At 44.0% G+C, this 72089-nt stretch overlaps 1 protein-coding gene across 1 annotated transcript; it reads left to right on the top strand.

Moving 5' to 3' along the window:
- Window positions 1-2296: 2296 nt before the first annotated feature.
- LOC147455210 (uncharacterized) lies at window positions 2297-44281 on the top strand. Its single transcript, XM_086515221.1, has 2 exons — window positions 2297-2549; window positions 43840-44281. Exons 1-2 carry the CDS (start codon window positions 2388-2390, stop codon window positions 43981-43983), a joined length of 306 nt encoding a protein of 101 aa, XP_086371347.1. The 5' UTR covers window positions 2297-2387; the 3' UTR covers window positions 43984-44281.
- The last annotated feature ends 27808 nt before the right edge of the window (window positions 44282-72089 follow it).

Consider the following 72089-nt stretch of genomic DNA (forward strand, 5'->3'; position numbering starts at 1 on the left):
AGCTATGTAGCAATTTAGAGGTCACTAACGTGTGTTTTAGGATGATCTGTTGACAATTTCATGAAAATTGACTGAAACAACCACATTTTTGGCTCAAGTTAATTTTAAAAATGTTATTTAACAAAACTCTAAAGGTGGAATCAGAGGTGCCAAAAAATTCCAAGTTTTTCTCAAGTCATAAGCTAGCTTTGTGGATATAGAACACTTTAGAACCTCCTTAGCTAGTGGTAAACTACTTTACAATAGATTTAAGAGGGACCAAGAGCTAGATTGACTTTTCTCTTTATTTTATGTCCAAGTACATAAAAATGTCCTGTTACCAATCTAGAGGTAAACTACTTTATTTTAAAAAAAGTTCACATAGTTTCAGAGGGATTTTCTACAGACTAAGAGCTAAATTGACTTTGCTCTTTATTGTAGAATTGGAGGCCACCCAAAATGAACGAGGCCTCGTATCCGCATTTATGCATCTACCAACACACATCAAATCACACATTAGATCTTATTTCTCATCGATGGAATATCCAAGGTGAATTTAAAAAAGAACCATAATTTAGTAGGTTTTCCCTTACATGTAAATATCTCTTTTGTTGATAAATAGTCCATCGTGGATTGTGGGAATAAAAAATGTAGCATTGCCACTTCTTTCGTATACTCAATTTTGAGATCAATATAGGGTATCGATGCTCTTATGTGTAGGGGCAAATGTAATTGTTTTTAATTTTCTTGGCTCATGCTTTCTATAGCTTTAGAAAGGGATCTTTTGCGTAATCCAAAACTAGACAAGTGTCTATGTATGTGTGTCCACACACTAGCCGTAGACTTCTCCTCTTTTTCCTATATGTCATTGAGAACTTTTAGGGAGTAAGTAAATTGACCTTTGGGGGCGTCATGCTTTTCCCTTAATCGGTGAAATCATTCCTAGATTCTTAGAAGCCTTTCCTACATTTTTATATAATCTTTCCTAATTTCTAAGAGAAATTCTAGGCAAGAAGCATGGACCTATAAATGGTGACCATATTGTTGTAGTTGGAAAACACTAAGGCTGAATGATGCCACATTCCCTAATTGCATCCTAATTAAGCACCTATTGATTTCTACATTTCGGCTTGAGTAATTCTATAAGCATTACAACAATCGTCTCCTTCCCTTTAACCCAATCACATTTGATGCACATGCATGCCTAGTTATACACACATGCTGTGACCCTAGATTTTGAGTAGTTCATTTCCAATGATTAAGGCCTTATTATTAAGATTTCTCTTATTTACTCTTCAATATAGTCCTTACAAAGAATTAAAAGGTATTCCTAATGGCTTCAAAAAAATTAAAAGGTATTCCTAATTCAAAGATTCCCTCAACAAAAACAAAAATGATGCGCTAGTCTATAGCACATAGCAACGGGCTATGATGAAGCATGTAGATTGCAACAATATCAGTTGGGAAAGACGAACACAACAGAGAGAGAGAGAGACAGAGAGAGAGAGAGAGGGAGAGAGGGAGGACACTTTAAAGAGAAGAAAACGATAAAAAAAACAAACGAGAAAAGAAACACAAAATATACCAATGTGAAATTGACTACCTCTTTACATGGACACAAAAAATCGTATCAATATGCATTTTAAAAAAATCGTTAGCACATTCTTCTGTAAGGTCTACTGGGAATACTTAAAAGAAAATACAATACATAGGAAGATTCCCTCTTCCCTCGCTTTCCATTTCCTCACCCTGCCTGTTGCCTGCCTCCCCTTTCTTTCCCTTGCCTTGCGCAAACAAAGAGAAAGACTTGACCATTTCCCTTCTTTCTCTCTGCACCCCTTCTCCGAGGCTTCTCGTCCTGTCCCTGCCTCGGCGTACATGGACACAATAGCGCCCTACGGGGCTGCAGTAGTATCGTGCGTCGTATTGCCCCTGGCTTGAAGAGATCTTTGTCGCCCTATGGGTTGCGGATAGAGCCAGCAAACCGACGCCATGAAGAGTGGGACCTTGCCTCTTGCAGAGGCAGAGAGAGAGAGAGAGAGAGAGAGAGAGAGAGAGAGAGGGATCTACCGCTTTGCCAAGATGAGAGAGAGACGAAGAAGAAAAAGAGAAAGAGAGAGATAAAAAAGAGAAAGGTCTTGTGCCCCTATTTCCACGTGGTCTACCTTTGGTCTTCCCTTTTCCTTCTCCTCTTAACCCTTGCATTCAACCAATACAACCAATTTCTGATTTTCTACAATTGGGTACCCCCTACTAGCCCTTACCAATATATCTTAGGAGCCTCTACAACCTCACGGCTTCTAAAGAAGTATGTCTTGTGTTGCAACGCGGCCAGGAGGCCTAGAAGTGAAGAACTTGAAGTAAATACAAAGCACAGCGCAGATTTTCGAGAGAGGAGCCAGAGCAACATGAAGCCCATCATCGGGGTGGTGCTGTCGAACAGGATGCAGAAGTCTGTTGTGGTGGCGTCGTACCATTTTTGGGAGGACACGGTTCACAAGAAGAAGGTACAGCGCCGCACCAAGCTCATGGCTCATGACGAGAACAATGAGTGCAACATTGGAGACTGGGTAACACTTTCATCTCTTAACAATGTGTACGCTTAAGAAATGCGCATACCTGGTCTGCATGCTTGCAGATACAAACACAATTTTGAGACAATGCTCATGTAAGCGTGCGTGCAGAGACATGTATTTGCAGTGTTAAGTAGCTGAGTAAGGTCTCAGTGACATTGTCCCATTGTTTGTGCCTACAGCCTTTCATGGGTTTCTATTGATACCTCTGTCAAAGACCTCATCGTGTCTGGCTTGTTAATCACTGCTCCGGTTTACAGCTGGTTAAGTACGCGTTAGATGATTGTACAAAGGAAGCTTCAACAGATTACTGGTCTGGGTTACTGAGATATACAGGAATATGAAAGCTTTCATGTTTACTTGTGAGGGGGTCGTGACACAATATTTTTTGGAGTTAGATGTATCCTATCTTTGGTGTGATGCACAAGACTGAAAAGTCTGTATTTGCACGCTTGCTTCTCTTTTAGTGGTCTCAGATCCCTTCATTCCATTACGAAGTAGGGACTTAAGGACATTGGGATATTCCTTAGCACTATTTTGTGTTTGCACACACGTAGGGCTAAAGCATCATTTGCATGCACTGAGAGTGATATGGCATGGGGCACAATTTCTGGGGAGGTCACCCATCCCAGTATCATTTTTGCACATGTACGCTTAATTTCTACAAATTGGAGCCGTCTTGACCTCAAAAACCTTAAGGTGTTAGGACTCTCTGTTCTAGCCAATTTATGCAAGGCTTACAACTAGGCACGATTGACGGTTCAAAAGTTGGGTTTACCCTATAATTGTTCCCTTAAGCCAAATTTGGGGCTTCCTCTTTTTTATCTTTGTCTCCTCCTTTGGTGTCAACTTGGTCCTTGTTATTGGCTCAGAGTTGAAGTTGTCCACGAGCTCAAGGGTTTAACTTGTCACTTTTTTTTGGCCAAGAGAATTTGTCCACGGCTTAAGCAGTTCAACTTGGCACTTTTTCTGAGTTAGAGGTTGAACTTGTCCACTGTTTTTTGGCATAGATCTTCAACCTTGATGCTTCTTATTGGGTGAGAGATGTGACTTTGTACTTGGTTTTGAAACCAATTAATGTGGCATGGGGGCATAACTGTCATCAGCCTTTGAAACTCATGAAGAAAGAAATTTATGAAAGATTACAAAGTTTGTCTTTCCGATTGAAAGATAACATAATTGGACATGTGTTCTTGTGTTAATGGAACCATGATTGATTAGACATACTTCCATCCCTTGGTGAGGAAGTATGAAGGCCATAGGCATGCTTGAAAAGCATAACGGACGATTTCCTCTTACCTTATTTGAAGAGAGATATAGATGGATACAAGTGTATGGAACGGATGGAATCTACCTTAGGTGCACACACAATAAAACATGCATGATGACCTGCATTGAGGGCTGTTTTGAAAATGCTTGAGCATTAGGTATTCTACTCGAAAAGAGCTTTCATTTGATTCCTATATGGATATTTTCTTTTTACAAAAGGTAAGACACTTTCCCCAAGCCACTTGAGACATATAAGGACGCTTGTCAAAGCAAATTTATATGTTTAGACAAGTAGCAAGACTCTTGTGATAATGCCACCACATAACCTCCTTATTCAATAGGCAAGTTCATCTATAAAAATTGTTAAGAGTTCAGGCATCTCTCCGGATTCCTCCAGTTGGTCCCAGTTTCTCCCAGGGACAGGTGTTAGGGAGTGAGGGCTGTTTTGTGGCTGTGCCCGGCCACCGTGAGGTAGGTTTCTCATGTCAGGTTGTGTCTAGCCATGTTTAGTCTTGGGGTTGGCTCTGTTCCATGCATAGTAAGAGGTAACGGGCGGAACGGACCCTAAACGATGTTCAAGACGGTTCGGCTCCCTACAGCCCACTGTTTTTCCTATTTTTCCTACATTTCCCAGGTCATGAGAGCTGGCTGATGGTTGGCTGACATGATCATTGTTAGGTATATAGGTGAGGGCAGGAGCGCTAGGGAGGAGCAGTTGTGTGCAGGCTCTGGGGAGCACAAGACGCCCCTAGGAGGGGTGGAGGGCAGAGAGTGCTTGCAGCCCTAGTGTTTTTCCCTTTCAACCCAACGTTTTTCTCCCCCAGCCATAGAACAACACTCAACTCTAGCGTTTTTGGCGGGCAGTAATAGCAGAGCTTGATGATCATCTCCTTGGTGCAGCGCCTTCTTAGGGCAGCCTCTCATAGGCCCTTGTGACCCTATAGTGGCTTCCTCGACCGAGATCTAGATTGTCACAAACTGATGACGTGGCATACCTAACGAACAAAAGACCACTTATAAGTTGTCCCAACTTATGGGCACCTGCTGAGAGGGCCTTGGGGACACTAGCAATATTAAAAGAGGTTGGCGGGTAGACCGTATGGAAATCCGCAAATCGCATTGGCTGTGTTGACGTGGTAAACCGTATGGAAATCCGTAAATTGCGTTGGCTGTGCTGACGTGGCACCTGTACGAAATTCCGCAAAACGCGCTGGCAGCTTTTGCGCTAGGGCTTTGGGAGCCAAGTGCCTTTGAGTTGAAGGCTTTTCATGTAATTGCTTTTCCATGGCCAAGGGCCTTTAAATAAGAACCCTGGGTCTCTTTGTAGCTCATGTGTGCTGACGAGCGGGTGAGTAGAGAGGACCTGCGGGCAATTGTACTTTGCTCAAGCATTAATACAAAAAGAAATACCGAAAGGGTTCCAGTCTTTGGGGCCAATCTCTTTGGGCATGGAACTACGCTGGGCCGTGTCGACTCAATTGAAGTGTGAATTAAGTGTCAAGTATTTTAAAGTGATTCTCTCTCGTGTGTCGTGCCAGATTCTCGACTTGGGGTGTCCAAGTCTGTTACAGTGGTATCAGAGCTCATGCGAATTTCTCTTCTATCGGGAAATCCGATCCCTTCTTCCGCAACACACATGGATTTTGGCAAGAATCAGACGAATCCTCCAGACACTTCTGGAACGGGAGGCAGCATGGGAAATTTGAATGGATCAGCAGATAAAAAATACGGGCCTATGGGGTATCAACTATTGGAGATGCAATGTTAGCAACAGGTTGATGATTGATCATTGCGCAAAGGAGATGCTTCAGTTTGCGAAGGATCCACAATTTGCCAAATTTTTGATCCGACATCCCGATTGACGAAGTGCATACTCATTGGCTGAAAGCCATTGACACACAAATAAAGCCAGCCCTCAAGAAACCTCCTGTCCCAAGGATGTTTACTGAAGATGAACTTGATGACGTTGTCGAAAGACACGTCAACCAATGTCACGTGACACATCCAACCCTATGTGTTCGTGGACAAGCTACAGCATGACCAAGGTTCAATTCAGTCAAGTCAGTCTAGAATAGGAAGTGATCTAGCACTTTTGTGAGTGTTCGCAGTCCGTGCATGTCCAGACACTTAGATTAGATGCATATCCTCTGGTTGCACACAGCATGACCATCAGATTCCAGTCAGATCCCATCAATAGCATTTTTACAGTGCATAGACCTATTTTTCCTATTTTTGACATTTTTCACTTATTATTTTTAAGTGACTTTTGTTGGAAAGTAGGTAGGGCAAATTTACTAAGTTTGTATAAATAGAAACCTAGCGCTAGCACTTTTTGGCAGAAGAGGCAGCAGGAGCATTGCTCACAGACAACTTCTCAGCAAGACCCCAAGCTCTCTAGCGTTTTTGCATCACAGCAGAAGAGCTAGCGTTTTTGGACAAGAACTCAGATCAGCCAGCGTTTTGCTTCTACATTAGCTTGGCGACAGAACCACAACAGCAAGACCAATCAAGAAGCCTAGCGTTTTGCATTTGCAGGATAACCGGCCGGCAGCAGACAGTTTTCAGCCCCAGCGTTTTTGCATCAGCATAGCGTTTTGTAGATTCACCTCGACGGAACACCGAGAAGCATCAGCGTTTTCAGTTTTAGCCCTTAGACACAGTAGAACAAACCCCGAACCTCGCAGATCTCACCTTCCCGTAGCAGATCCTCGCCGCACGGTCAGATCCCGCAAAGTTCGCAGTTTCAGCCCAGAAAACGTAGATTTCAGCATCTGCGTTTTCAGCGCGTCGTTGTCGTACCGTCGTCATCGATATCGTCACCGACATAGAGTCAGAATTGAACAGATAAAGATGTTCAGATTTCAGCCATTATCATTTTCAAATTTTAGCCCGTCTCGTCGTCGTCCTCATCGTCGTCGACATCGTCGGCAAGTCCAAGCATTGTAGAGATTTGTGCAATCATAAGTAGACCGCTCTCGCCATAGAGAGTGGGGCCTTCGGAGGAGGGTTTGACAACTTCCCGGTGTCGTATTCTCTTCTCTCTCTATCTCTCAGTCTGAGCACCTTCACGCATAGTGTCCATTCACTTTGTTTGTGTCCATTGCACTCTCTCATTAAAGAACGGAAGGCTCTCCCTTCCCTAAGTAAAAGGAACCTTGAGCACAGTTCGGAGCACTCATCTTGAGCAAAGTTCAACATTCATTCCGCTGCACCTTACAACCAACTTTTGGGGGCGAAGAAGCAATCGAAGAAACGCAACAAGGGGGCTGACTATCCTGGTTATTTGGGCGGTCAATCTTCTTTGCAAGTGTAAGAAAATAGAAGAAGCATGTACGCTTTGAAGGATTGTCCAGTTCGTCCTCATGTCGGATAGCTCTTCCTCTTCTAATTTGAGTAATGAGGATTGAAAGGGCAAGAAACGAAGAAAGAACGATAGAATCAGAAAGAACAAGAAGAAGGCCAAGAAGAGCATACCATACCGCAAATCTCAACATTTTTCTGACAATTTTGATGAGGATTCATCCTTCTTTGAGAGTTCGGGCTCCGATGATCACATGTTTTATTCAAAGAAAAAGCATTCTTACAGAGCGAACCAATATGATTTTCTCGAGGACAAGGGCAAAAAGACAGGAATTCAAGGAGGGTGGACAGACAATAAAGTTTGAAACCTTTTCAGGGTTTCGAGATGCTCCCAAGGCTCTAGCCTTTATTCAACAATTTGACATCGCATTCTCTAGAGGGCGCTACTTAAAGCACTCCAAAATCAGGAGAGCAGCATCATGTTTGAAAGGAAATGCATGACGTGGTGGTCCACTCTTCTCTTAAGAAAAGAAGCCCTGACAAAGTGGTTAAAGTTTAAACGGCTCTTTATTTCCTCTTGGCTGACTTAGGAGTACGAACGAGATGTGATTATGTAAGGTACAGCGGATGAGAATGTTGAACTTTGCTCAAGATGAGTGCTCCGAACTGTGCTCAAGGTTCCTTTTACTTATGGAAGGTAGAGCCTTCTGTTCTTTTAGTGAGAGAGTGCAAAAGATCACAAACAAAGTGGCAAACACTGTGAATGAAAGTGCTGAGACTGAGAGATAGAGAGAGAAGAATATGACACCAGAATGTTGTCAAACCCTCCTCCGAAGGCCCCACTCTCTATGGCGAGAGCGGTCTACTATTGATTGCACAAATCTCTACAATGCAATGGACTTGCTGACGATGTCGACGACGAGGAGACGGGATGAAATCTGTAAATGCTAAGGGCTGAAATCTGCAAATCTTTATTTGATGAATTCTGACTTTATGTCGGTGACGACGGCAATGACGACGATGTGACGACGACACGTTGAAAGCGCAGATGCTGAAATCTGCGTTTTCCGAGCTGAATCTGCAAACTTCGGTGGATCTGATCGTGTGGCAAGGATCTGCTATGGGAAGGTGAGATCTGCGAGGTTTGGGGTTTGCGTGCGGAGTTTATACTCTGAAAACTGAAAACGTTGATGCAGAGAAGGTGTAGACGTCGGGAAACTGCAAAAACGCTAGGCTGAAAATTTGGTGCAAAAACTCTAGGGCTGAATCCGAGATCTGCAGCAAAACCGCTAGGCTCTTGCCGTCCTGCTGTCGCCAGGTGGATCTGCAAATGCAAACACTGGGGTTGATCTGCACTTGGAAAAACGCTGGCTGTCTTGGTAGCTTGAAAACGCTGAGTCTTCTTGCCGGTCTTGCTGAGAAGGTGCACTTGATGGTGGTCTTTTGCCTCTTCTACCAGAAAGTGCTAGCGCTAGGTTTCTTATATAGTCACTTGGCCAAATTGCCCTACCCAGTTTCCCAACAAAAGTGACTTAAAAATATTAAGTAATTAGGTTTTCTGCACTGCAAAATGCCCTTGATGGAATCTGATGGTATTGCTGATGATCATGCTGTGTGCAACCAGAGATATGAATCTACTCTAAGTGTGTGGACATGCATGGTTTTGCTTGAGTAGCTAGGTCTTTGGACCCCGACGGCTTCTTTGGCAAACATGATCCTCAGGTGACGACCTTTTAGGTCTTCCTATTCTTAGCAGTCCGACTTTACTGATGGTGTGATTCTCTTTGAGTCTCGAGTTCCATGAGATTTAGATGTTGCTATTCAGTTACAACGGAAGCAGTTTTACTCCAGGTTTTCTCAGATTTCTTTTTGGCAGTATTTATTCTCTTTTCCCAAGATTGAGCGGGAGGGGGACTCTTGGGGGAGTTCTCAGCTTTAGCTCTAGAGCTTTCAGTGACAGTGTTTGCTTTGTCGCGAAGTGGGTCGAGTCGGTTGTTACCTAATAGCGTACTTTTGAGGATACTTTTGTTTCAGAGGGAGCTTCTAGCTTATTATCTTCAGTTGACTACCTATGCTCCATTCAACAGAGTACCATGCACGGTGTCTTCCAGTCCTTGGTTTCCGTTGCCTATTTCTTGCGGCTTGGGATGGTTGGCGGACGTTCTTCCTTAGCCATTTCGGTGGTTGCTTCGTCTTTCGGATTTGTGGTGTGATGGTTGCTCTTCCCAGTGCATCCGAGCAACAATACTTATGCCTCGTCCTCCAGATTGATCCCTGGAGACTGTACCATACAAGACACACCTACTTCCCTTATCCTTAGACTGGCATGTTATCTCTTGTACAAGTGGATAGTGGTCCTTCTCGGACTAGGAACCAATTACAATTAGCTCGAGCATTCTTCACAATGGGGAGACAGTCTTCTTGGTTCCAGGTTCCACATGTATTCTATATTTTCCTTTCGGATTCACCTCCCTTTGGTGATCCAATTACACAGGGAGAGACTGTTCGAGAGTTATGACAGTTATCCATGATTCGGGTATTCTCCCTTTAGAGAGGGATATGGAGCCAACTTGGGAGTCATTTTGCATAGACTACTTCCATACCGTTCTTGTGGTTCCATGTGCAGTGGACAGGCTTGACAGTCTATTTGGTGGCTTTTGATAGCACCTTGTTCCTCTTGCAGAGCTTGGGAGCAAGATGTTCTCTTGATCTTGCCGTGCTAGCTGCTGTCACAAAACGGGAGCGTATACGAGCACTTAGAAATTTGAAAAATATAATACTTTGCAAACATGAGAGAAGGGAGAAGATCGACACAGTATTGGGGACCAGAAGATGGGCTGGTCCCCCCCCCCCGTTAAGAGTATTCTTTTATTCAGGGAGAATTCTTATACAAGCACGAGAACCCGAGGAAACCCCTCCGTTTTGGTGCTGGCGCTTTATAGAGAGAGGAGAGAGAGAGATCGCAGATTTCAGCCCCCTGTGTAGCTTTTAGCGCTGGCTTTTTTTTAATAAGAGCCTTGCTTTATTTTATTAATAAAAGGGCTGGTCACTTAAAAGTGACCGGCCACTTTATAAAATAAAGTGTGAACCTGTTCAACTTTAAAAACTCACTCAGTTAGTGAAAACAATGCTACACGAACACATTCCAGGCGTCCCTGGGTGCAGGACACGGCACAGATGCAATGCAGACACAGACTCCTCGCGGGAAAGCATCTGCCCTCCCGCAAATGTTCCTGCTTTTCGTAAAAAGCTTCATTGAACCCATCTTTATTCTTGTGCTTGCGTTCTTAAGCGTATTTTCTTACTCAGTTCGGATTTCCTCCTTAGCCTACGGGATGCCCCCTTACTGATGCATCCGTCACCCATCATGTGACGCATCAGGGGCACTCGTAACCCGGCCCTTTCCACCGAACTTACGGAAACTCCTTCGCGATGTTTATTGTCACCCATCAAATGACAAATCAGAGTTGTCCGTTCTTGATGGCAGTTCGTGTAGCTACAATCTAAAGAAGAACCTGAAGAACCTCAAGACGCTCGAGAACCTCAAGAACTCAAGAACCTCAAGAACCCAAAAACCCAAGACCCACAAGAACCCAAGTTCCTCGTGAACTTAAGAACCAAAGATCTCAGTGTATGGTCATCATCCGAAGCAGAATGGATACTTTGCATGAAGGTGATGAGCATGAAGAAGGTGAAGAAGAATTTTCCCCACCAGGAGGTTTTTCTGACCCTCCCCCTTTCCCATCTACGCCACGGTTTGCACCAAATCCTATGGAGGCTTTAGTCAAGTCGATGATGGACATGATGGCACAACAACAAGAGGCCAATCGTGTTGCGATGGCACAACTAGAAAGAAAAGCAGAACGAGAGGAAGCCATGGAGCGTGTGCGTGAGCAAGCGCGCTAGGCGATCGAGACCAAAGATGTTGGTAGTTCATCAAGTGGCGCAAGTCGAGATTTAGACTTCAACAACCCCGTCACAGAAAAGATCCAGTTAAATAAGTATGATGGTAAGATGGATGCTCCGATTATTCATTCTTGGTTGCATCAATTTAATGCTTATTTTGTGACAACTAAGAGGACAGAAAATAGCAAGGTTTTGACGGCAGCTATGTATCTTGCCGGTGATGCCATTAATTGGTACCACGCATGGCAAGAGGCACAGTTGACCGCGTACCTAGAGGAAGCGGAGGACAGCGTGTCCCTTTCTTTCAATTGGGCCGGCTTCCAAGACAAGCTCAAGGCGCGGTTTATGCCACCGTAGTACCTTGCACGATTGAAGGACGATTGGCGTGGCCTCAAGCAGAATGATATGCCAGTTATGTCCTCTAATCGTGTTTTGTAGCTCGGCACTCAATTACGCAAATTAGATGCGGAGCGCAAAGAGGCATTCCTTTATGGATTGGATAAGTATATCAAGTTTGATGTGGAGGTACTTGATCCATAGTAACACGGAATGGCCATTTTCAGGTCCCTGTTCCCGGTTCCCATCACAATTTCCCGTTCTGAATCCCCATTCCATGTTTCAAACGTGAATATCCGAAACAGGGAATGGCATTTCATGCACGTTGCCGTTCTCCGTTCCCCTTTCCGATTTCCCATTCCGGGTAACTATGACTTGATCTAATCGATCTCAACAAGGCGGTAGCGATTGCTCTCGCACAGGAGATGAAGCACAACAAGGGAACGCCTAAGGAAAACAAGACTTCCATAAGTACCTCTGAGACTTCTCAGAACTCTCAGAACGGTAAGAACGGTAACTCTTCTATCCAATCTTCCTATAGTCTCTCAGAAAAGAACTCTCCAAATGAACCTAAGGGTAAAGCTAACACAATTGCTAAACCTAAGCTCACTCCATATAAAAAAGGAGAACAAGGAATTTTAGGAGGAACATCACGTCGGAAAGAACAAAGCATTTGTTCAAAGGAAGGTCGTTGTTTTCATTGTCACATCAAGGGTCACATAAAAAGAACATGTCCTAAGTTTGAATCTACTGAAACTAAAGAACCCACAGAACCCACTTTCTCTGTCAACGCAATAAATGAGAACACGAGTGTGACCCAAGTTTCTCACGATCCTCCCATTGATGAGTCTCTCATTAAGTGTTATGGTCATGTGAAGAGTCAGTGTTTTGGCATATTGTTTAACCTAGGCAATATGCATGATTTGATTAGTGACTCTCTTGTCGAAAAAGCCTGCTTGGAGGTTCGCAAGACATCTCCTTTCGGGGTGTCAGGCTTCTCTCCCGGTATGGACTCTCTCATCACGCAAGAGAGCCTTGATGTTTTGTTTACTGTTCAACAAGTGTCCTTCCACAGAAAATTTGTAGTCTCTCCTATTTCACGATGTGATATGCTTTAAGTCGATGGTTACGTGAGCATAACCCTCTCATTGATTGGGCGGAAAATACGTTCATTTTCAATGCCAAAAGTGACTCTCCCCTTGTCATTCGTGGAGGCAAGTTGTTCATTCTTCATCTCTCATTTCTAACGTGTAGGCGAAGATTGCAAAGAATCCGGAAAAGGAGACTCTTTTAGTCTCTTCTTTTCTAAAGCATGACACACATGATTTCCATGGTAAGGATAAGATGATGATTTGCATGATCAAGATGTGACTACTCACAAGCACGATTTGCAGGATACTGATGTGATTGTTCACAAGGATGATGGTTTAGTTGATGCTTTTTCTAGTGAAGCAAACCTCATTGCTGATTGGATTGATCACGAAGAACCGATCTTGGCTCTTGAGTCGAGGTTCAAAGAACCCCCACAGGAAGTATTATGTGTACAAATTATTAGTCAGCACGCGTTGTTTGAGTGTTTCATTCGTGATGCTTTCGTGTATTTTAGTCACCGTCCTTATGTGATCCCTTTTCATAGGCATGACATATTGTACGATGAGCACGATTCACTCATGAATGAGCACGGATGTATGCGGATTACTCATGAAAAGATGCAATGTTTGCATCCAAGAATTCACATTCCATTACTCTTCCTTGGCATGACACTGTATCCGAAAGAGCACGAGAAGGATTGAGTATCAAGCATGGGCATTTCCATTGTGATTTGCCACAGTTGATTGATTTAGATCAGAAACACAAGTTTCGAATCAATTGTTTGCGTGTGTTTGATGAACGGTTTGACACTCATTCTCTTTGTTCATCTACATTGCACGCACAGTCTTTAGAGAATAATAGTTTTTTTCCAGTCACTTTACATGGAATGGGTATGTTTAAGTTTTTGTTTTGGAAGTGGTTTCATGAATTTTTATCCTCGGAGAATCTTGAAGAAGGTAGACGCATGACTATAGACGAAGTTGAAGCATTGAAGGAGCCATAGATGACTTTGTGCCGCTTTCGGCACGGCCCAAAGAAGCAAGCGTTGCAGACCTTTATGAAGTTCAAGTATCGCACGACCCACACATTAGAGTTGGCCGGCGCAGACAGGATTCATACAGACCTTGTTGGCGATCTCCCTCGACGCCATACAGTTCGGTACCAGTACCTCACTTTGAAAAGGAGGGGATGTCATGTGACACATCTAACCCTATGTGTACGTGTACAAGCTACTTCATGACACGGGTTCGGTTCAGTTCAGTTTAGTCAGCCTAGAATAGGAAGTGATATGGCACTTTTGTGAGTCTGTTCGCAGACCGTGTCCAAACACTTAGATTAGATGCATATCCTTTGATTGCACACAACATGATCATCGGATTACCATAAGATAACAGTCATGAACCCATCAGGAGCATTTTTAGAGTGCATAGATCTATTTTTCCTATTATTTTTCACTTAATATTTTTAAGTGACTTTTGTTGGGAACTAGGTAGGGCAAATTAGCAAGTGAAGTAAATAAGAAAACCTAGCGCTAGCACTTTCTGGCAGAAGAGGCAGCAGGAACTTCGCGTTCAGCACACCTTCTCAGCAAGACCACCTTCCCGCAACAGACCTAGCGTTTTCAGCCCATCTGAAAGCCTAGCGTTTTTGCATGATTGATCAACTGTAAGGTGCAGCGGAATGAATGTTGTATTTTCTCAAGATTAGTGATCTTTATTGCTCAAGGTTCCTTTTAGTTCTTTAGGGAAGAGAGAGCTTTCCGTCTTACGGAGAGTGAGTGGATATTGTGCCTGCAAGTGAATGAGACTGAGAGAAGGAGAGAGAAGAGATACGACACCGAGAGGTTTGTAAAACCCTCCTCCGAAGGCCCCACTCTCGTCGGCGACAGTGGTCTACTTTGATTGCACAAAGGTGTACAATGCGATTGCAATGGACTGATGCAATGGGACTATGCCGATGACGACGACGGTGATGACGACGACTCGATGGCTGAAAATGACTTTTGGCTGCGTTTTTACGGCTGAAAATGGGGGATCAATCTGCAACCTTCTTGGGGTGGTTCTGCTACTGTGTCATGGCTGAAACTGTGTGGATCGGCTGTAGATAAAGGCTGAAAGCAAAAACGCTGGCTGGATGTGTCTTCTTACAAAAACGCTAGGCTGATTTTTACCTGCTGCGAATCTGTCCCAAAAACGCTGAGGTATGCTGGTGGTATAGTGTTAGTAAAACGCTAATGCAGGGCTGTTTTGTCATGAGAAAACCGCCAGGAAAGAGGTTCTCGGCGATGGTCTGCTGTGGGGGAGAAACGCCAAGGGAGATTTGTGTCGATGGCGATGCTGATGCTTGGAAATGCCAAGGGATGGGGAAGTATGGCGCTAGGGGGTCATAGGGGGGGGTTACTGCTGAGAAGTTGCCTGTTGAGCGGGAAGCTTCTGCTGCCTCTTTTGCCAGAAAGTGCTAACTTGGGTTTGCTTATATATTAACTTAGCAAAATTGCCGTACTTAATTTTGTTGGAAAGTCACTTAAAAATAATAAGTGAAAATCCCAATAAATAGGAAAATAGGCTAAATGCACTGGAAAATTCCCTTAATTGATGCTAATGGATTCTGATGGGAATTCCGATGATCATGCTGTGTGCAACCGGAGGATATGCATCTATGCTAAGTGACTGGGCATGCACGGTCTACGAATAGACTCACAAAAGTGCCAGATCACTGCTAATCTAGACTTGAATGAACTGATTGAACCTTGTTGTGGTGTAGCTTGTCCACGGACACATAGGGTTGGGATGTGTCACATGACATCCCCTCCTTTTCAAAGTGAGGTACTGGTATTGAACTGTATGGCGTCGAGGGAGATTGCCAATAGCATCCGGAATTCTAGAAGGGAGTCTTCGCCGGCCCACTCTGATGTGTGGGTCGTGCGGTACTTGAACTTCATAAAGGTCTGCAACGCTTGCTTCTTTGGGCCACGCCGAAAGCGACTCAAAGTCTTCTGTGGCTCCTTTGATGCTTCAACTTCGTCTAGAGTCCTGCTTCTTTCCTCTTCAAGAATCTCCATGGCTGAAAATTCCTGAAACCATCTCCAACACAAAACCATGAACATACCCATTCCATGTAAAGTGAAGGAAGACTGTGTATGCAATGTAGATGAACATAGAGACGGAGTGACAAACCGTTAATCAAACACATGCAAACAATGCGATCGAATCTTTTCTGTTTGATCGAAATCAATCAACTGTGGCAAATCACAATGGAAATGCCCATGCTTGGTGCTCATACTATCATGTGCTCTTTCGGAAACTGTGTCATGCCACGGAAGAGACTTGGAATGTGACTTCCTGACATACAAACTTTTCAACTTTTCATGAACAATCCGCATACATTCGTGTTCATCCATGAGAGAAACGTACTCAACATACAATATGTCATGCCTAGGAAAAGGGATCACATAACGATGCTGACTAAAATACAGGAAACCTTCACGAATGAAACACTCGAACCATGCGTGCGTATCAATCATGCGACCACATAATACTTCCCGTGATGATTCTTTGGACTAAGGCTCGAGAGCCAAGATCAGTTCGTCTTGAATGATCGAATCGTCCTGAGGGGGTTCTTTGGACCTCGACTTGAAAGCCAAGATCGGATCTTCGTGATTGATCGAATCTAAAACGAGGTTAGCTTCGCTAGGAAAAGCATCCACTAACACATCATCCTTGTGAACAATCACATCATCTTCATGCAATTCATCATGTTTGTCTTTTTCATCCAAATCATCATGCAAATCATTATCATTCAAATCATCATGCTTCTCATAATCATGCAAATCCTGTGTATCGTGCTGTGGAGAAAAAAAGACTGAGAGAGTCTCCTTCTCTTGAATCTTGTCAATCTTGTCCTGCATATTAGCAATGAGAGATGGAGAAGGAGAAGTATCCACTCCATGAAATACAGTAGGAGAATCACTTTTGGCATTGAGAGTTAAAGTGCTAGCCTCCCAATCAACGAGAGGGTTTATTTCACGAAACCATTTCATGCTTAAAATCATATCACATCCTGAGAGGAGAAACAACAAATCTTCTAGTGAAGGCAGTCTGTTGAATTGCAAACAACACATCAAGGCACTCCTTAGTGATGAGAGCGTCCATACCAGGACGAAAGCCAGAGACCTCGATAGGAGATCTCGGACTAACTTCAAGGCGGGCTCTCTCAACAAGAGAGGGGCTGATCACATCATGCATACTACCTGGTTAAACAATATGACAAAACGGTGCCCCGACGTACGACCATAACATTTAATGAGAGAATCATCAATGGGAGGGTCCTGAGAAACTTTGGGCACAATCGTGTTATCATTCATTGCATTGACAGATGTAGTGGGTTATGTGGGTTCTTTAGATTCATTTGATTCAAGCTTAGGACATGTTCTTTTTATGTGACCCTTAATGTGACAATGAAAACAACGACCTTCCTTAGAATACGTGCTTTGTTCTTCCGAAGTGATGTAACCTCCTACAATTCCTTGTGCTACCTTTTCATCTGGAGTAAGCTTAGGTTTAGCAATTGTGTTAGCCTTACCCTTAGATTTATTGGAAGAATTCTTTGTTGAGATATTGTTGGAAGATTGGTGAGAAGAGTTATCAGTCTTACCATTCTTACCGTTCTTACCGTTCTACAGGTTCTAAGAAGTCTGCGAGGTACTTGTGGAAGTCTTGTTCTCCTTAGGCTTTCCCTTGTTGTGCTCAAGGTGGAAAGGTACGTAAGGTACGGTACGTGTTCGGTACGTACTGTACGTAGTATCGAATGGATTGAGTGGTAAGGTACGTAAAATTCGTAAGGTTTTTTTTGAAAACGTCAAAAACCTACAATACGGTCGGTACTTGATAATAAATTCATAAGTATCACTTCTAGGATATTAGCTCACTGTTCTACTATCCAAGGTTGTCATAAATAGACAATCCAAGGCGAGTCATCCGCACTGGCCAGTAGTGCCGATGCCAGTAAGGTGCCTCAACACACGCGTCACCGTACTTGTCTTCTGTTTTTCACAATATTTGCAGGCCCAAGTACGTGTTCCTGATCCTGGTTGCCCTCCTGTATTTACCACCGCAATGACAGTGGTGTTTGCGCTCCAGACTGGGTTGGGTTTGCGAGGCATGGTGTACCTACAGATTGGTGAACAAAAACATTGATGCTATCGCGAGAAACACACAAGGTATGCGCGAGGGAGACGGGAGAGACTTGCGAGGACGAGCACTTACCTTTACCGTGCACAAGGTTGCTCTGCAGGTGAGTTTGCAGAGCTCTGTCTGCAATAAACAGGCGCCCAAACTCTCTCTGTAGTACTCTATAGTCAATAGTTTGCAATAAACAGGCGCCCAAACTCACTCTGTCTCAATAACCAGGCGGCCAAACCCCCAAAACAGAGGCGAAATTAAATCCGAAAACGCGAAGGAGAAATTCGGTTTTTTTTTGTTTTGTTTTTTTTTTGGGTATAGTACGGTACCGTACCGTACTGTACGGACGTACGGTACCGTACTGTACGGACGTACGGATCCTACCTTGGTTGTGCTTCATCTCCTGTGCGAGAGCAATCGCTACCGCCTTGTTGAGATCGATTGGATCGAATACCTCGACATTGTACTTGATATACTCGTCCAATCCAAAGAGAAAAGCCTCTTTGCGCTCTTCATCCGACATGTGTAATTGGGTACCTAGCTGCAAAACACGATTAGAAAAAGACATAACCGGCATACCATTTTGCTTGAGAGCGCGCCAATCGTCCCTTGAAGCGTGCGAGGTACTGAGGTGGCATAAACCGCGCCTTGAGCTTGTCTTGGAAATCAGCCCAACTAAAAGAGAGGGGCGTGAAATCGTCGGTTGCCTCTAGGTGCGCGGCTAGCTGTGCCTCTTGCCATGCGTGGTACCAATTGATGGCATCACCGGCAAGGTACATAGCTGCCGTCAAAGCTTTGCTATTTCCTGTCTTCTTAGTTGTCGCAAAATAAGCATTAAATTGATGCAACCAAGAATGAATAACCGTAGCATCCATCTTACCATCATACTTACTGAAAGTAAACTTCTCTGTGACTGGATGGTTGGAATCCGCGTCGTGGCTTGCGCCACTTGACAAATCTTTGGGTGGTTTGGTCTTCGAGGCTAGGATTTTGGCAATAAATTCTTGATTGCGAAGCTCCCTTTGAGCTTCACGCTCGACGTCCTTTTCTGCTTTTTGGGCATCTCGTTCATCGCGCTCGCGTTCGAGAGCAAGTCGATTTTCTTCTTGTTTTTGCGGCAAGAGCAATGCGCTCACGTTCCTGAGTAAGTCGATTTTCTTCTTGTTGTGCAACCAATCTCGCGTTTCTTTCGTCGCGCTCGCGATCCTTGGTTTCTTGTGCACGGTCCTTTGCTGCTTGTTCTTCTGCTTTGCTTGCGAGTTGTGCCAATGCAACTCGATTCGTTTCTTGTTGTTGTGCCATCATGTCCAACATCGACTTGACCATCATCTGCATAGGAGTGAGTGCAACTCGTGGCGTAGATGGTGAAGGGGGAGGGTCGAAAAAGTCTCCCGGTGGGGAAAAATCTTCGCCGCCTCTCTCATGCTCATCACCTGTATGCGAAGTATCCAATCCGCTTTGGGTGACGACCATGCACTATGATCTTGGGGTCTTAAGCTCGCGAGGAACTTGGTTCTTGGGTTCTTGGGTTCTTGAGGATCTTGAGATTCTTGAGGTTTTCTTTTGCTTGCAAATCGCGTTGGAGAAGGATCTTCTCTTCACCCGAGTTCTTCCCTTTTCTGTGGGCGCACCCTCACACCAAGGTTGCTTTTTCCCACCTCACGTCGATTGGCCGGCCGCTAAGTGCACGGTCCGCTCTCAATGAGTGAAAAGAGACACAAGGGGAGGCTGGACAAGCCCTTCTTTCTTGGGATTCCTGTCACTCTTCAACAAAACACGATTAGGAATCGCCACGCCCAAGTGAACTTGGGTTCGTGCGATCGCAACAAGCAAAAGAAAATTCTTGTGGTTCTTGTGGTTCTTTCCTTGAGTAATGCAGAACACTTCCAAAGCTCTGATACCAATGTAAGGTGCAGCGGAATGAATGTTGTATTTTCTCAAGATTAGTGATCTTTATTGCTCAAGGTTCCTTTTAGTTCTTTAGGGAAAGAGAGAGCTTTCCATCTTATGGAGAGTGAGTGGATATTGTGCGTGCAAGTGAATGAGACTGAGAGAAGGAGAGAGAAGAGATACGACACCGAGAGGTTTGTAAAACCCTCCTCCGAAGGCCCCACTCTCGTCGGCGAGAGTGGTCTACTTTGATTGCACAAAGGTGTACAATGCGAATGCAATGGGACTATGCCGATGACGACGACTCGATGGCTGAAAATGACTGTTTTGGCTGCGTTTTTATGGCTGAAAATGGGGGATCAATCTGCAACCTTCTTGGGGTGGTTCTGCTACTGTGTCATGGCTGAAACTGTGTGGATCGGCTGTAGATAAAGGCTAAAAGCAAAAACGCTGGCTGGATGTGTCTTCTTACAAAAACGCTAGGCTGATTTTTACCTGCTGCGAATCTGCCCCAAAAACGCTGAGGTATGCTGGTGGTATAGTGTTAGTAAAACGCTAATGCAGGGCTGTTTTGTCATGAGAAAACCGCCAGGAAAGAGGTTCTCGGCGATGGTCTGCTGTGGGGGAGAAACGCCAAGGGAGATTTGTGTCGATGGCGATGCTGATGCTTGGAAATGCCAAGGGATGGGGAAGTATGGCGCTAGGGGGTCATAGGGGGGGGTTACTGCTGAGAAGTTGCCTGTTGAGCGGGAAGCTTCTGCTGCCTCTTTTGCCAGAAAGTGCTAACTTGGGTTTGCTTATATATTAACTTAGCAAAATTGCCGTACTTAATTTTGTTGGAAAGTCACTTAAAAATAATAAGTGAAAATCCCAATAAATAGGAAAATAGGCTAAATGCACTGGAAAATTCCCTTAACTGATGCTAATGGATTTTGATGGGAATTCTGATGATCATGCTGTGTGCAACCGGAGGATATGCATCTATGCTAAGTGACTGGGCATGCACGGTCTACGAATAGACTCACAAAAGTGCCAGATCACTGCTAATCTAGACTTGACCGAACTGACTGAACCCTGCTGTGGTGTAGCTTGTCCACGGATACATAGGGTTTTGGGATGTGTCACGTGACATCAGCCCTAGCGTTTGCATTGCAGATCAGCCCCGGCGACAGCAAGATAGTAGATCAGTCCTAGCGTTAGCAAATTCCACAGCAACACAGCAGATCAACCCTAGCGTTAGTGAATTTCTCCAGTAGGACAAAAGCAGCCCTAGCGTTTTTGGTTTGCAAATCAGCCTCGGCGTTTTCGAGATTCTTCGCGACAGAACCTCAGTAAGCACTAGCGTTTTCAGTTTTCAGCAGTCAGACATCGAAGTAGAGCCCCCATACCTCACAGATCTCACCTTCCCGCAGGAGATCCTCGCCGCACTGTCAAATCCAGCGTAGTTTGCACTTGCCGCACGGTCAGATCCTGCGTAGTTTGCAGATTCAGCCCGGAAAACACAGATTTCAGCATCTGCGTTTTCAGCGCGTTGTCGTTGCATCGTCGTCATCACCGTCTTCAACGACATAGAGTCAGAATTCAGCAGATACAAGATTTGCAGATTTTAGCCCTTAGCATTTTCATACTTCAGCCGTCGTCGTCCTCATCGTCGTCAAGTCCAAGCATTGTAGAGATTTGTGCAATCAATAGTAGACTGCTCTCGCCATAGAGAGTGGGGCCTTCGGAGGAGGGTTTTGACAACATTCTGGTGTCGTATTCTTCTCTCTCTATCTCTCTCTCTCTCTCTCTCTCTCTCTCTCTCTCAGTCTCAGCACCTTCATTCACAGTGTTTGTCCACTTCGTTTGTGATCATTTGCACTCTCTCACTAATGGAACTGAAGGGTCTCCCTTCCGTAAGTAATAGGAACTCTTGAGCACAGTTCGAAGCACTCATCTTGAGCAAAGTTCAACATTCACTTCATCTGCACCTTACATTGGTGTCAGAGCTTTGGCAGTGTTTTGTATCACTCAAGGAAAGAACAACATAATTTTTTTTACTTGTTGCGGTCGCACGTAACCCAAGTCCTCTTGGGCGTGTCGATTCCTAATCGTGCTTTTGAAGAGTGACAGGAAACCGAAGAAAGAAGGGCTTGTCCAACCTCCCCTTGTGCCTCTTTTCACTCATTGAGAGCGGACCGTGCACTTTATGGCTGGCCAATCGACGTGAGGTGGGGAAAAAGCAACCTTGGTGTGAGCGCAAGGCTGCCAAGGGGTACGCCTGCTGGAAAGAGAAGAACTCGGGTGAAGAGAAGATCCTTCTCTAACACAGATTGCAAGCTAAAGAAGAACCTCAAGAACCCAAGAACCCAAGACCCACAAGAACCCAAGTTCCTCGTGAGCTTAAGAACCAAAGATCTCAGTGTATGGTCATCACCCGAAGCCGAATAGATACTTTGCATGAAGGTGATGAGCATGAAGAAGGTTAAGAAGAATTTTCCCCACCAGGAGGTTTTTCTGACTCTCCCCCTTCGCCATCTACGCCACGGTTTGCACCAAATCCTATGGAGGCTTTGGTCAAGTCTATGATGGACATGATGGCACAACAACAAGAAGCCAATCGCGTTGCGATAGCACAACTAGAAAGAAAAGCAGAACAATAGGAAGCCATGGAGCGTGTGCGTGAGCAAGCGTGCTTGGCGGCCGAAGAAAGATAGGCAGAGTGTGAGGCACAGTGAGAACTATGCATGCAAGAGTTGATCCGACAAGTTCTCACCTCAAAGTCCGAGCCGGCTAAAGATGTTGGTAGTTCATCAAGTGGCGCAAGCCGAGGTTTGGACTCCAACAACCTCGTCACAAAGAAGATCCAGTTCAATAAGTATGATGGTAAGATGGATGCTCATATTATTTATTTTTGGTTGTATCAATGTAATGCTTATTTTGCGACAACTAAGAAGACAGAATAACAAGGTTTTGACGGCAGCTATGTATCTTGCTGTGCCATTAATTGGTACCACGCATGGCAAGAGGCACAGTTGACCGCGTACCTAGAGGAAGCGGAGGACGGCGTGCCCCTTTCTTTCAATTGGGTCGGCTTCCAAGACAAGCTCAAGACGCGGTTTATGCCACCCTAGTACCTTGCACGATTGAAGGACGATTGGCGTGGCCTCAAGCAGAATGGTATGCGAGTTATGTCTTTCTCTAATCGTGTTTTGCAACTCGGCACTCAATTACGCAAATTAGATGCGGAGCGCAAGGAGGCATTCCTTTATGGATTGGATAAGTATATCAAGTTTGATGTGGAGGTACTTAATCCAATCGATCTCAACAAGGCGTTAGCGATTGCTCTGGCACAGGAGATGAAGCACAACAAGGTAAAGCCTAAGGAAAACAAGACTTCCACAAGTACCTCTGAGACTTCTCAGAACCCTGAGAACGGTAAGAACGGTAACTCTTCTATCCAATCTTCCAATAGTCTCTCAGAAAAGAACTCTCCAAATGAACCTAAGGGTAAAGCTAACACATTTGCTAAACCTAAGCTCACTCCAGGTAAAAAAAGCAGAACAACGAATTTTAGGAGGAACATCACGTCGGAAGAACAAAGCATTTATTCTAAGGAAGGTCGTTGTTTCATTGTCACATCAAGCGTCTGTCACAAAGTGATGACGTGGCGGACAGCAGAAACCCTAATTTCTGCCAGAAACCCTAATTTCCGGAAATCGCGGAGGCGGATTATTATTATTATTATTTTTTTTTGGAAAAATGATGAGCGACGCGAATTTTGCTTTTGCTTTTTTTTTTTAATAAAAAAAAGAGAAAAGATTCTCTAAGAGAGAGAGAGAACTGATGCTTTTGATTTTAAAAGCTTTTGGGGCTCTGCTTTTGGGCATCCCTTGTAACCTTTAAATTAGTGGTGAGGGCCTCACTTCTCAGAGCATCTGGACGCAGAGTCTGAGAGTGAAACCCTAACCGCTCTCTTGTACTTTGATGATTGATTAATATAAAAAGAAATACCGACAGGGGCGCCAGTCTTTGGGGCCAATATCTCTAGGCACGGAACTCCACCGGGCCAGTGCAAATCTATTGTGATCTGTGAATTGTTTTGAAGTGGTTATTTGGTGCTGTCACGGTTGATTCTTGACTTGGAGTGTCCAAGTTTGTTACAGTGGTATCAGAGCACGGCCGATTTCTCTTCTACGGGAAATCCGATCCCCGAATTTTTTTTTTTCCGCGGCACCTATGGCTTCAGGCAATGATCAGTCGACTCCCTCTGCATCTGGAGATGCGGGCTGGGATCACAACGAAGATTCAGGCAGAGAGTATGGCCTGCCTTGGCCTACTTAGGTGGAGCGGCGAGAGATAGAGCGTCGCCAGTTGATTAGCGATGCAACAAAGATGATGCTCAATTTTGCCAAGGATCCGAAGATGGCAAAATATATAAACCAGACCTCTTTGAAAGAGGTACAGATGGAGTGGCAGAGAACCACAACACCACTCCCGAAACCCGCTCTCAAGAAACCTTCTGCCTTCAAGAAATATACGGAGAAGGAACTGGAGAACGTGGTTGATGCAAGGATTGCTTAGCTTTTTGACACGCAAAAGAAAGCCAAAAAGCACGGCAAAAAGCAGAAGAAAGGCACTGACTTCCCGGGATATTTGGGTCGTCGGTTGACATTTGACAAGGCAAAGAAACGGAAGAAGCGTGTTCAAGTTTGAAGATCAAGTTTGAAGACCTACCCAGTTCTTCTTCTTCTTCTTCTGACAGTTCTTCTAGCTCCTCGGATTAGAGCGAAGAAGACAGAAAAAGCAAAAAGCGAAGCAAGACACAAAGCTTCGGAAAGGGCAAGAAAAAGGCAAAGAAGGCTACATCTCGCCCAGAGACTGACAGTTCTACTGAGGACTCGTCTACAAACAGCTCAGATTCCGATGACGGAAAGTTTTATGCGAACAAGAAGAATTTTTACAAAGCCAACCAGTATGACTTTCTCGAAGATAAAAGCAAGAAAGTTCGAGAGTTGGCCACTCGATCAAGTTTGATACTTTTCAGGATACTCAGATGCTTCGAAGGCTTTGTCTTTTATTCAGCAGTTTGACATCGCTTTCGCGGGAGGACGCTATTCAGAGCACTCCAAGATTCGGAGAGCTGCCTCTTATTTTAAGAGGAATGCTCGCACTTGGTGGTCCACGCTTCTATTAAGCAAGACTGTGCCGATTACATGGTTGAAATTCAAGAGGCTTTTTATTTCTTCTTGGTTGACTCAAGAGTTTGAGTGAGATATACGAGCTGCTTGGAACCATCTCTGGACGACCAAGAGCGATACAATGAATTCTTACTGTGAAAGATTCTGGAGCTCTTTTCTACCCGCCTCTTCATTCAAGAAGATCTCGTTCAGAGAACAGATTGAGCGGTTTACCTTGGGTCTACCTACAGAGATCCGAGATCACTACTTGGAACAGAAGTCAGCTTCTATTCAGGAGTTGATGAGTCATGCGAAGCGGGGCTTTGCCATTCACTCTGGCAGTCTGACCTACCCCACAGATAAGGCCATGACACAACGAGCCGAACAGACTTCTGGGAATGAAAGTAGAAAGAAAAAGAGCAAGTCAGAGAAAAAGGATGCACAACCCAAGCTTACTCTTGAGGAGAGAGCTTGCTTCATCAGAGAGGGGAAGTGCTTTGGATGCGGGGAACATGGACATATCTCCGCGAAGTGCCCTAAAAAAGGCACAGAAAGAACAGAATGATAAAGACGACGACAGGCCTGAGAATTCGAGAGCAGCTGAGGAATGTGGGAGAAAAGGCAGATAGAAAAGAAGAACTGGTACCACATGGCGTGGGACCTACACCGAATCTAATGAATGAAAGTACAAACTTTGCCGCTTTCGGGGCAAAGTGAAGGATCAGGAAGCTCTTTTGAAGGAGCCAAGGCCAACTTCTTTTCACTTGGAATTAGCGGCTCGATTTGGAACTACGCCCGACAGACTGACGCCACAGGCGGAGGTAGTTCCACTGGCACCCGGATGGGATGTTGCCATTACGTCGAGCATTGGCAAACTTTGTTTGCAATGACAGGGGTGTTCAGGGCACGCGAGTGACGTTCTACTCAGGATCCCTTGGTACCACAAGAACTACGCCGTGGTTGACTACCGGGCCGAGAAAGCGACTTTGATAAATGAAGGGCTTAGAGATTGTACTTGATGAACTTCAGTTTTTCTTACTCATTCTTTTGGGAGAACTGAACGATGGATAAAGGTTGAATATGTTTTGACCTGAAGAAAAGAACGCCAAGATTTTTTTTCTCCACGCTCATGCTGATTGCTTTTGAGAGGGCCTGAAGATCATACCATTGATCTGATATCTGGAAGCACGCCACCGAATCGGCCACCTTATCGTGTGAGCCGAGTACAGAATGAAAAGATTATCAACTCTGTGAAAGACCTCTTGGAAAAGGGTCTTGTCCAGCCTAGTACTTCACCGTATTGCTCTCTAGTGTTGTTGGTTTTGAAGAAAAAACGGATCTTGGAGAATGTGCATCGATTATAGCACTCTCAACGAAATCACCATCAAGAACAGATTTCCGATTCCTAGGATCGATGATATACTCGACAGGTTACAGGGATCCTCGTGCTTTAGTAGGATTGAGTTGAAGAGTGGATATCATCAGATCAGCAGGATAGCGCCAGGAGATGTCTACAAGACAGCTTTTCGGACAACTTTTGGGTTATTTGAGTTTTTGGTGATGCCTTTTGGCTTAACCAATGCTCTTGCGACATTTGACCAGATGATGGACAGGATTTTTTTGAGAGTACAGGCTATTTGTTGGCACTTTCTTTGACGACATCATTGTTTACTCCAAGAATGAGGCAGAACACAGAGATCATCTGCTTCAAATCTTTCAGGCATTACGAGATCACACGTTAGTGATTAATGCAAAGAAAAGTGAATTTTTCCTACCAGAGATACATTTTTTGGGACACATTGTGTCAGCAGCAGGAGTGCAAATGGACCCGGCCAAAATAGAGATTATCCGTGATTGGCCCGATTTGAGGAATGTCCATGAAGTTAGAAGCTTCTTGGGATTGTGTTCGTACTACAGGCGGTTCATACGAAAGTTTGCAGAGGTTGCTTCCCCTTTGCATACCTTGACACAGAAAGGAGTACCTTTTTCGTGGGGACCCACAGAGGTGACTGCCTTTCGGACATTGAAAGAGAAATTGACTACAGGACCATATTTGACTTTGCCGAACTTGCAAAAGTCATTTGAAGTATTTTTGTGATGCTTGTGGTCGTAGTCTGGGTGCGGTCTTGATGCAAGAAGGCCATGTCATAGCTTACGAGAGCCGTTTGTTCTCTAGGCCGGAGATGACAGCACAGATCTATGAGAAAGAGCTTTTGGCGGTTATCCATGCTCTTACTCAGTGGCGGCATTACCTACTCGGAGCGTATTTTACTGTCTTTACAGACCATCAGAGTTTGCGCTACTTCTTGTCACAGAAGCAGCTTTCGGAAAAACAGATGCGGTGGGCGAACATCTTGTCAGAGTTCCACTTCCAGATTGTCCATGTGCAGGGACAGAAGAATGTGGTGGCAGATGCTTTGTCTCGGAAATCGTTGGTTCTGGCTATTTCCGCGATACATCATAGGAGCTTCGAGGATATGGTCGATCAGTGTGCCACAGATACAGATTTTGAGGATATTTTCACACGGATACGGGATGAGGAGACAGTAGCTGGATACTTCCTTTGAGAAGGCTACTTGATGAAAAAGACTATGTTGTGCGTTACACAGCCGTTGAGGAAAAAGGTTATGACTGATTGCCACTGTCCACCTTTTACGGGTCACCGCGGCATTGCTACCACCATGAAAGGGGTAGAGAGAGATTTCTTTTGGCGGAGATTGAAGAAGGATGTGGAAGAGTTTGTGTGCAGTTGCTTGGTATGCCAGAAGGTCAAGTTTGACAGGCATAAGGCACAGGGATTGTTACAGCCTTTACCCATACCCACCTGCCCCTGGGAAAATATTGAAATGGATTTCATTTTTTTTGATCTCCCGAGAATACAGAATGATCACGATGATTTTCCGATTACATGGCACGCCTGAGACGATTGTCTCCGACAGAGACCCCAGATTTATGAGTTTGTTTTGGAAGGCAATTTGGGAGAACATTGGCACGCGGTTGCAGTTCTCGTCATCGTTCACTTGCAGATTGACGGGCAATCTGAGATTGCCAATTCAGTGATTTTAGATTTATTGAAGTCTTGTATCTCGCATTAGAAGACTCAATGGGAAAAGAACTTACCTTTGGTGGAATTTGCCTACAATAACACGATACACTCTTCGACGGGGAAGACGCCATGAGAGATTGTTGAAACTGCTGCGAAGGTTCCATCCTTCCTGAGCACGAAAGATTAGAAATTTGAAGCGAATGAATATTCGCGAGATTTGGATACGGCTTTTGCCAAGGTTCGCGAGACTTTGCAGGAGTCTCAAGAACGACTGAAAAAGGCAGCGGATCGCCATCGTCGCGAGTGGAAATTGAAGGAGGATGATTGAGTGCTCTTACTTTTGAGAAGGCACACCTAAGAAAGAAAAAGGGAAAGGAGAGGCTTTTTCCAAAGCTTAGTATGTGATACTACGGACCTTTCCAGATTACTGACAAGATAAATGATGTCTCCTTCCGATTGGAACTGCCAGATACTTGGAGGATTCATAATGCATTGCATGTGAGTCTCTTGAACCCTGTTAAGGGTGATGTGCCTGATGATTGGGAGCCTGATGAGCAACCCAAAGTGGAAGAAAATGAGGAGATCCTTGTTCTTGAACAGATTTTGGCACATAATGATACAAAGAAAGGTAAAGTCCGAAGGCGGTTCTTGGTTAAGTTCAAGAACTTTCCTGCATTTGATGCGAAGTGGATGGAGGAGGAGGACCTAGCAGATACTCCTCGGATTGTGAAACTTTACCTCGATGTTTTGGTTTAGCATAGTCTACTCCAAACGGAACCCAGAAACTCAGCTTGGCCGAAGATCTGGTGCAGTGGGATGCACAAGAGGGGAGTTACTCCGCTCCTTTGTCAACAGATGCCTCGATTTTGATACTAAAGTCACTGATGTCTCTTTGAGCTTCAGGGATACTGAGAGCTGACAGTATTCTGCTGGATGACTTTATGAAATGGAATTCCTGATTATGATACTGATTTGTTCTTGACTTCTTGTGAGTGCAGGAACTGATAGCCGAAATGACTGCAGCATTTTGGTCTGATTGATCTCGAATAGACATGGTTGCAATAGGGGTTAGTCAATCGGACATCGATGAGGTCCCGATTGGACCTAGATGTGATTGCTAGCTACATTGCCGATAAATCATGGTCTAAGATCCGAATGAATGTTGAATGTCATGTGATGTCCTGTGATGTCTGGTGATGTCCTGTGATGTCGTGTGATGTGCCTGTCGATTTTGTACATGTGCTAGATGTGTGTTCCTAGTACGTAGGTACTAACAGTCAGTGTCTGCTAAGACGGTTTATGGCTTTTGTCGGTTTTGCAGGCGTAATCGCGGTCGATTACAATGCTTTCAAGAGGGGGGTATGTCACAAAGTGATGACGTGGCGGATAGCAGAAACCCTAATTTCCGTAAATCGCGGAGGCGGATTATTTTTTTTTTTAAAAAGTTTTTTTTTTTGGAAAATGATGAGCGACGCGAATTTTGCTTTTGCTTTTTTTTTTAATAAAAAAAAGAGAAAAGACTCTCTAAGAGAGAGAGAGAACTGATGCTTTTGATTTTAAAAGCTTTTGGGGCTCTGCTTTTGGGCATCCCTTGTAACCTTTAAATTAGTGGTGAGGGCCTCACTTCTCAGAGCATCTGGACGCAGAGTCTGAGAGTGAAACCCTAACCGCTCTCTTGTACTTTGATGATTGATTAATATAAAAAGAAATACCGAAAGGGGCGCCAGTCTTTGGGGCCAATATCTCTAGGCACCGTCCTTATGTGATCCCTTTTCATAAGCATGACATATTGTACGATGAACACGATCTACTCATGAATGAGCACGGATGTGTAAGGTTTACTCATGAAAAGATGAAATGTTTGCACCCAAGGAATTCACATTCCATTACTCTTCCTTGACATGACACAATATCCGAAAGAGCACAAGAAGGATTGAGTATCAAACATGGACATTTCCATTGTGATTTGCCACAGTTGATTGATTTAGATCAGAAAGACAAGTTTCGAATCGATTGTTTACGTGTGTTTCATGAACGGTTTGACACTCTGTCTCTTTGTTCATTTACATTGCATGCACAGTCTTTAGAGAAGAATAGTTTTTTTCTAGTCACTTTACATGGAATGGGTATGTTTATGTTTTTGTTTTGGAAGTGGTTTCATGAATTTTTATCCTCGGAGAATGTTGAAGAAGGTAGACGCATGACTATAGACGAAGTTGAAGCATTGAAGGAGCCACAGATGACTTTGTGTCGCTCTTGGCGCGGCCTAGAGAAGCAAGCGTTGCAGACCTTTATGAAGTTCAAGTATTGTACGACCCACACATCAGAGTGGGCCGGCGCAGACAAGATTCATACAGACCCTGCTGGCGATCTCCCTCGACGCCATACAGTTCGGTACCAGTACCTCACTTTGAAAAGGAGGGGACGTCACGTGACACATCTAACCCTATGTGTACGTGGACAAGCTACTTCATGACAAGGATTCGGTTTGGTTCGGTTCAGTTCAGTTCAGTCAGTCTAGAATAGGAAGTGATCTGGCACTTTTGTGAGTCTATTCGCAGACCGTGCATGTCCAGACACTTAGATTAGATGCATATCCTCTAATTGCACACAGCATGATCATCGGATTACCATAAGATAACAGTCATGAACCCATCAAGAGCATTTTTATAGTGCATAGACCTATTTTTCCTATTTTTGACATTTTTCATTTATTATTTTTAAGTGACTTTTGTTGGGAACTAGGTAGGGCAAATTAGCAAGTGAAGTATATAAGAAAACCTAGCGCTAGCAGTTTCTGGCAGAAGAGGTAGCAGGAACTTTTGCGTTCAACAGGGACCTTCTCAGCAAGACCACCTTCCCGCAACAGACCTAGCGTTTTCAGCCCATCTAAAAGCCTAGCGTTTTTGCATGACAGATCAGCCATGGCGTTTGCATTGCAGATCAACCCCGGTGACAACAAGCTGCAGATCAGCCCTAGTGTTAGCAGACTCCAGAGAAACACAGCAGATCAGTCCTAGTGTTAGCAGATTTCTCCAGCAGGACAAAATCAGCCCTAGCGTTTTTGGTTTGCAGATCAACCTCGGCGTTTTGCAGATTCATCGCGACGGAACCTCAGTAAGCACCAGAGTTTTTAGTTTTCAGCAGTCAGACATTGGAGTAGGGCCCCCCAAACCTCGCAGATCTCACCTTCCCGCAGCAGATCCTCACCGCATGGTCAGATCCAGCGTAGTTTGCAGATTCAGCCCGAAAAATGCAGATTTCAGCATCTACGCTTTCAGCGCTGTCGTCGTTTCATCGTTGTCACCGACATAGAGTCAGAATTCAGCAGATATAAGATTTGAAGATTTCAACCCTTAGCATTTTCAGATTTCAGTCCGTCTCGTCGTCGTCCTCATCGTCGTCGACATCTTTGGAAAGTCCAAGCATTGTAGGGATTTTTGCAATCAATAGTAGACCTCTCTCGCCATAGAGAGTCGGGCCTTCGGAGGAGGGTTTTGACAACATTCTAGTGTCATATTCTTCTCTCTCTATCTCTCAGTCTCAGTACCTTCATTCATAATGTTTGTCCACTTCGTTTGTGATCATTTGCACTCTCTCACTAAAGGAACGGAAGGCTCTTCCTTCCGTAAGTACGGATTGTCGTGTTGTTTGGTTGGCGCTCCTCATTCTTTTCTCCGGGGATTTACATCTTCTCCAGATTTACCATGCGTGTTGCATTCTCCTCGACAGCTTCTCCGTATCTGTTGTTGAGGGGGGGTGTTAGATTTTCTTCATCTCCAGATGCTTCGCATACTGTCTACAGGCTCCTCACCATTCACGTGCACTGGCCCTTGGTTGTGGGTTGGCCACCCGTACACGTGGCACACTTAGGATTGTTCAACACATTTCCCACTCTAGACCTGCTTTGATCACATATTTCCCCATTTATATTGGAGGGTCATATTTTTAGGTCATTAGGCTATATTGAGGATTATTGCCCGACCAGCCTCTATTCTCCTATATATAGGAGGGGGGGCACCCTCATTTGTATCGTCTTGTGTTCGATGCAGCGGAAGTGAATGTTGAACTTTGCTCAAGATGAGTGCTCCGAACTATGCTCAAGGTTCCTTTCACTTACGGAAGGGAGAGCCTTCCGTTTCTTTAGTGAGAGAGTGCAAAGATCACAAACAAAGTGGTAAACACTGTGAATAAAGGTGCATGAGACTGAGAGATAGAGAGAGAAGAATACGATAGAATGTTGTTAAACCCTCCTTTGGAGGTCCCACTCTCTATGGCGAGAGCGGTCTACTATTGATTGCACAAATCTCTACAATGCTTTGATTTGCAGACGATGTCGACGACGGTGAGGACGACGACGAGACAGGCTGAAATCTGAAAACGCTAATGGTTGAAGTCTACAAATCTTTATCTGCTGAATTTTGACTCTGTCGGTGACAACGGCAATGACGACGATGCGCTGAAAACGCAGATGCTGAAATCTGCGTTTTTCGGGCTGAATCTGCTAACTTCGGTGGATCTGACCGTGCGGCGAGAATCTGTTGCGTGAAGGTGAGATCTGTGAGGTTTGGGGGTTCTCCTACGGTGTGTATGTGCTGAAAACTGAAAACGCTGGTCTAACTGCCGGTTCTGTTGCGATGAATCTGCAAACGCTAGGTGGTCAGGCTGATCCAAAAACGCTAGGGCAGATCTGGTACTTGATGCAAAAACGCTAGTGATCTGCTTTGTCCTGCTGTTGCTAGGCTGCTGCAAATGCAAAACGCTAGGTTAAATCTGCACCTGAAGAAACACTGGCTGTTCTTGGTTGAAAACGCTAGGTCATCCGCTCCGGGGGGGTCTTGCTGAGAAGGTGCGTTGTTGGATGTCAGGTCCCTGGCACCTGCTGCCTCTTCTGCCAGAAAGTGCTAGCGCTAGGGTTTCTTATATAGATGCTTGTCAAAATTGCCCTACCCGGTTCCCAACAAAAGTCACTCAAAAATAGTAAGTGAAAAATGTCAAAAATAGGTCTATGCACTATAAAAATGCTCCTGATGGGTTTTGATGCTAATCTGATGATCATGTTGTGTGCAACCAAAGGATATGCATCTACTTTAAGTGCCTGGACATGCACGGTCTGTGAATAGACTCACAAAAGTGCCAGAACACTTCCTAATCTAACTGAATTGAACCCATGTCATGAAGTAGCTTGTCCACGCACTTATAGGGTTAGATGTGCACGTGACATCCCCTCCTTTTCAAAGTGAGGTACTGGTACCGAACTGTATGGCGTCAAGGGAGATCGCCAACAGCGTATGGAATCCTGGAAAGGACTCTTCGCTAGCCCACTCTGATGCATGGGTCGTGCGATACCTGAACTTCATAAAGGTCTGCTTCTTTGGGCCACGCCAAAAGCGACAAAGTCATCTGTGGCTCCTTCAATGCTTCAACTTCATCCATAGTCATGCGTCTACCTTCTTCAAGAATCTCCGAGGATGAAAATTTGTGAAACCACTTACAACAAAAAAACATGAACATACCTATTTCATGTAAAGTGAGTGGGAAAATTCTAGTCTTTCAAAAAGACTGTGCATGCAATGTAGATGAACAAAGAGATGAAGTGCCAAACCAACACATGCAGACAATGGGGTCGAAACTTGTCTTTCTGATCTAAATCAATCAACTGTGGCAAAACACAATGGAAATGCCGATGCTTGATGCTTGTGCTCTTTTTGATATTGTGTCGTGCCAAGGAAGAGACATGGAATGTGAATTCCTTGAATGCAAACATTTCATCTTTTTATGAGTAATCCGAATACATCTGTGCTCATTCATGAGTGAATCGTGTTCATCGTACAATATGGCATGCCTGTGAAAAAGGATCACATAAGGACGGTGACTAAAATACAGGAAGGGTCGGAAAAACCTCTTGGTGGAGAAAACTCTTCTTCGTCACTCCCATGCTCACCACCTCCATGCGAAGTATCCATTCCGCTTCGGGTGATGACCATCCACTGAAGTCTTGGGTTCTTAAGTTCACGAGGAACTTGGGCTCTTATGGTTCTTGGTTCTTGGGTTCTTGAGGGTCTTGAGGTTCTTGAGTCTTGAGGTTCGTGAGGTTCTTCTTTAGCTTGCAATCTGTGTTAGAGAAAAATCTTCTCTTACCTGAGCTCTACTTTTTTCCGCGGGCGCACCCCTTGGCGGCCTTGCGCTCACACCAAGGTTGCTTTTTCCCAACTCACGTCGATTGGCCGGCCGCTAAGTGCACGGTCCACTCTCAATGAGTGAAAAGAGAAACAAGGGGAGGCTGGACAAGCCCTTCTTTCTTGGGTTTCATGTCACTCTTCAAAAACACGATTAGGAATCGACACGCCCAAGTGGTTTTGGGTTACGTGCGACCGCAACAAGCAAAAAAACTTATGTGGTTCTTTCCTTGAGTGATATTGAACATTGCCAAAGCTCTGATACCAATGTAAGGTGCAGTAGATGTGAATGTTGAACTTTGGTAAGATGAGTGCTCCGAACTGTGCTCAAGGTTCCTTTTACCTACGGAAGGGAGAGCCTTCCGTTCCTTTAGTGAGAGAGTGCAAAGATCACAAACAAAGTGGTAAACATTATGAATGAAGGTGCATGAGACTGAGAGATAGAGAGAGAAGAATACGACACCAGAATGTTGTTAAACCCTCCTCCGAAGGCCCCACTCTCTATGGCGAGAGTGGTCTACTATTGATTGCACAAATCTCTACAATGCTGACTTGTCGACGATGTTGATGACGGTGAGGACGACTACGAGACGGGTTGAAAGTTGAAAACGCTAATGGCTGATATCTGCAAATTTTTATCTATTGAATTCTGACTCTATGTCGGTGACGACGACGATGCAACGACGATGCGCTGAAAACGCAGACGTTGAAATCTGCGTTTTCCGGGCTGAATCTGCTAACTTCAGTGGATTTGACCGTGCGGCGAGAAGGTGAGATCTACGAGATTTGGGGGTTCTCCTGCGGTATCTATGTGCCAAAAACTGAAAATGCTGGTCTAACTGCTGGTTCCGTCGCGATGAATTTGCAAACGCTAGGTGGTCAGGCTGATCCAAAAACGCTAGGGCTGATCTAGTACTTGATGCAAAAACGCTAGTGAGAGGCTTTGTCCTACTGTCGCCAGGCTGCTGCAAATGCAAAACGCTAGGTTGAATTTGCACTTGAAGAAAACGTGGCTGTTCTTGGCTGAAAACGCTAGGTCATCCGCCCGGGGGGAGGGGGGGGGGGGGTCTTGGTGAGAAGGTCATTGTTGGATGTCAGGTCCTTGCTGCCTCTTCTGCCAGAAAGTGATAGCGCTAGGGTTTCTTATATACATGCTTGTCAAAATTGCCCTACCCGGTTCCCAACAAAAGTCACTTAAAAATAATAAGTGAAAAATGTCAAAAATAGGGAAAATAGGTCTATGCACTGCAAAAATTCTCTTGATGGATTCTAATGCTAATCTTTTTTTCCGAGAAAAAGATCCTTCTATTAGTTAATGAAAACTGCCCATAGGGCTACATCCACCTCTGCGAGAGAGGGCTACAACAAGCATGATGGGGAGACTCTCCCAATGAAAAAATAGCATATATACAAAGAGGCTAAATCAAGAGATGGGAGGAGGGAAGAGCCACACAGGTGGACAGTAGTGCCATCTGAGCACCCCCTGGACTATGGTGAAGAAAGGTCCAGGGCGCCAGAGTCGAAGAAAAGCCTCGCGGCGCTCCCGCATGCGGTCGGAGCTGCCTTGTAGTCCCTCAAGCTGTCCTCTGAGAGTATGGATCAGCTCTAGCCAAAAGTCACGAACAGTCTCTGCTGGTGGCACAGGACGAGCCTCAAAGATGCGGAAACAGCGGGCCCGCCAGATGAACCAGAGAGCTAGGCCGCTGATGAGCTCACAACACTCCTCTCTCTCACTGCACCACTCCTGTGGAGTAATCTCTGTAGTAGGCTGGAGTGTAGGTCGCCCCCCCTGTATCACTATCATCCTGCTGGTGGAAGATAGCTCAAACTGAAGTGCTGGGCCCGTGAGGGTGGACCAAGCCGCTGCCCCCCAAGTGTACTGTCGAGCCGTGGAAAGGGCAAGCATCAGCCGAAGAACACGTAGCCACACCTGCTGGGCCGAGGGACAGTCCCAAAGACAGTGACGCTGACTCTCCACCAACTGGTCACAGGCTGCACATGCGGCCGAGAGACCACTATGCACCAGCCAGCTCCCTACTGTTGTGGCTCTGTGTGCAACCAGCCACTGGAACAAGGTGACTCGCTTCGGCTGTCTGGAGTCCCACAGCCTCTGCCAAAAAGCTGCCAAGAACTCGACTGTGAGGCCCTCCTCCTGCCAATGACGTGCTGCAGCGGGGCGGGCCTCTCTCTGTGCTGCAAGTATATGATGTCCAAGCTAAACAGTGTACTGAAAGAAGGGGACTCCTGGGCGGTCGGCAGAAGAGAAGGGGTCCCTCCATAGCCACTCACCAGGATCCCACTGTACTCATGCCAGTGGACAACACTCCCAAGCCCATAGCCTCCAGTGTCCAGTCTCAAGAGCTGCTGGGTCAGGGTCTATGACGCAAGTCCTCCCACAGATGCCCACAACTCGGATCCTCTGGAAACAACACTCTGCTACCTGCGGGGCCTCTACTGCAACTCGCTGTAATCGTCCCCCACCCTGAAGCTCAAAGAACAGGGCTGGGACAGTCTCTGAGCAAGCCCTAACTGAAATGAGAACCTCCAGTCGTGTGAAGGCTCCCATCCACCGAGGTGCTACTAGTTCGAGAGGCGTGAGCCACTCAGCTGGAACTGACTCTGAGATGTCCTGACACATGCTCTGCACCCCTCTCATGCCCTGCAACTGGACAACCTGCACCTCCTCTGACAAACTTGTGAACTCTAGCCAGTCACCTAGAGAACGCGCTGGACCTGCCGCCATGGGACCCCAAGAAACATGAGGCCGACTCCCAACCAAGTGGCCTCTCTGAGTGCTAACCATGGGGTTCCAGACGAGGGGCTGCCGTAGGCGCTCCTCCGTGCACGTCGGTTGTCTCTGCTCTAGGCCACGCCGTAAGAGCTCCCAAGATCGAAGCAAACTCACAGCGAATCTGTCCTCCAGTCTCCTGCTCAAACCAACTCGGCGCAGCTTTGAAAAGATCCATCTGGTCGAAGGTTGCCAAGGGCCTCTTGACTGAGGCACCCTGGCACGAAGCCTCTGCAACAAGAATTCCTTCCAGGGCTCCTCGCCTGGAAGAAGTCCTCTGACGACAAACTTCCCAAGAAGGGCTCTGCTCTGCTGTGCAGGATCAATGATCCCAAGCCCTCCCTGAGAACAAGGAAGTGTGATAACCGACCAAGCCACCTTGGCTCGGGCAATCTGAGTATCGCGACCTGACCAAAGGAAGTTTCTGATGAGCCTCTCTACCTGGCTGATACAAGAACTCGAGAAGATCCAGCAAGAAGTGATGTACCACATAGTCGCCAACAACACCTGGTTGGCAACTACTACTCTACCAGCCAGCGAAAGTCGTGCTGAGCTCCAATGTAACAGCTTTCTCCTGATGGACAGGAGAAGAGGAGCAATCTGCTGCTCGGGGGACAAGTCTAGACCAACCTGACAACCCAAGTACCGAACTGCAGTCCCTGGAGGAATCCACCTGAAACCCTCTCTTGGCATCCAATCTGGCACAGGAGCACTGCCAACCGAGAAAGCCACTGTTTTTCTCCAGTTGATCAATGCGCCCGATGCACAGCAGAAGGTCTCCAAAGCCTGCTCACATCTGTGTAGATTGGCCTCCTGGCCCTCTAAGTACAAGGCTGAGTCGTCGGCAAACTCAGCGTCCAGAAGCTCATCTCCCCGTATAGGGAGTGCTAAGCCTCTCAAACCAACCTGCTGTGACACCAAAAATCTGCTCATTCCATAGAGCCTCGACCCTCTCTCTGAGTGCTGAGTCCAACAAGACCCGCTCTGGGATGCGAAGCATCGTGCTCCCACTCCTCTGCCTGTCTGTCACTGTGAGGATCACTGGTGCATGGTCCGAGAAGGATGTCCCTGCCAGGATGCCCACTGATTCCCCCAAGTCACTGAAGTGGTCACTAGTGTAGAAGCGATCTATGCGCGATAGATTCACTCCTCCCACTCTGCGGTCCGATCTAGAGAAGGCAAGACTCTCTGGAGGCCTCACAAAGCCAAAATGCTGCCATGTATCCGAGACCCTCAAAGTCATACACAACCTCTCCCAAGCTGCTAACTCGACTCCATGCACAGTAGCATGGCTGCCTCCGATCCTGTCAGAAGGGTCCTCCAACATGTTGAAGTCCCCTCCTACACACCACTGGTCAACCCGTGGCAAAGACTCAACAATCTGTGACCAAAACTTTGCACGAGCACTCGCCACATTGGGCGCATAGATGTTCAGGAAACCCACAAGGCCACCCTGAACCTGCATAGTAGTAATCCACTGAGCCCTGCCTGGCACAATAATCCCTCTGCCCACAATGGCCTGCTGCAATGAGTCCGCAATAGTCATACATACCCCTCCCTGGATGCCTCCAGGTCCAAAAGCAGCTACCAAAAGGTATCATAGCGTCCACGCAAAATCTGACCACATCGCCGAATGCGGCTCTCAGACAAATGGTGCTCCTGAAGCATAAGGAGATCAATCTCTCCTCCCACAAGGCAACGCTGAAGCTCCTGACGCAATCGGCCCCGCTGTCGCTGAAACTGGGACCCACCTAGTCCTTGCACGTTCCACGAGACGATCCTCATGGGGAGCGAGAGAGAACAGATGCTGCCGCAGCAGCAAGACGAGCTATCTTCGAGGCTGACTTGGATGGGGAGTAATCCGCATCCGAGCGTCCTCTAGATAGGCGAGACTGCAGTGAGTGCCTGGTCCAAGCCCAAGCAGAGCGAGCCGTGCGTAAAGCAACCTCCTCTGTCCAGGAGTCCTCATGAATGTATACATAGCAAGGCAAACACTGCGTATCAGCAAAAAAGTACACCACAATGTGTCTACATCCTGCTGAGTCTGGGGGTGTCGCCGCAAACTTGGCCAGTGGCCACAAAGTCTGCAGCAAATCTGTAATGCCAAGTTCTCCCATGTGGTGAGAGAACTCGAGAACCTGTGTATGCAACCATCCCACCACTGAGTCGCGGGACCACTCTGTCTCAGTCCTACCACAAAGGGGGAAGGAGAAACCAACTGCTGAGTCCAAGGCCTCTGTCCCCCTAGCGGCGAGGAACAAAGCGTGGACTCTGAAGCAGGCTGCCTCGTGGTCTGCTGCGGAATCGCCGAGAAAGCGAGTGAACCCGTAATCGAAGAAATCCCAGCGGCGTCGGAGGTCAATGCCCGTCAGACCACGAGGGATAGCTGCAAGAGAAGATGTCTGAATCTGCAGAGGGGGCTGCATGAAGGGCTGACCCTCTCTCGCTAGGCGACTCGTGGCAAAGGCGCTGCCAAGAGATCTCCTAGCCGCCGGCGAGGGACCAGTCTCCTGAGCCGACTGTGGTACTGAAGCAGGAGGAGGGGAGAGGGGCTGGGGGGGGGGGTGGGGGGGGGGGGAGAAGAGAAGCGGGTGGGGGCGACAGAGACATGGGGGGGGAGGGGGTGAGGGGGGGTGGGGAGTGGGCGGGAGCAGAGAGCGGGGGGGGGGGGGGGGGATGAGGAGGAGGAGGGGAGATCGGAAGGCGGAGCGGCTGGCGAGGGTGAAGCGGAGGTGGAGGCTGGCGTAGGGGCTCCTCCTGCTCAAGAGGACCAAAGCGGTTCCCCGTGGGAACCCACTGCTGCTGAGTAGGCACCTGAGGGCCACTCTGAGTGCCAGGCTGTCGCTGTGGCCCCTGGCGTCGACGGCCACGGGCCTGCTGCCACCCCTCCTCCGCTGGAGCCCCAGGCTCGGAGGGTGGCGTTGAATCTGTGCGCTGTCGCTGGCTGTGGCTGCGGCCCAGCCTTGGCAGGCTGGGGCTGAGGCTGAGGCTGAGGTGCGGGTCGTGGTCTCCTCCGTGGACAGGCCTTCGCTAGGTGGCCCATCTGTCTGCAAATGAAGCACTGGTTCGGGAGACCCGAGTACTCCACACTCTGCCTAAACCAACCCCCACTCACCCGAGGCAGAAGGATGACCTTCGGGAGCGTGTAGGTATCTCTGACCAAAACTCGAACTGAAGGGATGCTAGCCGCCTTGGTAGCTACTGATGCTGCCGTACGAGGTGTCTCCAGGACAGTCCTGATGGCGGAGCCAATCCTGGAGAGAAGTGGAAGGTACTCCCTCCGTAAACCCGGAAAGCAGACTGAGATGGGGATGTCCGCCTCCTCTACTAGCACATCCGAAGTCGGGTCAAAACCATGTCGCCACTGTCGAAAGTGGGCGCGTGATGCTCGGATGGCCAATGGACTCATAGCTATGACCTTGGAGGCCATCTCGGAGGTCTCGAACTCAATCTGGTAGTACCCCCGTCCGAGAATCTGGACATCCAAGATCTTGCCCACCTCTGCGAGGAGGCGGGCCTGGAGCAGGTCTCGCAGCTCTCCTCTGCTAGGACGAGTGCCGAGAACCTTGCAGATGACAGAAGTCGCCTGCAAGCGTTCTACCTCTGCGACAAGGCTCGCTTGCTCTGTCGGCGAGAGAGCAAGTCGAATGGTGGGCTCAGCGGGGTCGGGCGAGGGGGCTTCAGGCGAGTCCCTCTGTGGTGAAGCTGGAGCCTCCATCTGTGTCTACTGCTGAGTCGAAGAAGCGGGCGGTGAAGAAAAAACCTGCAAACAAGTCAGCCAGGCACTTTTCCGAAGAGAAAGTGCTACCGAGCCAGGTGCAGAGGGCCTTCGGGAGCGGAGAGGATGGGGGGGGGGAGGGGGGGGGGATGGGGGGACGGCGAGGGCGAAGAGGGCAGCCGTGTAATGTGCGGGTGCACAAGCAGCAGCAAGCGGGGGAATGGAGTGGGGAAGGCAAAGCGAGAGGAGGGCAGCAGGCTACGGGCAGCCTTTGGGGCAGTGCGCAGACAGGGGGGGCAGCGGAGGACTGAGGGGCAACGCGCAGGGGCTGAAGGGGGTGGGGACAGTGTAGGGAGGGGGGGGGGGGGGGGGGGGGGGGGGGGGGGGGGGGGGGGGGGGGGGGGGGAGCCAGCAGCAGTGGGGGGGGGGAGCTGATTTTTGTTCTAATGCTAATCTGATGATCATGCTGTGTGGAACCAGAGGTTATGCATCTACTCAGTGCTTGGACATGCACGGTCTACTAACAAACTCACAAAAGTGCCAGAACACTTCTAATTTAATTGAACTGAACCCATGTCATGAAGTAGCTTGTCCACGTACACATAGGGTTAGATGTGCACAACTTATCTCACACCATGTAGCCATCTGGAGTTATTGGACTGCCAGCCTTTCCACCATCTGCCTCCTCTCTCTCTCTCTCTCTCTCTCTCTCTCTCTCTCTCTCGTGCCATTGTCTCTTTCTCTCTCTCACCTTCGGCTGCACACTCTGACACCCAGGATCCTATGGATCACTTCCCCTATTTAGGAATATTTATGCAGGGTCGTGGAGGCATGTGGCTTGGTCGGGCAGTTTGGTTTCTGGCCTATATATGCAGCAGGTGGGGGTGGGGGGGGGGGGATATCACTTCCAAGCATGCATTCAGCCCAGTTAGGGGCGCCCTTCCTTAGGGGCCCAAGCAGCTCTGGTGGGGGGGGGGGGGGGGGGAATCACTTCCAAGCCTGCTTTTGAGCACCCGTGCAGGGGCGCCAGTTCTCTGCCGATTGCAAGAGGGGACGAGGGGGGGCGGCCCAACGTTTTTGGGCAGCCCTCACCTCTGCTTTTTGAGGCAGCCGGCGGCGTGCAGGAGGGGAGCAAGCTGCAGCCCAGCGTTTTTCATGGGCAGCAGGAGCAGTGCTCAGTGATCATCTCCACGGTGCAGTACCACCTCAGGGAAGCCTTTCATAGCCCTTGTGGCCATGCAGTGGTAGGTTTCCTCGACTAAGATCTAGATCTACTTTTAGATCTAGCCAGGAGGAAATGCACGAGATCTATGCTCTCAGAGCATGTTGGAGGTGATGCACATGTCGAGGCCGTGTCAGTGGTTTGTGTGTAGGAGCAATTGGCAGCTTTAGTAGCAGTCGTAGTTGTGTGCACCTCGGGTCTATCCATTGGGCATGTCAATTCTATTCGGGACCACCCTCGGTCACTTGTATGAGCAGATTGTTATCAGCATGGAGAGCCTTTCCCAGATCTCTCTCTCTCTCTCTCTCTCTCTCTCTCTCTCTCTCTCTCTCATAGTACACTGTGCAATGACATATGTAATGTAGCCAGAGATAGAGCTACATTACATATGGCATTGTAGGTGTTCTAGATCGGAGTCGAGGTACACACTAGATCGTGAGCCAGTTCTTGTCTTCATTGCATCTTCCACTGCCACCTTTGACATCTCCCCCCCCCCCCCCCCCCCCCCCCCCCCCCCCCCCCCCCCCCCCCCCGTCTCTAAAAGGAATTATCAATAACATAACGTTATAGTCATTAAGTGCAGGATAACACAAAGATTGCTCATTCTCGTCTCTGTTAATTCCGTGTACTTGACATGCAAGCTGATTCCGAGCGAGATCTACAATTACCCGGTGGAGACTATGTGGCTGTCCATGTTCAGAGAGTGTTGTCATCACTGGTTGTTGACTCATTCATCGTGCGATTTACCTTTTCCGATGCCACTATCACATAGAGTTAAGAGCTTTGGTGCTCAAGAGTCAGATCAGTGATCAGAGATCCTTTCGAGGTGCTGAATCTTTGCGCCAAAGAGGAGCATATGGCTGGTTGCTGCTGTTTTACACCTGTTTGGGCCTGATTTGCTGCTGTTGTGGGCTGATTTGGAATGCCCTTTTCATCTCTCCCAGTCCTAATCAACATTCCCTCCCTTTTGACTTTAGTCACATTCACAATCCACTGTCTGTGATATCATTATCAAGTTTCGCCTTATTATATTACTTGAAAACTTTGCAAGAAATTTTTCTCATCTTTGAGTGTGCTTTTAGCACATTCTCCACTCATTTTAGCAGTAAAGTGGCTTGTCAATAGAGGCATGCCATGCATGGGAGAAAGCAAACGTTGTTAATGCAAGTGTGTACTCATTTATGGGAACAGGAACAAGAACGAAACAGAAACTACAAAAATTTGGAGTTTTTGAAATTTCCTAGTACAAAAGAGAAAGAGGGAAATAGTACCAGAAATAGAAATGGGAACAAAAATGTGGCTGAATAGATACCTTGTTAGAACAAGGAAGACCACACCACTAGTGTTGATAATACCACTTTTGATTGCAACGTTGCATTCGAAACGCGTATTTGTCAGGCTTCACATACCGTACGAAAAATACGTAGTGGTATTCAGTACTTTTAACGTACTAGTGGAAATTTATACACGCACAAAAATACACATACATGCATTGTCGGCATGCATGTATCTAGGGTTGTGTACATATGATGTATACATTACTGTAAGTATGTGTGTATAGTATATACTTGCATTTACATGTACGCAAGCATGCATAAGTAGATATGTATGCCTATTTGTATTCAATACCTAACGATTTTTTTGTGCTGGTAGTGATTACCCTTACTCCACACCTTTTAATTTTTGTTTTCGTAGTACACTTATTGTACCTATCCACCTTGCTCCATTGTCTTCTCTACGTCGCTGTTCCTTACCTTCAGTTCCTCCACTTGACTAACTTTGGATGACAAGGCCACATACGAAAGCATTTGTGGGCATCTTCTTAAAGAGGCAGTCTCTTTATGCTAAAGAAATAAGTGATTCACATGTCCCTTAGTTTAAAAGGCAAAGTCTCTCTTTATGTTAGGAAACCGTTTTTTAACACTTCATACTAGGGGACAGGATGATCTCTACAAGATTTCGACCACAAGGCATGTGGTAGTTTAGGAGTATTGCTTGTGTACGTGATACATCCCTTAGGTTGAGGCAGGTCCTTGGTAAACACTTAAATTCAAAGGCAGACAATGCAGGTACTACGTTGCAAAAAATGCATATCCCTACACACATGCATCCATGCAGTTATGGTCAAGTGTCATGGCTATTATCTTTCCTACTATTTTTGTCTTGTACAAACTTCCAATGTGTCTGGACTTTGCCGTGCAGGTTAGGCTTGATCCTTCCCGACCTCTAAGTAGGAGAAAGCGCTGGATTGTGGCTGAGATAGTGAAAAAGGAGAAGGTTTACGTGCGGCCAACTGAAGACTCTTTTCAAGGTAGCACACAAAATTCAGCGCCTGCAGCACCTTAAACATGTTCAGAAGTCGTCTTCTTGTGATTGTTCCCCCATGCTAGTTATGTGGGCAGTCCATCCAACATAAGTGTAGAACGGAGCTTTTGATTGAGGAAAGTCCACATTCAAACAAAAGCTACGAGGGTGATCAGTAGTCAGTTTCATTCCCTTATTGTAAGGAAGACTTTCATACACAACCGTTTTAACTTTTAGAGGTGGTAGCGTTCGGAGGCTCATCGAGCTTTTGAGGTAACTTGTGCACTTGAATGGCCTTATTCTCGTGTATATTGAATGTCAGCAGTTTTTTATTGCCAAAGTTGAAGTCTCTTATATTGAGTAAATAATGGTCCAGTTTGATGTGATTGCGACAAAAATCAGCATGTTTATTTGCTCTTTGAACTAAAAGCCAGTGGTTCTTTTGTATGATATCAGTCATCGATAAGGCAATTGCAAGGTTGCACTGCGAAGGTATTGTACTCTGAATTTTTTATGATGATGCTGTTTTGAATTATTTGCAAGGTTTGTTGTTTGTCGAAACAGTGAGGTCAGACCATCAGTTTGAACTTCAACAAGGCAGGTTCAATTATGTAACCTAATCAATGCTTTTGTATTCTTTTCTCTCTTCAACTAGTAAGAAGGGGCTAGCTCAAAAAAGAACAAGAACATGTACGTCTCGCCAGGACAGGTTCTGTGGGATGGAGAGCTTCAAGGTAAAGTAAGTTATGTAGTGCTACATGATATCACCTGTCAAAGTTTCCCAATTGGTAACAATGGCTTCACATGTCTGAATCTTAATACACGGATGGGTCCATGATGTGATCAAAGCAATCAAAATACGCGTACTTTTGGTACAGTACAGTACACGAACATGACATCTCATAATGTTATATTCGGAAAGAAAAACGAAGCATTTCTAAGTTTTAGTTTTGGCTTTTGGGTTTGATTAAGTTGCAATGTCATGAATATTCATAGCTAAGTTACAAAAGCATTTTTTATTTTGACTCCGATAGGGTTTTCACACCTACACCTTCCTAGAAAAATGTATTTCTCAGAAAACTTGCACATTAATTACTCCCCCCTTTTGCTGTCCCATACTTGGTTGCTATGCAGTTCACTTTGTTATAGCGATCTGTACTGTTTCGATCGTGTTCTTGACTTACAGAATATTTTTTAGGTTTGCGTTAGTTTATTGTGTGCAAAAGAATAACATGGTCCTTTGTTGGCCTCTCTTGTTCAAAGTTTGTATTTTGTCAGGGCTCATCGAGCTTCTTACTGAGAAGGTAGATATGATCTAGATATGCCCCAATCTTGGTTTGACACCAAAAATTTGCTGAAAAAGTATGAAGCAAAAGGTTTGCAATAGTTGAGGAGGAACTGTCTTGGTGGGTAACATAGAGCATCTTGAGAGAGGTCCCTAAACGTCACATTGGTGGGTACCTTCGCTATTTGGTTTTTGGTTGTTTCATAGTCATCTCCTGCATTGTTGATATTCATGCCACCTTCACATTTATCACTCTTAACTCATTTTTCGAGTTGTAGTGCCTTGGATTGTTGGCTCCTTCATCCAATGCCAACAAAATGTATGTGCTATTTGTAAGGAAATTCACCTTCATAGTTTGAGCCTTTGTGTATCTTCCTCATGACATTCACATGAGTATTCTAACTCTATTGCTCAGGATTAGACTTGTCTCTTGTATCTGTTTGTATGCAACTCACTTTCTCTTCTTAAATTCATCATCTGGGCATGCTGTTACATGTATACTAGCTACATGTCGCTTGATTAGTGGGTTTGGTGGTCAATTGACTATAAGTTTTAAGGGGTGTTCGTCAGTGTCTGTCAATTGTTCGTTATGTTTCATGGGTTTTGAGCTTGGACAAGGCCAAGGGCATTCCTTATACTTCGTATATAGCAATTTATGTTTTTGTACTAATGTAGACAACCATAAGTAATCACCGAGGGATCAAATCTCTATGCATAAAGATAGTATGGAGCATATGGATCACAAAGGGGGTAACCTTTTCATTGCAAGTTCTCTGTAGGCTAGGCTAAACTATAAACGTAAATATATGGTTTTATGAATAAATTGTTCTACATTTTGTTAGTCCATCAAAAAGGGAAGGAAATCTTGTTCTCTTAAAACAATGTTACAGTGGATGATAGAAAATTTTGAACAATATCTCACCCTTTAGGATTGAGTTTCATTGAGGTGTACTTCCTCTTGCAAGATTAGAAATTCATAACCTCAAAATACTGGTTGGGCTATAATTGTTTTCCTTGCATTTAAAAACATTTGGATACTTTATTGCATGGGCAATGCAACTTGTTTTGCCTTTATGCATAGGGTGTGAATGTGGTGGCTTTATACTTTCTACTCGCCCTTTTCCAATGAATCACACCTATGTTTATAACTATGTTATTATCTATGTTTGATTATGGTGTGACTACAAGGATGTTGTAGTCATATATGATGGGTGTATGCATTGTGCGTGATGGATAATGTATGCCTAGAGAGTGATAGGCATACATGCAAAGCATGAGGAAAAATTAGCCTCCTAGTGAGGGAAAAAGGTGGTGTCTTAAGTGTGTTCACACTTAAGTGAGGGAAAAATAGTAGTGTCTTAAGTGTGTTCACATGCATCAGTGTGCACCTGTAGCAACACACAAGGGTTACACATGCCAATTAGGGTTTTAGTCAACTTTGGTCAAAGCTTGGTCAATTATGATAGGAGATAAGGATGGCGAAAGTGGGGTACCAAGGCCTAATATTGGTGTATGGAGTCTAAACACATCATTTTTTAAAGTGTTACAAGAATATTTTGGGAAGGTTAAATGCCTAGTCAAAAGTCAACCGTGATGCCTATTATAGTTATGTGATGTGAAAGTTTTTAGAACAAGGTTGAGGATTAGAGCAAGCATACAACTTTGTGCCCTCATTGGAAATATACAAAATTAAAAAGGTATTATGGGCACTTTCGAACATTGTGCATATTTGTTTTAATATTTTTGAGACATCAAATGGCAATGCTGAATGTAATGCAATGATTCTACAAAATTTTGGGATCATATGAGATCCAAGTTGTATTACATGAACTTCTAACATATGCCAAGACTAGTTAACTATTGTTCGGTGGCTAGACAACTAGTTTCAAGCCCTTGGTCTAGATATCACTTTGTAGAATGTGAAAAAGTTAAGATCTTATCTCTAGGTAAGACACTTTCTCTCCTGTGCAACAAGCTTAGGATTCCATAACTCACAACCTTGGATTATACTCACATTGAGGCAATGAATAGCTTCTCTTTTTCTCTACTCTCTTCTATACTTTATTGAGTGTATGCACTCTTTCTTTCTTGCATGCTAGTATGCTCGTGACACTATGCACATGCTTGTGCGTTTTGTATAGAGAGAATTGAGCCCTCCATTGTTTGCTCTTGAATGATCTAAACTTATAGGGGGAACATTGGAACAAAATTTGCAAAAATGGACTCTATTAGTGAAGTCAGAAGGGTAGGGGCGTGTAGAAGTGAGAAAGTTTTGAAGAATTGACATTTGTAAATGGACTTAAAAGGATGGATTTACTCTAGAGAATATATCACAGTGCAAAGTTTTACACACTTTGAGCAGTACAAAAGCAATTTGACCAGTTAGAAATGATATGAGCTGTTTCGAAATGCTCTGAAGTTTGGAAACAATATGAGCATTTAGAAACATTTTTAAGGAATAAGAAAAAAGTTTACACTACTACTGCCATAACTTTCTTGTCTAGACACCAGTTCCAGAATTCTTTCAATCAAAACGGAGAAGGTGAGCATCTCTACAACTCATACCTACACTTATGGTTTAGGATGGGGTTTTCAAAGAAAGGTCATTTAAGAGAATCAAATTTAAGGGGTTCAAACTTTTGGAAATTTTATAATCGTTGTTTTGGTTAGTTTTGACCCAAACCCCTTAGACCTAAGGATTGACCTAAGGATTGAGCTACAAGGGATCTTCCATTGACTCTTGGAATCAAGAATTTTTGTAACATTTGGATGGTGCAATCTTGTGGCTTAAATAGAAATCTAGGACCAAAACACGTGTGGTGAAGCCTTCTAAGGACTAGTACACACCAAGAAAAACCACATGAAAGATTATGCAAAGATCTAGCTACTTGAAGAGGCATGAAACACAACAAAATTACGAGCAATTTTGACTCATGGGATTGGGCATGTAGGGCCTAGGGTTTATGGCACAACTCAAGGATATTCTTTGGCTATGCTTAGGTTTCCTTCCCATGGGCAAGAGGACCGTCAAAGTATGGATACCGATTGAGTGGAGAATGAACGTTCTTGTGTTGGTGGAAAACCAGTGGACTCGTCAACAAGCAACAAAGATGAAAGGCATGGTTATATGCATGCACACCATCCTCACCTAGATATTGTACTTCAAGTAGAAAGATGGAAAGTCCTTCAAGAATAATATTTCACGTATGAAGCACAACATAACTAGATGTCAATGTCCAACAAATGAAATGCCAAGTCAAGACATATTAGTGTCTTGTGTCTTGCTTCTTAGAGAGCTTTATAAATTGAGAAATTTATTCTATTTTACTTGGCAAAAGATATGTAACTTTAAATAATTGTTGTTAAGGTGCAATCCTTAATCGCCACAAAGAATGTTTATGGTCATCTAGTTGTACCATCTACATTGGCCATTGAGCCTGAAAATGAGATTGGTGTTGACAAAAAAATATCAACCTTTTGATGGCTATGCTAGGGCTAGAAAATAGAAACTAGTCCCTACCATGCTCCATGGCTCGAGAAATGCATCAAAGGAAACACATACATTTTGATGAGTTTTCTACACACTTCTGGGAGCCTAAGCCAACCCCTTAGAGATGGAAAAATCCTTTTTTTCAAAGGCCAAATGTAAAGCCAAGTTTACATTTATGCGTAAGTTGTGGAGGCTACGACCATCCCACTGAAGTGTGTGAAGCAAGGCTCTGCCAAGAGCAAAAGCACAAAGACTTACCTTATGGTGTGATTTTTGTCTACTATGGAAAAAGAACATGCTCTCTCATTGTCACCATAGGCTGCACTCTATGCAAGAGAATGGTCACTCAGTCAATCGGATGCCAAATGACAAGCCTCAAAGTTTCCTTCTACCATTGTATCAAACACTCCAAAACCTAAGGAGAATTTAATCTAGCCAAGTAAAGTCAAGGAATCATCAGTAGTGGCACCTCAAGTGTACCATAGAGAGGACAAGCCTAGCACTTGTGCTAGCACTTTAGGAGGTCCCCTAAAATATATGTACTTATCACGTGGGTTCTATAGAAGGACATTTTTAATTCTTAAATTTGTCCCATATTTCTTTACAAAGGGGTATCATTTAAGGAACTTCAAGAAAAAAATTACAGATTGTATAGGAAAAAGGTTCGTAAGAATAATTAGAGAATTCACAAGTGACCCACAAGCTACAATTTTGACATGCTCAATCATTTTTGGCCCACACTATCTACAATATTTCCCCTTACTTTGATGAAGAGTTAGAGAGGAAAAGGGCCAATTGGCCAATCCTTTCTAGGTATTGTGTAGGTTGTCACATTGATCATCTAGCTAGGACATGCCAAGAAGGTCCTAGAGACTTGCAATAATCCCCTCTCTCAACTCATCCAAGGCTAACTGTGAAATAATTCCTCTTTGAGGGGTGACAAAAGCCTAAGCTAGAGTAGTTGTAGAACTATCTATAGTGCAAGAGCCCTCTCTCAAGCCACAAAGGAAACACAAACGCGAACATCACATATGAGGTGCCGAAGCAAAGAAGAATAGTAGAGACAAGGGGAATGCAAGTGGAATCAAAACATCGGAATCTAGCTCTTACAAGCTCATAGAGCTAGAAACACCTAACGAAGTCCATTTTTGTGCTACCCAAAGGACCCATCACATAGAAGTCTAGAGTCCTTGTATCTATAAAAGAACGTCAAGAGGCTAAGAGGACTAAACAAGAACCTCTAGAAATAAATTTGAATGTCTCATAGCCTTATTCGATTGGATCTTATGTTATAGCTAAGATCTAGTTGGATCTTAGGATATAGCTAAAGTTGACGAAGCTCTTAACACACTAAACATTTCCATGAAAAGAAGGATATCCCTTAAAAAGTATGTTCCTAAAAACTTGAAAGATATTTATGTTCTTTGGAAGAGGCTGCCTATTTTCCTTTCAATCAAAATTAATCTCTCAACACTTTAAATGTTTCCATGTAAGCAAAGATAGCCCTTGGAAAGGATTTCCTTGAAAAAGTACATAAATATCCTTGTGCCTGGAAGGGGTTTCCTGATTTCCTTCTAGTCAAAAGTTGAATGATTTAACACAAGCTTTGCAGGAGTCACACCCTCCTTGGGACTTCAAGAGAGCACTCCCTTCCATCGTACATTAAACACAATATCTGAACAAAATGAAAGCTCAAAGTATTATGAATTGAGTGGTTCCAAAATTACAAGTCAAAGCTATAACCATGGAATAATCTAGGACCTTGATGAGGCACAAAAATCAAGGGCTACATCCAAAGTGCTCAGGTCAAAGAAGATTGTAGTAACAAGTCTGCATCTAGGGACTCTTGGCCACCTCTCTATGATAAGCTTGTAGGAACTTCCCTCAATGTGTAGATCCAAAGCCTAATACACTCCAATGTAGTAGAGGAAAACTTTTCAAAGTTAGATGGAGAAAGGGGAACATATTATAAAGAGGATGACCAAGATAATTCAATTCCTCCACCCTTGGAATATCTTGATCCAAATCCTAATATACTTCAATATAGTAGAGGAAAAATTTCCGAAGTTAGATGTAGAAAGGGAACATATTATAAAAAGGATAACCAAGACAATTCAATTCCTCCACCCTTGGAATATCTTGATCCCTCCAATTAATACAAGAACGTTGGAAAGGTAGGCTCAAGAGGGAAAAACCTCCAAGAGTGTAACGATGATAATGCAAGTAATACAGACACTCTAGCTGCACTTTTTGAATACTAAGGAGAGTACAAGGCTAATTCTTAGATCGTGCTTGATCCAACTTCAAAAGACCTAGGGCTCCTTCAAAATATTGAAGTGAATAGCTATAGGGTGGAATATACACATACATGGAATGGGACATATAGAAAGACCAAAACTATCAAGCTACCTTGGGTAGACCAATCATGAGGCAACTCATGATTGTCTTGGATTAGGGTTAAGCTTACCTATACCTTCAATATGATGGGATAACCACCTAACTACTCGAATGGCATTTTAGTCTACAACCCCTCTGTCTTAAAGAATATATGAGATGTGTAGGAGGGGGAGGACAAGTTTTGACCATCTTAGGTAGAAGAAAGGTATTTTATGGCCTATATTGAAGAAAAATACCTGAGGATATACCTTTGCAGGATTATAATGCCTTCCAAGAGTTTCCTAATGATGATTCACTCAATCAAAAGTGACAATAGGTACATGTGCCCTCCCCTTTGTGAAGGGTTCTTTTTCAGAAATGGATTGCAAAAACACACTTGTTAATGTATATCTATTAAGTTTCTTAAATTTTCAGAAGTAGAAAACCCCTCTTGTTAAAATCACGTGGTATTTTAACACGATTATAAAATGGACCCCCAAGTGTTCTTATTACACCGTGGTTATGCGTACTAGGTTGTCTAAATATCAAACACATGCGCACTTTTGATGTTCAACTTGTGTGCATGCATGCATTACTCTCAACACCTTGGTTATGACCTATACTCTAGATAAAAAGGTATCCATGTCACAATACCTCCAAGGCATCACCCAATCAAGACAAGGGGGATGTCTCATGCAAGAATACTTCCCATCTATGACCAAGTCCAAACATGGGGTGCATCCCTCATTGACCTCTTCAACATCCATTTCTTCATAGGGCTACAAAGACTAAATCACTACAAAGAGGAAATCCACATCTTAACAAGGTGTTCTGTGTATGAACATATTGGCAATTTCCATTACTTCCAAAAAAGGATAAGTAACATTTAAGTAAGTCAAAGTAATTTTCCATGTCAGCCTCTTCAATTTTAAATATTTCTCCATACATATTGGTTTCTACTAACTTCGTGCCCATAATAACCTCATCATCCATCCACACTATGGGTTTATCAATAAGTGGGCATCTAATCCTGTTATAGGGCTACTCAAGAATTAAATGGTGTTGCCCCAATTTTTGCTACAAATACAAATTCAAAATAAAAATGTAGCTTAAACCCAGGGGATTCACTCTTTATAGATAAGGACATGACACCTATGAGTGGAGAGTCTTAGAAAACTCCCTATGGGTAAAAGCATGTTAACATGACATGCTTTTTGTGCTAGTTAGCATATTCAAGTTCGAACATCTAAAAAAACTTGGGTGCATGGTAAAATTTTCACAAACAATATCAAAATTTGTCGGAGTTTTTATATTTTGATTCCTTGTTTTAGGAGCTTTCTATTGATATATCATGTGTCATAGATCTTAGAGATCTAGCTCGTGTTGTCGTACTAGTTAGCATACGTCAAATTTGTGGTAACTAGAACTGTTCGAGACATAAAAAAACATATCATATTAACATGATTTCACCCCTATTACAAATAGAATATGGTAGTTATGACCCCCCTACTTATACTTATAAGCGTTGTATTGAATAAAGTATCATACCCGTATCTTACATATAAGGATTTGTATGGTTCTTTGAAAATTTGTCCTTATTTCTAAGCCTCAGTAACCCTAACACCATAAGAGAAACAAAGATCAAGAAATACTCACTAGGTAATACTTGGGAGGTGTAGAAACTTAAGTTGGTTTATGTGAAAAGGGACTAATATCCAAGATTAAATGTTAATTGACATCAAACCGGCCAATGACCTTGTCTTTGACACAATCATCAGCTTTTACCAGCCTTAGATATCCCGTTTTTTCATTGACAAGAGGCATGGGTTTATGCTTATTCGCTCTTGATTTCCTTGTTCACTTTGATCTATACCGCTCTTGTCAACTAGGTTTTTGGTTAGGAAACTCGTAAAACCTGTCCGGTCAAATGGGGATAAATATCGTGCTAGCATATTGGCATTTGATGTATTTAGCTCTATAACTATACATTTCAATGGAGATGCATGGTATTAATAGAATTCATAAAGAGAACACATGTACCTCTCCTTTCAATAATCTCTATCTCATCCCCTTCCCATTTGCCCCTCCCTTCTTGAGTGAGACTTCTATCCCTCCCCCCTACTTATATGTCTAGAAGGGAAAATTATTGGGGGCTTAGTGCTAGCTTCTACACTCATCTAGATTTTTAAAAACCTCCTTCCCTTTCACTTACATGGTACGATAAGTTTTTTATGGTCAATCCCTTGAGAGCTTAAATCAAGCCATGCATGACTAAATTTCATTTTCTTTTCTTCTCTCTTTACTAACACTTTGAAGTAACAAACTCATGGCTTGGAAATTCAATTCCAAAAATCCTTTCTTATGCCTATTCTCTTCAGCTCCTCTACAAAGGAGTGTCTAGGGGTAGACACTCATTAGACAGGGGGAGGACAATTAGTGTTTTGGTGAACCCTAATCAAAGTAGTAAAGCTTGATCAGTCATGATAGAAGGAGATAAGGATGATCAAAGTGAGGTATTAAGTCCTAATAAGGCTATATTATTCCTTAATGCATCACTTGAAGCCCCATTGGAGCTATTTTTGACGTGTTGCAATAGAAACCTAGTCAAAGTGGTGTGTGATGGAAGTATAATGTGGTCATGAATATTTTTCTGGAACAAGGTTGAGGAATAGATAAAGCATACATCTTTGCACCCTTGTTGGAGTTCTAGTTGGAGATATGTAGATAAAATGTGTTGTGGGCACCATAGGACATTGTGATTTATTGTAATATTTATTGAGACATTAAATGACAATTCTAGATGTGATGTAGTGATTCAAATTTATGCATCACTAGCTATTGGTGAGACAGGCCACTAGTTTGAAGCCCTAGATATAAATACCACTTTGTACAATGTGAAGACCTTCTTACCTTATCATTAAGCAAGAGATATCCTCTTCTTGGATACAAGCTCAAGCTTCCATATTTTGTGGCTTTTTAAAAAAAAAACTGTAGGTTGAGGCATAAAGAGCTACTCTCCTTATCTACTCTTCTCTTTTGAGTGTATGCCCTCTTTTTCCCTTGCATCACGTGTACTTTTGACACTATGTGCATGCTTGCATGTGTAGAGAGAGGTGATATCCCCATTGCTCCTATGAGTGCTCGTTTGAACATGTGCATGTTCTTATTGTGTATTCTATGCTTGATTGATGAGATGCATGCTTGCTTTGTTGAGTACAAATTGTAGATTGAGTGGGTCGAATTGAGAAGAGGATTCTTCACCATAGATACACTCTTCTTGTTTGTAGCTACGTAGATCTAATTGATCAAGGCTGCATTATCTGTGTAGCATAGATTTTTGCACACAAGTATAGTAGCCTTCACACACTAGCTAGGCAATATCAAACTCGATAGATAGTTTAGAGGTAATATGTGTCAATATAGACACCATCACTACGATAATATGGTAAGCAATCCACTTGCCAGGAATGATGTAATAAACAAGGTTTGTCGCTCATGCATACGGAAGTGCTAAGGGAAAAATTGAGAAACTTCTCATGATGCGAAGTATCTAAAAAAGGTCTCTTTATGGTAGATATGACAACCTTATCTCTCTTAGAGGGAGAGATAATAAATTCTTTCCTTGCCATAATGAAAATGGACCTCAATATGTTTGCTGAGAGATCATTGAGATGTACAGGATCATGAATTGATTACACCCATTGCAAATCTCAAATTTCCCTAATGTGTCTCATACGTTCTTTAACCCTAGCAACTCTTTCCAATTCTAAAATTTTGGCACTAGCAATAGACGTTGTAGCATTGATGTCTCAAATTGGGCTAGTCAAGGGTTGGCCTTGATTTTCTCGACTATGCGTCTTTGGGCAATCAACTCCTCTTCGAAACTTTCTAGTTGCACTTTAGCTATAGCTAGCTAGTTCTCTAGTGTATCTGCTTGTTCAATTACATCTTTGAAAATTGCTTGTAGATCCTTTATCACACTTTTGTGTGCATCTATGGCTCTTTGAGCTATAGATAATTTATCATAAGCTTTTCCAACTTCTGTTGCTACGATAGCTGTTGGCCCTTGGACACTTGAGCTTCTTGTCTAGCTACTTGAGCCTCTATGATCGCTTATTCCTGTTCATTTTTGAGTGTGTGCAAATTGGCTTAAGCTTTTTTTAGTTCATTTGAGGAGAGTAAGAATAGTGTTCATGCCTTGAGTGTGCTCTTCCACTGCAACATTGTACATGTCAGCTGCCACCCTTTGCAACACCTAGTAATATTGACCTGTCATGCTCCATTGTTGTTTCTTCTTGCACTACATAACGAATTTGTGGCTTTGGGAAACTATCCTGATCTTTAGGTTCCTCTCGGGCTTGGGATGTTTTTGGTTGGGAGTCTTTCCCTTGTGTCATTCCATGTCCATAGTCTCCATAAGAGTGCCCTCATGACTAAGAATGTGAGCTTTCTATGGAACTATCAATTTTTGGTCTCTTGTCAGCTTTTTTGGCCTCTTCCACCTCTTTGGCCTTCTATTTCAAGTTTTCTCGCTCCATTTGAGCATACATCTCCTCCAACTGCTAAAAAATGATGGGCAGGGTGATGGGGTTTTTTGTACGTACCTTGTGAGGAATCCACGATTTGTGAAATCCCTTCGTCCACTCTTTTCTTCTTGAATTTTTTGCTAGTGAAGAGCGCAAAGTTCGACACGAACCCCGACGGCCTCAAAACGCCAGGAGCCAATGCACGCCGAGCTGGCCATGGTGAAATGAACAGGGGGCACCACCTAGATTTGAGCGGCTAGGACGTGGACAACGGTGATTTGAAGTAATACAAACTCTTCACACACACACACACACACACAAAGAGAGAGAGAGAGAGAGAGAGAGAGAGAGAGAGAGAGAGAGAGAGAGAGAGAGAGAGAGAGAGAGAGAGAGGGACGCAGGTGATGAAAAGCCCTAGGGGAGTGAGGGAAAACTGTTTTAGTGCAATATTTACAACAACCTTACTTTTGGCGAGGTGGCAACCATGGTGATAGAGAGAGATAGAGAGCCTAATAGTGCGTTCTCTAGAGGTGACTCATAGGCACGGAGATTTCTACTAGCGTGAGTGTGTGGCGACCATTGCAGTCAAGGTGTAGACATGGCTTCTTCACATAGTGCTAATTCCCAAAATGCTACACTAAATCCCCTCTCTCTTGATACAAGTGTTGCCAATCCCTCCCACCAAAATGCTACCAAGTGCTGATCCCCCCTGATAGTGACCTCTCAGTGCCTTTTTATAGGTGCTGGCTGCTTTAGGTTTAGGGTAGTCTCATTAGGTTAGGGCCCTAATAAGGGGAGACAAAGCAAGGCGCTGGGTCCCAGATGGTTGACCCTTGCTTTGTTTTAGGAGGATTTAAAACTGAAAACTCCTAGGTGGGCCTTTGTGACCATCACCTAGAGAGAAGTCATAATCTACAATTGGGATATTTTATAAGATTTTGGCTTGATTTGGAAAAAAATAATGACAACTTACGGGTATTACTGCAAAGATGCATCGTGGACGAGATGCCGATGAACGGCAGGCCTTGCGAGTGCGTCGGTGTAGCGTGTTTGCCAGTTTCAGGGCCGTGGGGCATGCCTTCGGCATGTTTTCTTGTTTCGGTGTCGGCATCGTGCGACTTGACCGTCTTTCTTCTTTGTCGATGATGTCGATTCTTTTGTTTTTTTATTTTTGGTGGGTGCGTATGACGTGCGTGTGTTTTTTCTGAATATGTGCATGCATGTAGACGTGTGTGCTCTATTTGTAGTCGTGTGATGGTGTGGGCGTTGTGAGTATGTGTGGGTATGTATGTGGGGGTGGTGTGTGTGTGTGTGTATGTATGTGGGGGTGGTGTGTGTGTGTGTAGATGTGTGTGTGTTGTGTTGTTGTGTGTGTGTTGAGAGAGAGAGAGAGAGAGAGAGAGAGAGAGAGAGAGAGAGATGGATGGCTAGGCTGCGGCTGCTCTACAGGCTGATGAGAGGAGAGAGAGGTAGAGAGGGCGGGAGCGAGATGGGGTGAGAGAGTGTTTTAGGGGGTGGGGGTGAGAAAGGTGGGGTGTGTGTGTGGGTGTGAATGAGAGAGAGAGAGAGAGAGAGAGAGAGAGAGAGAGAGAGAGAGAGAGAGAGAGAGAGGCCTCTATGCTGCGTGGACTGTGGGCTTGACACAGCGAGCATGCGGGAGAAAAAAGAGAGAGAGCGGCCTCGATCACGTGTGGCCGACAGAGACGACCGGGGGGGGGGGGGGGGGTCAACGGGATGGGGTAAGGGAGTATCCGGCCAGGGAAGGGTGAGAGGAGGAGAATGGGGGGTGGTATGAGTGTGTGTGTGTATGTGTGTGTGTGTGTGTGTGTGTGTGTGTGAGAGAGAGAGAGAGAGAGAGAGAGAGAGAGAGAGAGAGAGAGAGAGAGAGAGAGAGAGAGAGAGAGAGAGAGAGAGAGAATGATTGCACCCGCGGGGCCGTTCTCACAGAGAGCGAGAGAGAGAGCTAGGACGAAGGAGTGAGAGAGAAAGAGTAGGGGGAGAGAGAGAAGGAGTGAGTGTGAGGGGAGGGAGTACTGTGAAGAGAGAGAGAGAGAGAGAGTGAGTGAGGGGCTGTGAGAGAAGGGTCAGCCTGTCGTATATCAAACAAGAGGGGGGGTTGGTGAGGTGGCGAGAGTGTGTGTGAGGGAAGTGTATGGCAGACCGCTAGACGTAATAAAACAAGAGGAGAGGAGAGGGGAGAGGGGGTGAGGTCGAGAGAATGTGGACGAGAGAGGAGAGGGAGAGGGTGGTGTGGCGGCCCACTGGGCAGGAGTATGGAGGAGCGAGGAGGGGTAAGTGCTAATATGAATAATGAAAGAGAGAGAGAGGGAGACTTTGTAAAAGCATGGCGGCCCGCCGGTGGAAGAAAAAAAAGGTGGCAGCCTGTTTTATGTGCCCATTGGGTTGGGTGACACAGGAGCAAGGTAAGAGAGATATGGTGGGTTGGCGGAGCCGAGCATGAGAGAAAGGAGCTGTCCATTGGTGATAATGTAGGGGGTGTGGCCAAACTGGTGGCGGCCTGCTGTGGGCAAGTGTAAGGACATGGGTCCTATGGGCAAGGCCATCGGCACGACCGGACAGTGTGTACGATAGGGGAAGGCTATAAGATAGCACGGTTGGGTGAAGACTACCACACGCATTACCACCGCCCTTTCACTGGTATCCGAGCTATTTTTGGGAGGAGGCTAAAAGCGGCTTGCATGTGCGTGCGACGTCATGTTTCTCCCCCACGCTCCGTAGATACCGACGTCTCCGCTATGCAACAATTTCCTGTACGAGCAACGCGTGGATAGACGACGACAGCCAACCGCAACCGCCCCATCTACGCCCTCCGAAAGGGGCAACCAAGGCAAACTGGACTGGCAACTCGACGGCTTTCGTTGGCTGCACACATAGGAAGGACCGCTTAACCCTTGCATGAAGGAGGGTTGAACCCACCCCATGGGATAAGAGGGCAACACTTTACCATCAAGCTATTGGCCAGGAAAGATAGTCTACTTGTGTTGAAAGGAAAACTAGAAGGAAAGGGAAAGCTTCAAATTTCAAGGAAGTAGCTTTACCCTTCCTTTTCACTTCTTGGAGGAAGGCAAGTTTTCCTCCAAAAAATCTTTTTTCCTCAAGGAGGTAGCTTCAAAGTGAAGAAAAGCCTTCACAAAAACAACGAGTTTTTGTGAAGAATCATCAATGGTGTTCTTACAAGGAACGACAAATGAAGCGCTCAACTTTTCGCAAGGCGAGGTTGCATCGCAGAGCATACAAAACACAAAGACTTCAATTTCTCAAGGAGATCATGGGCTTGTAGATATGGCTTCTTTCAAGACTTTGGAACATCGCCAAAGCGTACTTGAAAGAAACCTCTCTGCACTCAATGCAAATGTTACCAATTTTATAGAGTTACTTGTGAAATTTATGAATTCACAGACAACTCAAGGAGCCACAAGTGGCACGGTTTAAGGGAACTAAGCTCGCAAGACTCAAGGAGTCCAAGAGACAAGTGTTTCAGAAGATGCAGAAGGTAGCAATGCATTACTTAAGAATATCACCATTCCTGAGTTTCACGGGGAAGAGCATGATTGCAACAAGGATGCGATCAATACGTTCTTACACAAATGGAGTGATATTCATAGATTGAGATACACCCGGATATAAAGATGGCTGTGGAAACAAGTCTATCTCTTAAAGGCAAGACCTATAAGTGGTGGATGATATTTCCAATAGATGCTCGTCCTCCGTCTTGGGCCGCGTTTCAAGCTTCTTTCTCCAAAGAGTTTTCGGACTCCAATGAAGAAGATTAGAATTGGTTAGCATGGGATGCATGCCGCATGTCTGGTTTCTCTCTCACACAGTACCTTTCAAAGTATCGGGAAATCATATTAAAACTAGAAGGTCTAGATGAATTCCAAAAGATATGAGGTTTTAATAGGGATCTTGACAAAGACTATCGTCTTCATGTCAAGACCCAACATCCAAAAACTTTGGAAGAAGCCATTAGTCATGCACAAAGATATGATGATGACCAAGAGAGGAAAGGAAATGTTCCCTACTCTAAGAATACTTTTTCTAAGAGCAATGTGGCTAAGAGCCAATGGCAAGGTAGATCTCCCATACGTTCCAAGAGGAACAAGAGACAATCTACCTCTCCATGCCCACAAGAGGCTAAGAAGCCTAAGCAATCACGAGATACTCCGCGTGGGTCTCTCAGCACTGTTGATTTTGATCGTGCAAAGAAACACAATTTGTGTTTTAGATGTCTTTCGGACCAACATAACAAGAAAGATTGTCCTCTTTTGCAAGGCAAAGAAAAGGCCATGCACACGGTGCAACGCCTCACATTAGATTCATCTCCTAAATATTGTGCTGTAGAGGTTCTTCATATGGAAGAAAAACACAAGTGTTGTGTGCCTGCTTCAATGTGGTAGCCCACCTTTGGCCCCCATGATTTGATTCGCATGCATGGCACTATTAACGGACAACGTGTTCGTATTTTAGTGGATGATGGTGTAACTCATAACTTCTTGAACTATAAGCTAGTCAAGAAATTGAAGCTTACACAGACTCCCTGCTCTCACAAGTATGTGGTGGAGCAGATGTCTAAGAACGATAAAGAAGTATGGGACACGGTAGTTCAAGGGGTTGAGTTTATTGTTCAAGATCATACGATGACCCTTGACTTCCAAGTTATGAACATGGACCGTGCGGATGTAGTTTTAGGAAAGGAGTGGCTGCATGGTTTAGGAAACACATTGCACAATTGTTATAAACACAACTCCTTATCCTTTATGGCCAATGGTAAACATGTGATTTTGCTTGGTGAGAAAAATATACCATCTGCACCTCTTATATGTACAGCCGAGCTTTCTATTTTGCAGAAAGAAAATTTAAAAGATGAAGTCTTTTTGTGTTACTGCTTGTCTCCAAGTCTTGTGAATTCTCAAGAGCAAAGTGCGGTGAATTCTAGTAGGGGTATGCAAAGTGCAATGAATTCTAGTAATGGTATGCAAAGTGCAATGAATTTTACTGATAAACAAAGTGTTAACAAATCTAACGAGCAAAGTGCTCTCAATTTTAATTCTATAGAGCAACGTGAAACTATTGTAAAACAAACATTACAGGAATTACAAGATTATCCATCCCAGCATAACTCTAGTTTACTTTCTCCTTTTGCACGGAAAAAGATGACTCACTTACTCATGGAGTATAGTGATGTGTTCTCAAGTGATTTACCACCAGGTTTACCCCCTACACGTGATGTGCAGCATGGCATAGATGTCTTGCCAGGCACTAAACCGGTGAGTAAACCACCTTATCGTATGAGTGCTAAAGAAGACAAGGAGATTGAGAGTCAGTTGGATAACTACCTCGCTCGTGGTTTCATTAGACCTAGCACTTCGCCTTGGGCATCACCAATTCTATTGGTAAAAAAGAAAGATGGTACTATGCGCATGTGAGTAGATTATCGTGGATTAAATGCGATAACCATCAAGAACAAGTATTCTCTGCCTCGAGTGGATGAGTTGTTTGATCAACTCCACGGGGCAAGATACTATACAAAGATAGATCTTTGTTCAGGATACCACCAGGTACGTATCCTACTGCAAGATATTTCCAAAACTGCCTTTAGAACACGGTTCGGGCATTTTGAATTTTTGGTTATGTCCTTTGGTCTAACCAATGCTCCAGCTACATTTATGACACTCATGGATAGTGTCTTACGTCCCTATCTTGGAAAATTTGTTGTTGTTTTCCTTGATGATATTCTCATATACAGTAAGACTGAAGATGGATATATAGAACACATAGATTAGTGTTTGAACAGCTACAAGCTCATGCGCTGTATGCTAAGCAAAGCAACTACGATTTCTTTAAAATAGAGATACATTACCTCAGTCATGTGATCTCTTATTCTGGCATCAAGATGGACGACAAGGTCGCTGCCATTCTTCGATGGCCACATCCCAAAATGGTTGAGGAGCTTCAAATATTTTTAGGCATGGCTGGATTTTATCGACAGTATCTCCGTGACTATGCCAAAATCACTGTTCCTATGACGGATCAACTTAAAGCAAAAGGTAAGACCTTTTCTTGGGAAGAAGCCCAAAAACGGAGTTTTGAACAGCTCAAGGTAGCTATAGCCACTGCTCCCATCCTAGCAATCGTCGACCCACTTAAGCCGTTTGTGGTAGAGACTGATGCTAGTGATAAAGCCATTGGTGCGGTACTTCTCCAGGAGGGAAGACCTATAGCCTTTGAAAGTAAAAAGTTAGATAGAGCTCAACAGAATTATTCTGTCTATGAGAGAGAGCTCTATGCCATAATTCATGCTTTACAAAAGTGGCGACACTATTTATATGGTGCCGAGTTTGAAGTAGTTTTTGACCATGAGAGTATCAAATGGTTTACTACTCAAACAGACTTGAAGGGCCGTAAAGTTAGATGGGCAGAAATCCTTCAAGATTATGATTGTAAGCTAAGATATCGCAAGGGGCGATATAATGTAGTAGCGGATGCACTAAGTTGGATGCCTCAGATTAATTCACTTGCTTTCACGGAACTAAAGAGTGGATTTTTGGAGTAATTACGTGGCAAGTGTGCACAAGATCACTCATATGCTAAAGTGTGGAGTGCAGTTTTAAAAGGGATCCCTCACACTCACATGTCTCTGAACAGCCAGATCAACATGTCTTTGTACGCGCAGATAGAAACTCCAACACACAGAGCTCCACCCCTACTCAGGAAGAGCTTAGGCGATGGAAGAATTTTTCCATTGATGATGGCTACTCACTCCATAAAGGTAGAGTATGTGTGTCAAAGGACTCAGACACTAGGTGCCAAATCTTATTTGAGTGTCACGATAGTCCAAGTGCTGGTCATCCAGGTATCCGTAAGACGTATGCCTTAGTTTGACGACAATTTTATTGGCCGGGCTTACATCATGATGTTCAAGAGTACGTACTAAACTACCAACAGTGCCAAGTTAATAAGGCAGACTGCCTCAAGGTAGGTGGCCTTTTACATCCTTTAGAGATTCCACAAGGCAAGTGGGAGAGTATCTCTATGGATTTTGTAGTAGGACTACCTACTACAAATCGTGGCCATGATGCCATTTGGGTAATTGTAGACCGTCTCACAAAGATGGGTCAATTCATTCCCACTAAGACTACGGTTAAAACACCGGAATTAGCATGGCTATTTATAGAGCATATATATAAAATCTATGGTCTTCCAGCTAGTATCATTAGTGACAGAGATCGAAAGTGCTAGTATCATTAGTATAATCCAGAAACGGATGGTCAAACAGAAAGAGTTAATCAGGTGCTAGAGGATATGCTACGAGCATACGTCTGCAAGAAGCAAACCAATTGGGAAGACTACTTACCTATATTGGAATTTGCTTATAATAGTTCAAAGCATGTGACTACAGGGTTTAGTCCATTTATGCTTTTGTATGGATTTCAACCTAGATCACCCGTTACGGTGGGGTTAGCTAAGGAGAAGATACAACAAGCAAAGTATTTTCTCCAAGACCATTTTGACATGCTTCGAGTTGCTTGACAGAATGTTAAGCAAGCTCAAGGTCGATATAAGAAGTACGCAGATGAGCATCGACGTTTTGCTACTTTCGAAGAAGGGGACAAGGTTTTCCTCAAAGTTTCGGAGCATTCAGAATGTCTGAAGACGGGAAAAGTTGCTAAACTTTCACCACGCTATTGTGGACCGTTTACCATCCTCAAACGTATAGGTCAAGTGGCCTATAAGTTAGCTCTTCCAGAGCACTCATGAGTCCATCCTGTTTTCCATGTTAGTTGTTTACGAAAACAGCTAGGACAGAATGATAATGTCATTGGCACAGGTGTGCTGGTTGACCTTATCGAACCACCAAGCAATCCTCATGAGCCCGAAAATATTTTGGATTCTCATGAGCTTCGCACCAGACATCATGTGTTGGTAAAATGGCTAGATAGACCTGAAGAAGGTTCTACATGGGAGAATGTCTCCGCACTTAAGAAACGTTTTCCTACATTCATTTTCGAGGACGAAAACGATTCTCCAAGGGGGGGGTAATGTAAGGACATGGGTCCTATGGGCAAGGCCACCGGCACGGTCGGACAATGTGTACGCTAGTGGGAGGCTATAAGATAGCACGGTTGGGTGGAGACTAGCACACACATTACCACCGCCCTTTCAACAAGCATAGAGGGAGGTGGTGAATGTTAAAAACAATGTTTTTAATTGTTTTTACGATATTGTGCTCCTCCTCGATTGGGGTTGGTTCTTGCGGCTGTGGTTTGGAAAAGCGGTCGTCACTATTATTTTCCCTCTCACTTTCTTATGAGATTTCTCTTCTTTAACAGATTTGGCGATTTTCATAGGTCTTTTGCCTTTCCTGTCTATAGTCTCTTCTTTAGTAGATTTTCACTCATGTAGCTTTCTCTTTGACCTGAACCGTAGTCTGAATGAAATGAGACTTGGTTGTTTCCTCATCACTTCGTCTTCCTAATATTAAATCCAATTGTTCTGAGAGAGAGCCTCTGGTAAATCTTGAGCCGCACCAATTGGTTGATATGCTAAGTAGCTTGTGTGATTCTTCTTTTTGGTTAGTAGCTCAAGGATATATTGGGCATGGTTATGGTTACAGGTGTGTTCAACTGACTCACGCCAGATGTAAGTTGTATTGTGTGATTTGGCATTGTGTAGCAGCCTAGCATCAACATGGAAGAGTTGCATGAGCATCTAGGTGGATAGCTCTGCTTCTCAGCATGTTATGTCAGAAAATATTGTTGTTGCACCCTTCTTTTGCAAATGCCTCCATCTCTAAATTGTTCTTTCCTTTCATGATTGCTGACACTTGTAGTGCTTCAAAGATCAACTCTGAGGTGATTCAAACTTGTAGATTATCCTTTTCAAGTGTCAAAATTTCCGTTGTGCCATCCTCTGTGATGCTAGTGTAAAGATCATGAGCTCTTTGAATGTCGGTTTTACATGGCAACAACGGAAAGTAATTTAAGAGATCCATCTTTTCCAAAGCTTCTTAAATGGGTATCTTTCTTGAAAGATTATAAGCTTCCCTAGGTATCACTGGTAACCTTGTAGACTACTTCATAGAGCGTAGCACCTTCTAGCTCCAATATTTTCTTCTCTATGTATGTTGATGCTTCTGGAAGGGAGTCTTTGAGGATGATGAGCTCTGGAATTTGTTCCAACCTCTTTTTGCACCTCAACTTCTTTGGATTGCCTTTGGGGTCAAACTTCATAGCTCCTGTAAATATTTTTTACAATTCAAAAAATGGTCAGAGCCATTTCCAGGCATCTAATGTTTGGATAGGGAGATTGGGTGTAGCTGAGGTTTTTGACATTTTCTTCAAGCTTATCGGGTCTTGTGTAACATAGATGTGACGTTTTTCACTTTTGACCATATAGGAGTGATCCAAAGACTTATACCAACATGTGCATGAGGTCAACTTTGTTTTTGGGTTGCTAGTTGCACTTTGTGGAAGAAAATTGTGATTTTTTCCACTTTTCTTCATTTGGCTTCTGATGCTCCTCTAACGTGGCATGCACATTTCCCTTAGTGTCTAGAGATTACTTACCCACCTGTAGTAGAACTTTAAACTGCTAGGCAAAAGGTAGGCCATTTTCAGTCTTTTGACCAAGTAAAAAATTCAAGGAGGTGAGATGTAGACTTCCAATTGTTGTCAAACCTCTGGGATAGGGTTTACTTACTTAGAAGTAGCTTCAAAACTCAGCTTGGTGTCATATTGGCAGCAGGGAAGGGAAAATCAAAATTTTTCCTCTGGATGCCACATATGGACTCTCATTGGAGTGAAACTTGGGTAGCCCTTGTCATGTAGTTTTTTAAGGCTAGTGATCCCATTACACTTTATTTTGGACTGCCCACATAGACTTAGGACTAGTTTAGGACTCAAAACTACATGTTCAAGATTCTTATCCTACAAGGAATCTAATGTCTTATGGCACTTGGATAATGATGGGAAGCCATCAATGAAAGAGCTTGAAGGAATAGTGTAGACAAGTTCTCAAATAGTGCTCAAGTTGAGTAATAGGGAGTTTAAGGAAATTTGTACATAATCAAATCCCATCATGTCAAAGAGAGTTTGCTTCAAAAAAAAAAAACTCAATGAACATCTTCTTTGGACAATGACAAGAAACTTCAACAACACCAATAATAGTAGAAGTCCCATAAGTATCTCAAATGCATGCAAAAATGGAGCAACCAACCATATGAGAAAAAGGTAAAGCTAAAGTGAAATTTGAAGTAGATCAACCTTGCAAGTCAACTTTACCTTCAACAAGCCTCCATCAAACTTCCTACATTGCAATTTTTTCCCACTTTACATAAAAACATACTTTTTTTGAGCATGAAAAAATTCATACATGTTCATATATCCATTTGAAGCATTTCTATGGTGTCACTTCATTAGTTAAGTAGCCACATTGAATATGGGACCATTTTTCCCTCTAAAGTAAATCTCTGACTCTCGGATCCAATCACTAGCTATTGTTTAGCACAATGTACCATTGCTGAGTTGGTAAGATTGGTCCTTAGAAGCTTTGTATGAGGTTTCTCCCCACTCTGAAATCTCTTTACTATTTTATGTCAAAACGACGGTTTCTTGAGCTACAGAGATTTTTTGCTACCAAAACCCACTTAGACAATGCTATTGCTGATGCTCCTTCACATAAGTGTGAATAATGAGAGTGTAATACTACTTCATGACATAATGAAATGTAGAGAAGAAGTGACTAATGAGATTATAGGGATTAGATTAATCAAGAAGTGCTTACTCTAATTACAATGATTAGCACTAGCCTCTTAAGCATGGGAATTAAGCTCAAGGCTAGGCCATAGAGTGAACACTCAAGAGAGAGAGAGCTCTCAAAAGTGGATACTCAAGAATGAAGCCTCCTTGCATAAAGGCTTCCTTGTAAAGGCTTTCACCACAATCCCTTCTACTATGGGTTTAAGTTTGAGTCTCTAACTAGCATATACACCTTTGGAACTCCCAATGAGCCCAAGACTTATACAAAGTGAGTGGGAAATATTGTGAAATCCATAGTATATCTTTCGCTTGATGCATATTCGGTATGCATATTGATGCATACTCGGATCCAATCACCAGCTATTGTTTAGCACAATGTACCATTGCTGAGTTGGTAAGATTGGTCCTTAGAAGCTTTGTATGAGGTTTCTCCCCACTCTGAAATCTCTTTACTAATTTATGTCAAAACGACGGTTTCTTGAGCTACAGAGATTTTTTGCTACCAAAACCCACTTAGACAATGCTATTGCTGATGCTCCTTCACATAAGTGTGAATAATGAGAGTGTAATACTACTTCATGACATAATGAAATGTAGAGAAGAAGTGACTAATGAGATTATAGGGATTAGATTAATCAAGAAGTGCTTACTCTAATTACAATGATTAGCACTAGCCTCTTAAGCATGGGAATTAAGCTCAAGGCTAGGCCATAGAGTGAACACTCAAGAGAGAGAGAGCTCTCAAAAGTGGATACTCAAGAATGAAGCCTCCTTGCATAAAGGCTTCCTTGTAAAGGCTTTCACCACAATCCCTTCTACTATGGGTTTAAGTTTGAGTCTCTAACTAGCATATACACCTTTGGAACTCCCAATGAGCCCAAGACTTATACAAAGTGAGTGGGAAATATTGTGAAATCCATAGTATATCTTTCGCTTGATGCATATTCGGTGTAGCCTATGTTAGCTGCTGCTAACAGATTGTTGTTGTTAGAGTTGTTTTGCCTACAACAGAACAAGCTCATTGGGATGTAAAGGATGCACAGGCTCATGTGTTGATTGTGTTGTCTGTGAAGCGCCCCCATTACTCCTCACATTCGTCTAGTGAAATCTGCAAAACAGGCTTGGGATATTATGGCTGGTCTTTATGCAAGCCGCAATGAGGCATAAATTGCATTGCTGCATCAAGAGTTGGAGTCAAAGTCTATGCATGAGGAAGATGATATGGACACTTTCCTTGCCGGTGTCAAGGATATCACTAAGAAACTTATTTTCGCAAGTGAAGTCATTTCAAACAGTTCCCTTGTGCAGATTGTTCTTGATGCCTTGCCAGATTCTTACCAGACTTTTGCTAGTACTTGGAGACTTATGACCCAAGGAAATCGTGAAGTTGTCAAGTTTGATGCATTGTGCACATTGCTGTTTGCAAGAGTCACTTTTCTAAAAAAAACTAGGACTAGACAGTGTGCGATTGAATAGGCTTTTATTGATGCTCAAAGAAAGGGTGGTAACGGCAATGCAATCACTTCTTATGGTTCTTCTGCGAGTGGAAAATCAAGCTTTGTGGAAAGTTGTGAACTTCTCACGAGACAATGCCTTTGTGAAAAGATTTGCAAGGTTGTCTTGTGTTGGTACATAAGACAAGCTCATCTCTCCTTCTAAGAGCCTCTCCCTAACATAGTGGTAATGCACCTCAATGTGCTTTGTGCGAGCATGAAAAACTAGGTTCCTTGCAATTGCTAATGCGCTCCGACTTTCAGTGTAGATAGTGTTGACAGTGTCTTGTCTAACACCCAAATCAGCCATAAGGCGTCTGAGACATTCACGCTCATCCGTAGCTATGAAGACTACCCTGTAATCAGTCTCACAACTAGAAGTGGCCACAATAGGCTATTTCTTGCTCAACCATGATATACATGAACTACCAAGCATGAAACAAAAACCATTTGTGGACACTCGCGTGTCAAAACAACCAACCCAATCTGAATCCGAAAAGCATGTAAGTCTAGTGGCAATAATCCCCCTTGGGATAAAACAAGCCAAGATGTAAAGTGCCACTCAAGTAGCAAAAAATTCTCTTGACAACCTTCCAATGTTTAGACCCTAGGCTATGCATAAATTTGCTGACCTGTGAGACTGCAAACTGGATATCTGGCCTTGTGTTACATACATAAATGAGGCATCCAGTAGTATTTTGGTAAAGAGCGACACCTGCAGGATCACCAGCATCATGAAGACTCAATTTCAAACATGTTTCCATGGGATTGGCATAGGTTTGTAATCCTCAAGTCCAAACTTACATAGGAATGTCTCTATGTAACTTTTGTGACACAAGGCAATACCACCATCACACTGCTTAAATTGTATACCCAAGTAATGATGCAACGTCCCCAAATCTTTCATCTTGAAATTAGCATTCAAATCAGCCTTAAATTCAACAATATGTCTCTCATTTGGTCTAGTGATCAACAAATCATCTACATAAAGAACCAAATTGAGAAGTACATCACCCTCACGATTTACATATAATGTGCTTTCTGTTGGACTGTTACAAAAGCCTTGTTTAATCAAATGAGTGTCAGCCTTCTCGTACCAAGCACGAGGAGATTGCTTGAATCCGTACAAAGGTTTGTTACATTTGCACACCTTATCCTCTTGTCCTTTCTTGACAAAACCGCGAGGCTGTGTTACATAAACTTCCTCAAATATGTCACCATTCAAGAAAGCACTAACAATGTTTGATTGATGTACATTGAGCTACCAATGCACATAGAAAATGCACAATAGTCATACGACAAGTGAAAGCAAAAGTTCTTCATAATCTATGCCTTCTTGTTGTGCATAACCCTTTGCAACAAGTCGAGCCTTATAGCGATCAATCTCATCAATTGGCTTGCGTTTCAACTTGTAAACCCACTTTGTACCAATGGCCTTTTTGCCAGGAGGCAAATCACATTAAGTCCATGTGTCATTTTCTATAAGTGCATCATATTTTGATTGCATAGCAGTCATCCAATTTTTTGAATTATGTGCTTCATCAAAAGACAGAGGTTCCTCAACATCATGTAAGCTAGACATATCCAAAGCATAATAATCTGATGCATAAGATGCATGGCGAGAGCCTCAACGCGTATGACTAGACGAAGGTGCATCCAATTTACTGTCATGCAATGTATGCACCAACCATTTTGGCATACCTCTAGCCTGCTCATTTTCAGTCCTTTCCTCATCAAGTACATCATGTACATCTACATCAGTAATAGGCTGATGTGTAACATTTTCAGAAACCCCCATAGGCTGTACATTTGCCTCATTGGAATTTACATTCGTACTTCCACCACTGAAAAGAGGTAACAAAGTGTCATAAATGTCCTATGAGCTTACATTAATGTCTCTAGTACATGACAACAAGGGTTGAATAGAATGTTCCACAAACACAACATCTCATGAAACTAGAATACGCTTTGTTTGTGGATGATACAACCTGTAACCTTTTCTTTCAGCACTATAACCTACAAAAATACATTTGACAGCCTTATCATCCAATTTTTTGTGTTGTGTTTGTGGCATCAAAGCATATGCCAAACAACCAAAAACACGTATGTGCTCAATATAAGGTTTTCTATCATGCCATGCTTCGTATGGAGTGATAGACTGCAAAGCTTTTGTAGGACATCTGTTTAGTACATAAGTGGCACACATGATGGCCTCAAGCCAAAAAGAATGCGACAAAGCTTGACTTTTGACCATACATCATGTCATTGTTGTAAGTGACATGTTTTTTCTCTCAGCAATACCATTTTGCTGAGGCGTATAAGGCATTGTACTTGGTGTTTATCCCACGACTAGCCAGGAATGCATTAAATTCATGAGACATACACTCCCCCCCTTGATCGGAACGGAGGGTGCCCATAGTACATTTTAAAACATTTTCAGCCATAGCCAGAAATTGTTTGAAGCACATAAAAACTTCGAACTTCACTTTAAGCAGAAATGCCCATGCATGTCTAGAGTAATCATCAATGAAATTCACGAAGTAAAGGTAATTTCCCAAGGAAGGAGTTTGCATGGGCCCCACAAACATCACTATGCACAAGCTGCAACCTGCATGTGGCCCTAACTGAACCATCCTTTGGAAACTAAGAACGATGCATCTTACCCAAAATACATCCTTCACAAACGTGTTTGACAGGTGCTTCAAGAGGCGGCAAAGAAGCGATCATATCAGATTTTTGCAAACGCAGCAAACTGGCAAAAATAAGATGACAAGAACGTGCATGCCAAAGTTTTGCATCTGAAATAGCCTTTGAATCCACAACTCCATTTGCATAATTTTGCCCACACTTGTCATACAAAGTGAGCTTATACAGCGTACGGCATAAAATGCTAGATGCAACAATTTCATCATCAAAACTGGGATCGTACGTACATCTGTCATCCACAAATTTGACTACAAGACCAAGTCTAGCAAGTGCAGATACAGACAAAAGATTTTTCTTGATCCCAGGTACATAAAGTGCATGAACAAGTGTGAAAGAACTGCCATTTGTAGCAATAAGCACAATCTTTCCAATTCTCTGAATCGGATAAGAGGCATCGTTGGCACAAGTAATTGAATTCCCATGAGGGACAGACTCAAGAGAAGTGAACAAATCACAATGTGAGGTAATGTGCTTTGTAGCACCACTGTCAAAATACCACACATGTAAATCTGTAGCAACTGATGTGCATGCATCATGGACAATAGGATTATAGATAGACTCAGCACTAAATGCCCATTTTGCATCAACATCAACATCACAGTCTCCTTTTACAGAAGACTCAACAATAGTTGCATTTGTAGTGGAACCAGCATTTTCAGTGGAACCACCCTCTTTCTTCTTAGCCTCTTTGGCCTTCAACTTAGGACACTCCTTGATAAAGTGATCATTAGCTTTACAATAATGACAACGCATCTTCTTTTTTCCCTTATCACCATAATTGCCAAATGAATTTACTCCCCTTTGTGGATTGATCATGTCCTCAGGGCATTGCACTTTCCTTTACTCATGTGCTAGCTCTTGTCCACCGCATCACTCCAAGGGGGATTTGTTACCATATACATGTGGTAGTGATGTGTATGAACACACTTAGGACCGTCAAGGCATTTTTTCCCTCTTTAAGAGGTATTTTCCCCCGTGAATCGTATATACGTCCATTCATTCTAGGGCTATCTATCTTTCCATTGCACACTAAGTAATACACTCTCTGTTGTGCGCCTTGAGCTTCCTTTGTCTTCTCCAAGCCGTGTGTGTTTTCCTGCAACCCTAATTCGAACAGAACACGAGAGTCAACCATCAATATTTTCAAGTCCAAGAAAAGGCACTCACATGTAGAAGATTTTGTGGAAACTTGAAGGGCAAGCAGGTTAAGAGTTTTGGTAACTTCAGTCTTCTAGATATGTGCAAATAGTGTAGGAAATTATATGAGCAACCAAAATTTGAAAAGATACCATTTTATGGTTCACTCCCATGTATTCCCTTTTTTGTACTATTGAGGATGTGTCTGGTAGGCTCGAAAAGTTGGCCAAGATGTTTGCTGTTGAGGACAGGTTGGATGGGACAACTACCCTATGTGGGCTTATATGATGCAACATGTTCTTGTGTCAAAAGGTGTCTGGAACATTGTGCAGGGCATTGATGTACGTCCTGGTTCTG

This window comes from Adiantum capillus-veneris, chromosome 6 (assembly GCF_014529385.1).
Source record: "Adiantum capillus-veneris isolate H3 chromosome 6, ASM1452938v2, whole genome shotgun sequence".
NCBI classification, from domain to species: domain Eukaryota; kingdom Viridiplantae; phylum Streptophyta; class Polypodiopsida; order Polypodiales; family Pteridaceae; genus Adiantum; species Adiantum capillus-veneris.

Excerpts from the sequence above, each read along its gene's own strand:
- LOC147455210 (XM_086515221.1), top strand. The coding sequence starts at position 2,388 with ATGAAGCCCATCATCGGGGTGGTGCTGTCGAACAGGATGCAGAAGTCT. Across the intron at positions 2,550-43,839 it reads AGTGCAACATTGGAGACTGG|GTTAGGCTTGATCCTTCCCG; the intron begins GTAACACTTTCA and ends TTTGCCGTGCAG.